Here is a 50,815-nt window from a genome sequence, read left to right as displayed (position 1 = left end):
GATCGCGACGGGGCTGACCAATCCGCGCTTTCGGCAGGCCGATTCGGCCAACCCGAGAAGGCCAAGGGGGACGACCTTCAGACATCATCCAATCAGAGACCCAGAACGCTTTTGATAGGCGCGTCGCTTCACCTATCGGCGCGCAGAAGGGGGCGGGCGCTCGCCGACACCCAATGCGAGGGCGCGGCGCTTTGATGAGCGGACCGGCCGGCCAATCCCGGTTGCTCCGCAATGGCGGCGCCCAGGCCGTGAGGAGGAAGAGGCGGCGGCGGCGATGTCGGGCCGGGGCGTCTGGCTGCGGGCGCGGGCGCGGCTGCGGCGCTTCCCCGCGCTGCTGGCGGGCTGCGGGGAGCAGGTGGGGCCGGGGAGGGGGTGATCGGGGCCGGGGAAGGTGGGAGGGGTCCGGCGCCCTCCGGTTCCCCGCTCCGGTTCCCTGTGGTTTCCCCGCAGGCGACGGCCTACGGGCGGTGCGTGGCGGCGGCGGCGGCGGGCGGGACGGCGGAGCTGCGGCGGGACGCCTGCCTGGAGGAATTCAGGGCGCTGCGGGACTGCTTCGCCCGGGCGGTGGGTGCCGGGGCCCGGCGGGGAACGGGGCCGCGGGGCCTCGGCCCGGTCTGACCCGCCGCTCTTTGCAGGCCAAGGCGACGGCCAAGTGACGGCGGGGCCGCCCCGGGGCCCCTCACCGGCCGGGAGACTCTTCGGATGAATAAAAACTCTGCAACCCCCACCTGGTTTCTCCCTAAATTACAAAATAAAGAGGTCGCCGCCGGCCCCGGGGCTGCTGGAGGCCACGGCCCGGCCCCGGGAGCAACGGGTCCCCGGGACACACACCGCGCCTTAACGGCCACCTCACGGAGCACTTCCCGCTTCTTTCCGACATATCCCAGCTCCAGCTTTGCCAAAGAGCAAAGTTTCCCTTGGCAGCAGCGGGAACGGCAGCCGGAGGTTCCCACGGGGCGGAGGCCAGACGGACACGGGCACCGGGAAGGCCCCCGTCCCTTTGGATCGCTCCGGCTCCGGCAGCAGCCGCTCCATCCCCCAAACATCAAATTAAGCCTTTTCCTCCCCAATCCAGGCCCCGGCAGCGGGAGGATTCGTGGCTTCCCCTCTTCTTCCCCAGCATCAGGGAGGAGCAAACCTCAAAGAAAGGACAAAAAAAACCCTTTTCCTTGGGCGGCGGAACCCCCCGGCGGGCACAGGCCACAGCAGACACCGCTGCCCGCCCCGGGGGCTGGGTAAATCTCACCCATCTCTTTTTTTAATTTTTAAAAAAAAAAAGGAAAAAAAAAAAAAAAGGAGAATTCAGTTCAAAATGCTTCAGCTTATTTTATTGATCGGCTCAGCCTCCCCTCCGGTCTTCTCCACCCCAGTACGAGGAGACGCAGCTCCGGCCGGCTTCCAGCCCAGGGCCGCGCCGTTCCCAGCTGCTGAGGAATGTCGGGAGCATCTTTGGTCCTTCGCCTTCACGCAGAAAACCCGACACCGACAAACGCGGGCAAGGTCTGACCCCGCGGGGCAGGAGCTTGCCCTCACCCTGCCCTCGGTGGCCCCCCGGCAGGCAGCAACGGGGCAAGAAGGGGCAGATCCAGGTCCCGCTCGCTTCAGAAAGGCTGGCTGGTGCCACAGGGGACGAAGCCCGGAGCCCTCTCCCCGCTGCAGACTGGGAGCCGTGCTCCGGAGCCCGCTGCCGTCCCCTTTCCCAGACACACACGGACACGGGAGGGCTGCGGAGCGGCTCCGGGGCGGCTCCGGGGCGCCGTTGCTTGTGCTTTAAGACAGCGTAATGGAGAAGCTCGGTTGTGCTGGGGGCGGGGGGAAGTCCTGAGGGTTAAGGCCGTGAGAGTCACGGGGAGGCGAGGTGAGGCGGGTGGTTCTCCCGGAGACCTACGCCTGAATACGTGGCTGTTGCCCTGTGGCTCTGTGTCATTTTAACGAGAAATTAAGATGACATCCTTCAAGCAACAGGCACACGGCCCAGGCAGGCGGCAGCAGGGTTCCCCAGTGACCAGAGCCCGGCGAGTCCGGTAACGACCCGTCCCCGGCTCCGAGAGGTCCCATCGGACACGAACTCAAGGAGGCTTAATTTACCGAAGACACTTGGGGATAGGGATATAAAAACCACCACAGTGATGAGGTCTGTAGACTCCAGGCTGGGAAATTTTCAGCCATTTCTACCGAGAGCTTTGGGATTGGATTTCTTACATTCGCGAGTCAGGATGTAAAAACAACAACAACAACAACAAAAAAACCAAACCAAAAAAAAACCCAAAAGGATGAATCACTGTCTGGGAGCCTGAAACAAACCAGAGCTCTCGTAGAAGCTCTTCCCTTCCTCGCTCATAAAATACATTTCCAGGGGCGGAGAAGTGACATCTATGGATGTGAAACACAGCGCGGGGGGTGGGAAGGACGCACAAAACAAACAGGTTCCACCACGTTGGGTTGCAGAGAGAAGAGGTAGGTACGCTTGAGCCAAGCCCCCCCCCGAGTCCGCCCCTGTTAAGCCACATTTTTTGTTCCTAAATGAGTCACCTCTTGTAGAAAAATCAAGCTGGTTTTGGGGGAGAGGGGCAGCCTGCAGCTTCCCCAGCCCCGGGTCGAGCTTCATAATGCACTTTGGAGAGGAGAAGTGGGAGCTTGAGAGCGCAGAGGGGAGTTGAGCATCCGGGGAGAGGTGGCGAGAGCAAATTATTGCTAGTGTGTGGCCAACCAATTAAATCCCTGGGACGAGAGGCAGCACAACAGCAGCCGTTGTGCCCGTTTAAGGCAGCGTTTCTACTAAGCTAGGTTCCTAAACCACAACTATCTCCTAAAACATGCAAGACTTCACAGCTCCCATTTCAAGAGAAACACCAAAGCAATTGGCTAAGCTTGGTCCTCAACTCACGACTTGATGCTTCTCCAGAATAAAGCCCTTCCCCGAGGTGTGCGAGCCCTGGCTCCCCCTCCTCCTGCAGCCCCACACCCTCTGCCCCACAGCCCCGCGCAGCCTGGGGCACAGGGACCCACGGCAGGCGCCCGGGGAAGCCTTTTCCAAGCAGGGAAGGGGAACCTGGCGGAGGACCGACCTCGGTTCTGAAAGGGGAACGGAGAGCCGGATGGAGAAGGCAATTCGATATGAAGGAGATGTCGAGAAAAAAAAAAAGGTTCTTGAAGGCTGGCCTGGCAGGGAGCCAAGGTAGATGGCAACCTCTGAAAGCCAGAGGACAAGCGGGAACTTTGAACTTTTCTTTCACGGTTGCCATCTCCTTGGCCACCTGCAGCCACAGACTCGAGAAGCCCACGGTCCCCTTTGGACGGTGCTCCCAAGTCCAAGGGGATCCCCCTGGGTCCAAGCAAAGTGCTGCTGGCTTGGACCGACCAGCAACGGTGGCCAAAAAACCAGCTGGTTAACTCGAACCTTCCCTCCGGAGCTCCTCAGCCTGGTGCCTGTGGCCAACACCCGCAGCCACCCACCGAGAGCGACCACCCTGCTCACACGCTCCTGTCCGCCTGCGTCATCTGCTTGATCTGCCGGCTGTGGACCACCTGCGGAGCCCCCTCCACAACTCGGTTTAATCGCGTCTCTAGAGCACTCCGGAGGTCGTTTACTTTCACATCTGGAAGGGGGTTCAGGCCAATGAAGACCCCCGCCCCCTGTGCAGCCTCCTCCTCCTCCTCGGGAGGCAGCAGGTCCCGTCTCCTCCGGCGGAGGTCCAGGTCCGCCTGCAGTTTCAGGTCCCGGTTTGGTTTGACATCGTGGTCCAGCTTCTGGTCCCCCTGGGCAGCCGCTCCTTTCTCTGGCTTTTGGGCAGGAGCATTCTCAGGGCCTGGCTTCTTCTCAGCGTCGTTTGCGAGGCCTCCGTCCCCATGCCTCTGCCTGCCCCGCGGACCTCCCTGCGGCTCCTGGGCCACGTCCACCACCTTCTCCCGAGGAGCTTCGTCCTTTACTTCCCCTTTGCCAGGCAGGTCCCTCTGCGAGCCCTGCTGCCGCCTGCCAGCTCCCTGGCTGTCTGCAGCTCCCTGAGGCTCCCGTAGGTGCTGCTCGCTCTCTGCCATGTTCCTTTTACTGGAGGAGTCCAGGGCAACTGCCAGGTTTTTGGGCTCCACCTGACTCAGTACTTTGGCTTTAAGGTCTATTCCCGAGTCTCTTTCCAGACTCTTTCCTGCTACTCCCTGAACTTTGGCAGCCCCCAGCTGTTCTCTTTGGATGGGAGCTGTAGCTACTTCCACAGCTTTCAGGGAATTCTTCTTCTCATGGACGTCTCTTCCAGCTTTGGCTTCACGATCTCCTCCTAAATCCTCCGCCAAGGGCTTCTTTTCTAGGTGGTTTCTGGCTGCCGGAATGTGCTGGGCATCCCCATGAAGGGGATCCTGGTTCTCCACAGGATTTTTAACAGCTCTGTCATTCTCCTGGGGCGGCACCTTCCGCTCCTTGGGAGGAACCCCAGGAATCTCACGCTTGTGCCCAGCCTCCTCCAGCTTTCCCGCAGTGCCCCTGCGCTGCTCGGCGGCGTCACCAGGCTGCCTGCCCTGCGCCGGCTGCTCCAGCACCTCTTTGCCCAGGGGTTTTGCAGCAGCTTCTTGCTTAACTCCAGGGCCTTCGTCCTCCTTGCTCTTGGAGAGTGGCCCAGCGGGCTCCTGCTGCGTTTCGGCTGCAGAACAAAAAACGACACATAAAAGCTTTTTCTTACGAGATTCCCTTCTCCCACCACCCCGTTCTGCTCAACAGGGGACAGGAGAAGAAATCACACCATCAACAGCCACGCGGGAAAACAAGGAGAGATGTGGGGGAGAGCATTATCCCCGTGATCAGGGGCTGGGGATCCCCACCTCAGCGGTCAGGGTGAGACTCCGGAATGCCTTTTGCAGGTGGACTGTGCCAGAGGGACTCGGATCTCTCCCAGGATGATTTTACAGCTGCTTTGAGCAGTGATCAACCTGTGGAGGGGTCACGCTCTTTGGGGATGTCCTTACCTTGCTTTGGCTTCTCCTCTCCTCCCTCCTCCTGCCGCTGCTGGTGGATCTCCTTGTGCTGCTCTTCAATTACAGCCAGCAGTTTTGCCTGTTGGTCAAGGAGCTGCTTCTGCTGAACCTGCTGTTCTTTGATCACCTGCAGCAGCACAGCGTGATCAAGCAGTTTCGCCTGCCCCGCTTCTAGAAAGGGGAAAAAATAAGAAAGAAAAACAAACAATTCATGACCCAAAACCCCTCACTAATCATCTCTCAGCAGCTCTGCTGGGGTCCCAGCACAGGGAAGGACAAGGTGGCTGCTCGGCACAGGAGCTGGAAGAGATGGGACCAGCAGCAAGGGGCTTGGCTGCCCAAGCGAGATGAGCTGCTTTTAAACCTGCCCACGGAAGCCCCAGCGCTGCTGCAGCTCAGCTCTCGAGATCAACCAGGCTTCTCAAACACAGATCGCCTCTTTGAATGCACTGCAAAAACTTCATCCCAGCTAAACCCAGCCTGGAAAGACCAGAAACGGCAAATGTCCAATCTTAGGAGGAACTGGAAGAACTCAGCCAAGGCACAGCACCAGGAGCTCCACTCAGAGGGGAACTACCCGCACGGTGGGATAAACCTACACGGAAACCTCAGCCCAACACCTGAGGTACAGACCCTGAGCTGGGTCTTTTCAACCCAAGTCCTGAGTTACAGGAGATTGAGATGAGATCTCAGGAAGAAATTCTTTGCTGTGAGGGTGGTGAGACCCTGGAACAGGTTGCCCAGAGAAGCTGTGGCTGCCCCATCCCTGGAGGGGTTCAAGGCCAGGTTGGAGGGGGCTTGGAGCAACCTGGTCTGGTGGGAGGTGTCCGTGCCCAGGGCAGGGGGTGGCACTGAACAGTCTTTAATGTCCCTTCCAACCCAAACCCTTCTATGATTCTATGACTGTTGTCTTTTCTCCCGGCTCAGCTGAGTGAACGTCTCGCCTGGCCCACAGCAGGAAAACACCCACCAAACACAATCCTGCCAAAGATTTTGATGGAAGGGCTGGATCTTGAGCAGCCACGAAGGGTTTAACGGCAGCAGTGCAGGGAGTCGGGCAGGTGAAACCCCAGCGGTGCAGAAAGGCAGCCCCCACCTCCCATCACCGCAGTAAAACCAAGCTCCCCGCGCCCGGGCACGGGGGGAAATCTCTTCCCACCGGCCCTTCGCAGCCACGGAGTCACATAAAACAGACATTTGGGGCCAAAATGTCGCTTCGCTGGCTGTAAGCGACACCTCAGGTGCAAACTATGAGTCCCGGGTCTGCAGGGAAACGTTGCTGCCGTTTCTCTGCCTGGAGAGACACCCAGAGGTATCGTATCGTGTGGTATCTGGAGAGCAGGAACCTGCCTCCCGCGCCACCAACCAGCCTTCCTCCCAAGCTCACGGTGTTTCTAGACTATTACGCCCCAAAGGAAATAATGTCAAAATTAATAGCCCGTAAAACGCCATTTAAATTAGGAAAAAAAAAAAAAAAAAAGGGATGCTGTCCAGGTTAATCCCTCGCCGGCACGCACTGCCTCCCCCTGTCCCGCTAATCACCCACAAGGTGATTACAGAGAAATATTTCCAGTTCACATTACGGTGCTATTGCGTAAATGGGGCCCCTGGAATTCCCCTTCCACTCCGTTTGCAGAAAGCTGGGCTGCGAGGGGGAATCGGGTCCTTTCAAGAGAGCAATTGACTTCTAGAGACCCGTTTATTTTTCGCACTTTGCTCAGAATAAACAATGAAAACAGAAGTCACTTCTACTATCTGGCTCTCCCGGCTCGCCAGGTCCCCGCTCGGCATGGGAATGTTTGGGTTGAACCTGGGCAGCAGGCAAAGGTTTAACGCCAAATCAAAGCGTTTCTCGTGGAGAGAGCTCTGCAAACACGTGTAACGCCTGTGTTTGTGCAGGAAACCTCCTCCGCGCAAACAAAAGGCGATGCTAACGCCCGGCCCTGCCTTTGATCCTGGAGATCCAGCGCTTTGGCTGGATTTTAGCAGGCACTCTTCATAAAAACCATCTTAAACTATTATTAATGGAAGTACCTGAGTTCACTGGCCCAGGGCAGCCACAGCCAGAGCACTCACCAGTGGTCCCAGCGAGCAGCCCTTTGCAGAGAGCCCCCATGCCTTGCTCCCACGACGCCGTTTCACCCTTCCCACCCTCTCCCAGCCCCTGGGTACCAGGCTCAGCTCAGAGCTGAGGAGCAGAACAAGCCCAGAGAACCTTTGGGTGACATCCTCATGGGAGAGCATCCCCAGCAAGTCCCATACAGACTGGGCTGGAAAACCCCATGGAAACTCAAGTCCCTTCATCCTCCTGGAAAGGTGAAGAGTCCTCGTAGTCCTTACCCATGACTAGCTTTTCACGCTCAGTTTTTAAAGTCCAACTGTGATACAGAACGGAAAGAAAGTAATTAGAAAACCAAGCTGTAACCGCCAAAGAGGGTGACACGGTCCCCAGGAGCAGAGCCTGCCCTCTGCCATCGCTCATGGGACCAAACGTCCATTGCCTCCAGACCAGAATGACAGCGAAGAGCCACGGGACCCCACCACGCACCGACTGCGAGGCCAGGCAAGGCAGAGATCAAAGACAACGAGCTCAGCCTGAGGAAGGGCTCACGCCACAGCCCCAGCACCGAGGCAGTTGTGTTTCACACCAGCTGAATGGTTTCACTCCGGTCTCGCTCTCCCCGGGGGCAGCGCCGCCTGTGCCAGCATGACTCACGTCCCCGAGCGGCGCTGCCAGGGGCTGTGCCATGGAACAGCTGGCCCGCAGGGGACAGGCACTAATTGCTGCCGTCGCGAAGGTGACTACGGCCTAAAGCATGTGCGGGCAAGAGCCAGCACTGGCTGGCACCGTCCTCCTGCAGAAAGAAATCCTGCGCTCCCAGCCTTGGCTCCCGGGGGGAGCTCAGCGCCCTCCCCTCCCCGCAGACCCCAGGGAGGCACACTCACCCTCCAGCTTGCTCTCCGCATACTCTTGTTGCCTCTCCTCGGTGTTTCGGGTCTCCCTGGGCTCCAGCTGATCCCCTCTGTCCTCCTGCTTTTCACCTGCAGACGAACAGAACGACAGACCTTTGCAGTCAATGATGCTCCAGCAGCAGATGTTCCCTGAAACGACTCCGCGTCGTGTTGTCCCTCCCTGCCTAAGCCGGCACAGTTTACATTCAACCCGACGACTGCAAGGGAAGTAATAAAAAAAAAAAAAAATAAAAAAAAAATATTTAACAATCTTATAGACTGGTGGCAGCCAGCCAGCGCTAACTACCTCAGCCAATTAAAATGCAAGAACGGTTCTAACTAGCTTTTAGACGGGCACTTAGCAATGTGTTACCTGTCAAGATCTCCCGGCTCCGTGTCCCCAGTGAGTTCGGAGACGCAGAGGAACAGCATGGCACCTGACATTTAGTAGGCTAGCAAACAACTGTTTGACAGATATTATAGTAGCTGTCAAAGCCACCAGATTCCTCCTTTTCCCCAACAGCTGCTGACGGGGCCGTGCATGCTCACATGCTAATCTCGTGAAATCAAAAGGAAGGGCCGGGATATTAGGTAGGAATAACCACATCGCCCCGTCGCCGGGGCAGATCAAGGCCACGAGGAGAGTTTGTTCAGACGAGGCACCGTGGAGGGAGCTTACCAGGATCTCCTTCCTTCTCCACGGACTTGGCAGCTTCCTCGGCTTTCCTGGGGTGCTGGAGTTTTGATTTCTCCCTGTCACCTGCAGCCTCAGCTTTCTTCTCACCGTCCGGCACGGCAGCTTGCGCCTTGGCTTCCACCACTTGTTTGTCTGGCTGCAGCTCTTTGTATGGCGGCCTGCCATCCTGCTGCACCATCACCTCCAGGACGTTCTTTGGATTCTTAACGGGTTTGTCAGTCCCTCCCCGCAGTTGGTTCTCAGCGATCGCTTCCTTCCCTTGTTTCGGGCCAAGTGCCTCTTTCTGGGGCTTCGGAACGGCTGCCTCCTCCAGCGCTGGCTTCAGCCCACCATCGTTGCCTCCTCCGGGCGCAACCTTGTTCTCATCGGATTCCTCCCGCTCCCGCCCCATGTCCACGACCACTTCGTCGTGCGGGACGGGTGGCTCGTGGCGATGTGCTTCCCCCACGGGCAGGGCAATCCCTAGGGTGGGCGACAGGCAGGGTTAGGGGGCTCGAGAGCAATGGGAGAAAGCAACAGGCGGCGGGGTCACAGCACAGCCAGCGCCCACCTACCTGCTGCCCCTTTTCAGCCCTGCCTTCCCTTCCTCATCAGGAGGCTGCATTCCTAAGGGTTGGACTCCATGATCTTAAAGGCTACGCTGGACGGGGCTTTGAGCAACCTGGTCTAGTGGGAGGTGTCCCCCCCACGGCAAGGGGGTTGGAACTAGATGATCTTTAAGGTCCCTTCCAACTCCAACTATTCTGTCATTCCATGATTCTACAAAAGGTCTTTTCTAACCTAAATGATTCTACGACGCTAACGAGCCTCGAGAGCATCAAATGCTAAACCACGCTCAGGTAACCTCGCGGTTACCTAAATTACCACGAGGTAACGAGCAGAGACCAGGATCTTTATCTGAAATAGACCTGCAACGCACACCTCCCAGCGCCAAAGCTGGCCCCCTTTCCCCAGCTTCCTCGTTACCTTGATCGGGACGGTCGAGCTGCACTTTCTCCTCCAGCTTTCCCCTCTCCTCCTCTCTCTTGGGTACCTCCATGGGCACCTTGATCTGGGGCTGCTCCATCTCCTCCTTCTCCAGCAGCTTCGGTTTATCGCGGTCATCCTCCGCCTCCTCCACAGCCGGGTTCTGCTCTGCAAAAGGCAGGAGAGTTAATTGCAGGAGGTTACGCACGGCTGCGCTGTCAGTCCACGGGCAGATCAAGGCAATCGCTTTGTCCGCTTGCGAACCCTTTACAACCCAAGCCGAGCAGTTATTTCCCCTCCAGCGCCGGTACGGAGGGATCGGGGGCTTTTGTTCTGGGGTCGCCTGTTTGTTTTCCTTATAGTGGTTTTTTTCTGGAGCTGCCGGAGGGAAGCGCAGGCCAGGAAGGGCCGGGATGGAGCCGGCTGCCGCTGCAAGCCAGAGCCGCCAGATGGTAGCATCCTCCCGGCTCCCCTGCACTGGACACCCCCCCCCCCCTCCCCGAGCACCAAGAAAAAACCAAGGGGGGGTCCATCCGAAGCCCACCGTCGCCTGCCTGCACTGGCTGCATGCTGCAAAGCGGCTCAAAACCTCTTTTATTTTATTTCTTTTTTCTCCTTTTTGTGCACGAGCGTTTCTCCAGCCCTTTGTACGGGTGGGAGGGAGGGAGCAGAGCGGGGCCACGCCGCAGAAGGCACGAAAACTTGAAGTTTTGAGGAACACGATTAAACAGGCATTAGGGGAAATTCCCGAGGGAGATGGGGAGACTCTCCCCATCTCTCCCTCAAAGAGCTGGGATGTTTCTGGAAGACACATCCCAGTCAAACCAGCGACTGGGTTCAGCGCTGGAGTAATCACGTGGAATTTGTGGCACGTCCCATGGATGGGAACGGTCCCTTCTGACCCCAGGGTGGCAGAAGTCGACCCACACAGCGCCAACAGGGAGTGAACTCTTCCTTAGAAGAGCAGCAGAGGAGGAAATCTAATTGTTTCCCAGCACTGAAGTTGTTCTGCAGATTTTTTTCCATCCAACAAACTCTGAAAAAAAAAAAAAACAATCTATCTTCTGTAAGAAAAAAAAAAAAATTCCCAACTCTTCCCCCCATTTGCCCTCCCCCATGCAATTTCCTTTGGGGAATTAATTCTATAAACATCTTTCAATTTTCTCCTCCCCCTCCGCAGGGCTGGTGCGATTTATTACAAGATGAACTCATGGGAAAGAAGAGATTGCCACAACTTCAGCTGCGTGGGCCTTACCCAAATTGGGAGGGGGTGGGGGGCGGGAGGAAACATCAAAATAAGTACAAAATCCTGGCCCAGAGGGATCCGTGCCAGAAGGACCCAGCGCTGGTCCAGAAACCTGGATCCTCTGGCCCAGAGCTCCGCACCCAGTTGAAGGGACGTGCGCCGGGGCTGGCCGGCTTTCAAAGCTTCTTGGGTTGGGGAATGACGGTGGGAGGGGAAAAGGAGTCGGATTTTCTGAGAAACTCAAGTTTGGTACCCAAGGGTCCCCCCCTCTCTCCATTGAGGGACTTCCCAGGGTTCAGCAAGTCACGGCAGGACACTCCTCCTTTCAGGAAAAAATGGACTGGAGGAACGGGTGCCCAGCCCTGGACGGGGGCCCTGGGAAGCGGGAGGCCGGGGAGGGGAGCGCTCGGCACGGCTGCGGATGTTCCCAGCTAAATTCTGGCCTTGCAGCAAAAAAAATTATTTACTCTATTGGAGGAAAAGTTTTTCGTTAATTGGTTCATGAAGCCGGGAGATGGCTGCACTCGGAGAAGTCTGAAACCAGAGGATCCAGAGAACCACAACGCCATTCCCACGGCAGATGGGGATGAGGACCGAGGCAGCCGTGCAGAGAGATGATGTTCAAGAGGGATAAAAAACCAAAGGGAGGGGAGAAGGTTTCCAAACAAGGGGGAAATGGAGGAGTTAAAACCACGAGTGCCCCCACATGCACAGCAGGGTTTGGCCACAGGACCCTGCAGCAGGTGAACCCCCCACCACCACCACCACGGGTCCAGGCCATGACCGAGGGGCTGGGGGGGCGGCCCCCGCTGCTGGGAGAAGCGTCAATCGTAAATCAAGAGGCGGCCGCATGGTCCGTGTTCTGCAAACAATGCGAGAAAAGACCAAAACACAAACAAAACACAAACAAAAACTAAAAGTCTCCACACCATAATAAGACAAAGTTGCCTCTAAGCCGTCATTTGCTCAGCAGGAAACAAAATTAAGTTCATCATCAGGGCGTGAATTAACGACCTCTCACGCTGCATGGAAATCTATAAGGGACTATATGTGGTTTGCAGAGAACAATTTTGCTCAGGATGTGTAATAATCGCTCTAACTGTCTAGTCGCCCTCCAGGTCCCTCCGGAGAGCGTTACAGTAATGCTGCGCCTCTTAATGTTTTATGAGCGGCGTTGGACTTTACAGGCGAGGGCTGAGAGCCTGTAAAAGCTTTTTGGCTTATGGGACCTGGGCGTTCGGCAAGCGCCGGGAGGGTTTGCCTTGCCCTCGGCGGGTCCTGCCGAGCCGCCCCCGGCTCACGATGCTCCCGGGCAGCTCCTCTCTCGCCCTCACGGGGCAAGCGAAGGGAAGCCAGGGCTTTCTGCAACTGATTTGTGTGTGAGCGTGCGTGTGTGTGTGCGTGCGTGTGTGTTGTGGTTTGCCAACAGCCTCTCCAGGCTGCAATAAAATTTCATGATTAGCAACCTAAAAGCTTCCCTTCCCCCTCCCCGCTCCCGGTTCGGATAGTAGCAATGGTCCCAGAAAGCCATTAAAATCCCTCCTCACATGGTTTTCCCATCGCGCTCGTCCACCGCAGCCAAAAGCTGGGTCCCCACACCCCGCTCTCAACCAGAGCCCTGCTGTGCTCCCCCCGAGCTGAGGGATCCCCAGGGACAGCATGGGGGGCTCGGGCAGACCCCAGCCTCTCCGTGCCGCTGGGGAGCATCGTCCCAGGGCTGATGAGGGATGTGGAGGAGTCAGGACCTGCTCGTGCTGGTCCAGCTCCAGCGCAGCGAAATGGAGCAAGATTCGTGAGCTCCTGTTCAGGAAAAGGAAGAAGAACAAGCCCGGCAGAGGGATGGGGGTAACCCCCCGTGCCGAGCAGCCCTGCACCCCAAGTAGGGCAGAAGAAGCCCCCCATGGGGACCCCCACACAGCCCCCCCCACTTCCCCAGCCCCAGCGGCGCCTCCAGCAGCCCCCCCCCTTTTTTTCCCCCCCTGGAAACGGTGACAGATTTCACAAGGTTATCGAATGGCATCACTGAAATTAGTTCACAGTTGTCTCCTGACGCACCAGCAGTAAAAACGAACCCAAATTACAAGGGGCTGATAGTTCCTTTTCTGTGTCACAGGCGCTATTAAAAGCTCGCTCGCACAAAGCACCCGGGAGAGCCACAGCAGCATCAAGCTGTTCCTGCCGCCACCGGGAGCTGCGCAGAATCCATGGCTCGGGCATCTTCGGGGCTGCTCGGACTAATAACACCGGTGAGAACGCAGCCCGCGGTGGGGCAAGGCTCTTTTATGGGGGCAAACACGCAGATACGGAGACACCCTGAGCATCACACCCTGCTGTGCACCGGCAGCCCACTGGGAAGCCAAACGCCCAGCCAGGTTTCACCCAGGTCCCTATAACAGAGCCCAGCACATCCCAGGGGGCACATGGAGGGGGGACGGGGAAGGGTCCCCAGCGTGCGGGCTCCCCGGAGCGCCGGGGAAAGGGCAACTCTTGCATAAGGAGCGTGAATCAGGTCTTTGTTACCCGAGATTGCACAACGCCAGAGAAAGAAAATGAAGCAGCGATGATCAAGTAAGGAGCTGAAAAATATTACAAAATCTTAATCCGCCCCATGAGACCCTCTAGGGTGCTTTCAAATACAGAGAGAAATTGCCTAATTAGCTTTTTTTTTTTTTTTTTTTTTTTTTTTAAATGGCTAATTGCCTTCATGAGCTTTCACAGGCAGCTTAGCAACCTTTTAACATAGGCGCACACGCTGCATGGAGCGGCAGAACGTTTCTGAAAGGGGTTTTATACCTTTCCCGAAGAGCTGCTGACAGTAAACCTCAAGCAATACAGGCAGGGGCTGTAATGGGCACTTGGGTGTCGTTAGTAAAAACACTATTCAGAGTTCGCTGGTCAATACGTGTTCACATAAAAGGGCAATGTTCTAATATTCATAATCCCAGGGCCCACAGGGCAGGGTTTTAATGAAAGTCTGTACAGTTCTGGTCTCCCGCAACATCAAAGAGGCCAATAAAACTCCTCTCACATGCTGACAGGCCAAAGTCAGCCGGTGAAGGCAGGGCTGGGAAAAGGCCCCCGTGCAGCCCCCCTGGTTTGCCTCGGCGGGGCAGCTCCCTGCACAGGAAAGGGGCTCGGGGGGTCCCCCAACGCGGGGCAGGGGCCAAGCACTCCCGGTAGTGCCTGGGGAAAAGCCGTGTGTGCTCCTGGCTAAAGCTCCGAGCGAGGAACACGGCCCAGATGTGCGGCCGAGGAGGGCAGCCGGGGGATGCGGGGCATCCTGCGCGCCCCATGAATGGCAGGATGCAGCTGGTGCGGTGTTTTCCGCGCTGCGGGGCTTCTGCCTCTGCAAAACAAGCCGGGCGAGGATGAGGGGGGGAGCCGAGGGGTAGGGGGGAAGAAGAGCACCATTTAACCGCCTCTCATTGCTAGTCAAGCCGACATTCTGCAGAGGCACAGGGAGGGCACGGATCCAAGGCACGGGGCGGTTGGCAGCAGCGGCTCTCCCGGGGCAGCCCCACGTCCCCCCTGCGAGGTCCTTGTCCCCCTTCATCCTGCTTCCATCCCGCTCCATCCCTGCCCAGGGCACACTCCGTTCCCCGGGGCAGAGCCAGCAGCGACCCCCTGGCAAAAAGGCACCTCGCTGGACTCCGAGGGCGGCCAAGATTTCCCCGGGCAGATGCTCGTCAGCACGTTCGGAGCCGCACCACGGCTCCTCCCCAGGAAGTTTACGAACCAAGAGCACTAAAACTGCCTTCCTGCCAGGTAGGATTATTTAATCCAGCAGTAAGTACCCAGGCAATAAGGGCTAACGCCGAGGAGCCGTGGGCACAGGCGGTGGGTACGGCAGGGCGACCGCCGAGTCGCTGCGCTCGGCGACGATTAGAGGCAGGCGCCCTGCTCTGCCACCCCGGCTCACGCGGCGAGCAAGTGGAGAAGAGATTTAGCAAACTCCAGCGGACACCATCTTTTATGGGACTTTTTTTTTTTTTTTTTTTTTTTTTTATATTTTCCCAGTCACAGGAACACGTGTCATTAGCAACTCCTCCTGAAACGAGCAGCTGTTCTTTGGCCATTACTGCTCCAAAATTAACCAAGACGGAAGAATTCAATCGCATCCCTCCTCCCAAGCCCTGCTGAGCGCGTTCGATTAAGGGATTGAGAGCATCTTTTTTTTTCTTTTTTTTTTTTTTTGCTAGGAGTTCATGGGTTTCCTGGTGCCTGAGAAGACACGCACGCCTTGGGTGAACCATGAGCACGAAGGCATAAAACCCCACCGCTGCCAGGGACGGAGCAACCCGGGAGTGAATGTTATCGGCGGCAGCACCGGTGTCTCGGAGACACTCAAAGCTGCTCGGCAGGAACAGAGCCAAGAACCAGGAGGGAGGATAATCTCCAGAAGAGACAGCCCCCCCCCTCCTTGCTCGCTTCCGTTCTCAATCTCTGCGAGGCTATTTCAAGGCCCCCCGAAGAACAAAAAAAAAAAAAAAAAGGAAAAAAAGGAAAAAAAAAAAAAAAAAACAGGAGCAGAACCAAAGAAAAATAAAATAAAGAAACAGGACACAGGCAGAGCCGAGGGGCAGCGCAGGGTCAGGCGACACCTGCTAGCGATGGCCTTGCAAGGCAAGTCTGCAGCTGGGGAAGGGAGGGATCGGCCGTAATTCTATCAACGGCCACAGTAAACAAATAATAAATAATGTGAACCAGTAAACAAAGCTGAGGCATAATCACAGGCTTTGTCAGAGCTAAAACCCAATCCAAATTTATATCCTCACGACCCAAAAAAAAAAAAAAAAGTCAGTGCCCATAAATTTACATACCTTTGAGTGCAATGAATAGCTTGTTATTGGAACCGTGGACAATGCGCTGGCAGAAATGGTGAAAGCAGCCCTGTTTGGCCACTCACACCCCTCGTACAGGTGGCCAGCACGGAGCCAGCGCTGGGCTGTGCTCACAGAGCTGCATTTATTACCCCAAACGGGGAGCCCCATGCTCTGTCCTTACAGGGGACCCCAGGCCCTGCCACCTACCTTTCCTTTCCCTTCCCTTCCCAAAAGAATGTCTCCCACAGGATACCACCACAGCTCACACCAGGCTTTTCCAGAAGGCAAAACTGCAGTCTTGCTCAGGAAAAGTCCCCAGGATGTTGTGGAGATGCACGGAGCAGCCCGGAAATCACCCTGCTCCACCAACTTAAAAAAATATATATATATTTGGCTGGGAAGCACAACTCAGACAGACACATACCTGGGATTTTGACTGAATCCTGGTCAATCCTGCTCTGCTCACCGTCCAGGTGCTCCAAACCCACCACTTCTGTCTTCACAGGGGCGTCCTCCGTTGCAGACAAGGTGGTGTACGTACTAATAACCAGTATTCCCAGGCCAATCCACAGTATGATCTGCACAATGTGCCAGAGCTTCAGTTAGCACAGCAAAACAAACGGGACCAGCATTCTTCACGCAAACAGTGTCTGCAAACAATTCAAAGCTCAGTGCAATTACAGGTGTCAATAAGAGAGAGAGAAGAGGAGAGAAATTTAAGAGGCGAAGAAGGAAAAAAAACAGTAGCTTTGGGCTGAGGTTTGTATTTGGATACAGAGACGTAGCAATGAGAGTTTCAGATGCTGGAGGCTGTTGAAAAGGCGACTCCTGTATCAGAAGGGCTCAAAAGCAAATGGACAGGACGTAGGGATAGAAAAAAATGCATGTGGCAGACAAGAGTCCAGCTGTAAAGATTCATTCCCTGGTATTTCCAGCAGCTACAGCAGAACACCATGAAATCAGGTCTGGCTGAGAACAGAGGTGCTCGACAAGTTTTCTAGGCAGCTGTTTAAAAATTCTTGTTTTTGAGAGCAAGAATAAGATGGTCACAGACAAGTCCTGGTGATCAGTGCTCAAGAAGCTGATAAGAATCCTCACCGATTTCCCAAAACCTGGGAGCAAATAGAATAAAAACAGAAAGAGAGAACCTGGATACTGCGGAGGGAAGGGCTCTACGAACTTTTCTAACTCAAAAAGGAGAAAGTGGCCACCACCAAAAAGAATTTTCTACAGTTTATTATCTAATGATAAATTGATCTAAAAGGATCTAATTCCACACGAGCCATAAGAACGAATAAAAAACTCTCTGCCCTCGACAGCACAAAAAATGTATCTCTGGGAGCGCTAGAAATTCACAGGGTAACTGGAGAAGGACAAGCAAGACGATGCACAGCAGCGAGAGGGGCCGAGGACCGTCTGCCGCGTTCGGTGTCAGGGCTGCCGAGCACCTGCCCGCTCCCCCAGGCGAGGGGGGACCAGTTCAGAGAGCTGAGCCGATGGACTGCCGGCCGACAACGCCGACCGGGGAGATTTAATTAAACTCTAATATATTATTTTTCCCCAGTCGATCATTGCGATTGTCACAGCAAGGGCTTCTCGCGGAACCCTTGGTTTGCGTGTCAATGCGTCGACGGCACTGAGTGACTGGCAGGAGAAAGTCTGCAAGAGTTTGTGCTGAAGGGAGCAGGCAAAAAAGCATCACCCTCCGCTAGAAACACCATCTCCCCACAAACTCATTTTCACAACAGGCCGTGGAATCAACAGGAACCATCATATGCAAAAGAGAAAACGCCTTTGCAACGCTGGGAAGCTGGAAGTTTGCAGCAAATTGGTATTTACGATGCAGCAATTCCCTCTTTTTTTTTTTTCTTTTTAAAGTACATTCTGCTCTCTGAAACACCACGGATCTAGCTTAGTTCTGCAGCTCTGCAGACGGCAGCAAAGGATCCGAGACGATGCTGCAAACGAGAGGATCCAAGAGGATCGCAGCTCACGAAAGGAACTCATCCTGCGGGACTCATCTCTTCCCCTAGATCCCTTGTCCTGAAGCGTTTACATCCCAATTAACAAAAAGCCCAACAAAAGGATGCTACTCAGTGTGAGAAAAACCAGGAATGGCTACAGGAATTGCTACAACTGGCATCTGCCAGAGGGAGAAAATGGAAAATAAAGGGGAGAAGTGATATTGAAAGGAGAAGTTAAAATATTGGCATCCCCAGGAGAGGAAGGGGAGGCTAATGCTTGATTTTTCTTCCTCGCGCTGAGGGAGATCACCCAGAAATGCAGGCCAGGGCGGTCAGAGCCCCGGGGGCCCAGGAGACCCCGTTCTCAGCACCCCCCTGCAGACAGACAGACGCCTTCAGAAGGAAAAGGCTGGCGGGACGTGAAGCTGCCCCGGACGAGGGACGAGCAGCGTGGCCAGGGAGCAGAGGCCAGGCCTTAGAGACGTTGCAAAGGAAACAGAAGCAAAATCTGCTCCCTGCCTCACCGTGTGGGTGCACAAAGAGCAGATATCCTGCCATCCCGCCCAGGCCAAAAGCGGAGTCAGCAGGTCCCTGCCACGGCTGCCCTCGGCTCCCAGCTCCAACGCTTCCTCCCCCTCGCACAAGCTACAGCCCCGGTAGAAATAGAAACGCACTTTGCGACTGGAAAGCTGTTCTTGGCATCTTCCAGAAACAACAGCAGAGAGGAAAAGCATTTCCACAAAGAGGATCTATTCTGGTGCCACAGGAACTAGGAGCAACGTGGGAGAGGAGGGAACTGTAGGAAACGGCAGAAAACATTAAATGTTTTAAAAGGATTTTTTGTTGTTTCTTATTGTAGTGGGGGAACACGGGCTTGAGCGCCTTGGATTCGAACCCCTTTGATTGTTTAACGTTTGGAGTTCATCTGTGAGCTTCCCAGAGCAGCGGGTACAGGCACACGTGGTGCCCATGAACAGTCCATGAACCAGCAGCCGTCCTTCACCTTCAGCTCCCTAGCTGGCACATCTCCTCCTCACCTACCCCGTCACCAACTGGAGAACAGGATAAAGAGGTTCACAATTTGACTCAATTCCATGGAGATACTTATGACATGGAAAACCAGGCAGTTTGGACTCAAGGCACCACCAAGGCTACTCTGGGAATCAAAAGAGGAACATGGGGTCCGAGGACCTGGTGGCTCAAGGAACCAAACACAGGAGCCACCTACCCCCAAAGCGTCCAGCTGAAGAGCTGAGAACCCAGAGCAAGAAGAGGGACAACACTGATATAAGCCTGTGTCTGGTCCCACAGGAAGGATCTACCCCCCACCTCTGAAAAGCAAACCCGCTGAGAGCAGAGACCCTTCTCCAGAAGCACCTCTCAACGTGGACTTGGCAAGAGGACGTGCAAGCCCTCCAAGAGGCAGGTCAGCAAGGCAAGGGCCTGTCTCCGGAGAGGAGCGCTCTGAGCAGGGACGGGAATTCAGCAGAGGAAGTTTACGTGGCCGTTTCCTCCGCTGGTTGCTTTCCCTCGGCTGTCCTTCCTCCCAGAAGATAACTCGAACTTTGTACAGAAGAGGCATCAGCTCAGACCATCTCCTCTAACCACGCCTCAGCCATCAACGGGAAGAAAGAAAAAAAAACAAAAAACAAAACAAAAAAAAAAAACCCAACTGCATTTGTGTAGAGTGACGACATCCTCCAAACCGGGCTGTTTTGGACACCGAGCGTTTGCAGGGACAGAGTCATGGCCAAGGAATGCAGAGCCCCGGTCACCACCGGGTTCCTCTGCTGCGCTTGAAGGGCTGTACCGACCCTCGAGCGCCGGCAGTGAAGGTGTGCTGGCCGCCGCGCTACCAGGGGAGGGCAGAGGGGAATCTCTTTTCCATCCGCACAGGAGCGAGACCGTGGGGTCATTTCCTGACCTGGAGCAGCCTCTCGGCAGCTCCTCTTCCCCAACTGGGACACCAGCAACTCCGGCCTCCCTAGGAGGGGCCTCTCGGACAGGCTTGTGTCAACAGTGGGAAGCCAACACCTTCCTGTTAGAAGTTAAAACACTCTGTTTACAGACCTTAACGTGACCTTCAGCAGTGCTTTGCCAAACCTCGCTCCATCCCCTCACTCCAGGCTCCGGGAGGGCAGCGGGACACGGACCTGCACCTTTACAGGAAGACGCTTGATCCTGAACCACAAGAAAAGGAATGCTCTCCCCAGCACATTCACAGCCTGGCTTCAAGCTTTTTAACTGCTCTGTTACCTGATCGTCTTTCCAACACAACGAACCTTTCAACCAAGCCACCCCCGAGCCGAGCCCAAGCTGCCATCCTCAGCCCCGGCCAGTGACCAGCGGTTGTGATAACTGGCAACCGGCTGGCAGAAGCCACCCATGCCTTTTGCTGGCCAGCATACATCTGGGACAGCCCATATTCCTCCCAGTTTCGTAGCCTCAGCTTGCACCACCTTCCCAACTCAGTAAATCAGAACTTTCTATCTCGCCAGCCCCACAAGCTGCCCCATACGGGACTTTAGGCCAGAGGCGGCCCAACAAAAACAGCCAGTTCTCAGCAGCAGCACCACAAGAGTCGGGATAATTCAGGCAAGCGGAAGAGCTGGCGTTGAGAAGATCTGCTGCTTTAAAAGAAAGCTAAGGATGATGGAGGGAGAGAGGGAGGGAGAAGATACACATTGTGTAGACAGGGAAAAGCGTGGAGGGACAGCTATGCCCAGGGCTGGCTCCTTCTCCCCCTTGACTGCCACTTTTCACAGGAGCGTATTTTGATGGAGTGGAGCGCCTGATCAAAGAAAAGCAGGAATGAAGGAGGAGACCAAAGACAGAGCTTCAGGGAAAGAATAAATGAGTCTTTGCAGAAGACCTGGAGGAACAAGGAGAGGGTGGGCCCCGAATTGTGCTCCAGAGCGGAGGCGGGGAGGGGCTCCGCAGCCCGTTCCTGCAGGTGTGCCCTCGCTGCAGCACTTCAGAGCATCACTCAAAGAAACTATGCAAGCTTGACAGGCGATGGATCATTCAAGAGAAGGCTGGACAGCTTGCTACCAGCCCCTTGAAATGCCAGGGTAACCTGGGGGCTGATGCTTTAGATAAAGCCCTTATCCCTTCGTGGAAATTTCTGCAGGACAAACGTTCTTCACCAGCCTCGTGACCAGCGTTTGAGGTCAAGGATTGTGAGGGCCCCAGTGTTCAACCCCAGGCAGCTGACAGTCGCCTCTGGGCAGCCAGTTTAAGAGCTCAAGCCCATCCTAAGTGCAGTTTCAAGGCACTGCAGAGAAACGTTCTGGCTCGGCCGGAATAGAAAGCAATTCTTGAAAGTGCTCTTTGTTTCCCTGAAAAATCCAGGCTGGCATTCAGACTCCTGCTTGGGGTTTCAGTCAAAGACGTTAGGACCAAAGTGTCAGAATTCAGAGTGAAAGCTGGAAAGTTGGACTATTTCCTTGTGTCAGAGAAAGCACGGGGAAAGAAAAAAAAAAAAAAATACACCCTGCTTAAAAAACTTCATGTACATTTGCAAACCCACAAGTCGTTAAACACAGAAAAAGCCATTAGTTCTGTAGGACCCACAAAAATGTCGTGCTCTCCCCCTGCTGACTCCGCAGTTTACCGAAAACCTTATTCCCAGCCCAGCACTGTCGTGACTGGTAATGCTGGGGCAGAGGCCTGCTAAAAGGCAGCAGATTAAGTTATTGTTAGAAAAAAACAAAACACGTTAATTTCAACCCCACAAAAGCCCAGTATCTGCAGAAGGAGAGAGACGAGCCCAGCAAAGAGCCACTTTGTTTCAGTCCCCGAGGAGGCCAATTCAAACTGGAGCAAAAGGAAAAGTTAAACTTCTAATAGCCTCTGAACGACCCCGATTTTTTAAAAATCAACTCCTGAAGCAACACCTCTATGTGTGTGTTCCTTTTTATTATTATTTTGGTTGAAACCAGAAAGCTGAGGGTCAGCAGCAAGAACCGCATCGCTGAGAAACCGTGTTTATTTTACCCAGCCCCGGCAGGTTGGGATGTAAGACCCCGTTAAGGTTTTATAGGCTGCCTGGATTTCGCATTCTGCAGATACAGAACCCGAAGCCCACCAGAAGGCGGACTGGAAGCAGCATTTTATGCACCAAATGAATGCTTCATTTGCTGCTGGAGGGACAAAAAGAGCTGGTGTTCCAGCAAAGGGCTGGCCGCGCACCGGGCCAGCGCCTCCTCCGCTGCTGCCCGCGTGCCCATAAGCTGCTCAGGGCAGCCAACCAGAACAGCTCCCACCTGTACTGGGCAGACTGGAGGGGGAGGCTGGAGGAGATGCCTCCAGAGCAGTTTCTCTGCTGCAGTCAAATTAACTACGTTCCCAGGCTCTGCAGAGGGCTTAGGGGGATGTCAAGCAGCATCAGCACTGACCTGTGAACAAAGCGCATTCTTGTGGATCTTCTTGTAAATAAGAGCCGGGCAGATAAAACAAATGAGGCTTCCCATCGTAGCACCTGTCAGGCCCAGGACTGTTTCCACTGGCAAAGAAGAAGAAAAGAAGTCAGGAAAGACCCCTTCCAGGACAGCCAGAACAGCAGCACGAGGTGGCCGCCTGAGCCCCTGGGCAAGCTGGGGTACGAGCCCAGCGGGCCCAGCCATCCCACCCAGAAAAGCCAATAAACGAGATCAGAGAAAACAGCCAAGCAGCCAGCCCTCAACCCCCGGCTCACCATTCGGGATCATGATGCCTCCTACCATGGTTCCAAACACAACAGCCAGCGTCAGGGCTTTGAAGCGAAGCGGGGGCATGTAACCCCCAGCAGCAAAGGTGCCGTCTTTTTGCTGGAAAAGAAAAGGCGGGAGGGGGAGGATGAGTTTAGTTTCTGCATCAGAACCCCAGTTCCTATACAATTACCCCCACAGGTTCCAGCAGCTTTGTCACCTCCATGCTATGGTCTCCACAGAGGTGAATGGGGGGGGGGGGACAGCTGGACATGGTCGAGCAGTTTTAATACGCAACTGCATTTGAACCTTCAAAACAAAGAGTGACACAGGGCATGGAGCCAAAGCTGCTGCTTCCATCCTGCCCCAGATGTGAACTGCACAGCTGTATCCCGGCCCCCGTGCCAGCACTGTGGCCACCCAGCCCCTGCGAGCAGCCCCAAGGCCAAGGGCATGAGAAAGAGGTGCAGGGAGAAGGCAGGAGGGAGAAGGGACACAGGGGGAAGAGCTCTGGGTTCGCTACAGCGAGGTGTCCCCCAACACCTCCGACAGCAGAATTATTCCCACCACGGTACATGTTCTAGCTCCTCCGACTTGAGAGAAGACACCCCGGCTGGACGGCAGCGGGGACAACCAGTGCTGCTGGGGGCTGCTGATACTGGAGGGTTTCCAGTCGCCCTCCTCTTCCCTTCCCTTCCCATCCCATCCCATCCCATCCCATCCCATCCCATCCCATCCCATCCCCACGCTCCGAGCAGGAGGCACAGAAAGCAGAGGACCCAGCAAACCCACATGGCCTTGGAGAACCAGTGGGTCCCCGCTCTCCCGGCCTCACAGATGGGAGGGGACAGCAAAGTGACAGGTTCAGAGCCCAAAGAGCAACAAGCAGAGCCCAAGCAAGAGCCATGGTCTTCCCAAGCGCTTCCAGTGCTTACTCCTCTGCACCCACTGCCTTTCATCAACTGTCTTCCCCCATCCTCAGGCCCTCCCGACGTGAGAAAAGAGCCGGGGGCTTCTCGCAGGCAGAAGTGGCAGGATTTAGAGCTATAAATTGCTCAAGTTTTATTTCCTGCCCTAAGAGGTTTCTATTTATGCAGATACACAAAGGCCTCAGAACATTCCCACAATCTCTTACTGTTATTTACTGAATACCACGGGCATGCTTAGCGCCGTACAATACACAGAGGAGAACACGCTACTGCCACAAGGGACTTACAGTCTAAATCAGACAGACCAACTATAGTCACAAAGGCCGTCTGAAGATCTGACCCTGGGAAAGGTGAACGTGTGGGAGAGAAGAGGACTCTATTCCACCTCGTGCTCCTGCCCCAGACCAGCACCACCAGCCCGGGGAGGCACTGGAGGAAGGGGACATCCGAACCCAGAGGGGAGAAGGCTGCTCAGGGGGCTACTGACAGAGGTGCAAGGATGAGAATAATAATAAAAGAGCAGAAATGAGCAGGCACAGACAGAAGCAAGAAGAAACGAGGCTGGGCTGGGCTCTGAGGCCAGGAACAGAAGCTTGAGCTAAATGCAAAGCAAGATCCGAGTTGGCCAGCAAAAGGATGCCAGCTGGAGCAGCAGGAAATAAGGAGGCTCCTCTGTTTCCAAAAGCACATTTCTCCCTCTTTCTGAGGGGGAGAACCGCTGCGGCTCTGAACTGTGTAACACTTCTGCGCGAGAGCTGGAAGCCCCAGGGGAGCAGCAGCCTCGGGACTCGCAGCAGAGCAACAGCGGGCACCAGGCTCCCAACCCCGGCACTCCTGCCCACGAAATTCCTCTGCAGAGAGGACAAGAACCTCAAAGTACCAGAGATTAACCATTCTGCCGAGCGGGATTTACAGGCTGCCACGGGCCTCCCGCCGCACTCTTACCACACATCAGGCACTTAGGATTTCGCCGTGAGTTGAGGGTTTGTCCCTCTGGATAGCGAGTACCTACCACAAGTCAGAAATAGGCAGCTGTCAGCGGCGTCTCACACAACCAAGGTGTGTTTGTAGCCCAGGTCGGCAGCCAGCAGCAGAAGCCAAAGAGTCACAGTTGGCTCTTCAAAAAGCAGGTTTCAAAGGTGCACACTGGCCACACAAGAGGATCTTACCTGCTGCTCAAAGAGAAGGGTGTTCAGCGCCTGTCTGCACGGCAGAATCATCATCGGAAACCCCACAGCTACCGACATCATGAATCCCACTCGGATCATCTCCGTCACAAGGTTGGAAGGGAAGTTCATTAGGACGTTGCCGGCAATGGCTTCAGTGTAACTCACGTAGCCAAAGAAGCCCACCTGTCCGGCAGGAGGGGAGGTGAGCGGATGGCGTTTAGACCCCCAAGCACATTCATTTCTGCTCTTTACGCAGGGGTGGAGGCCAGCGACCTCCCACCAGTGAGGACGGGCCAGGCCCAAGGAGGGAGCCTGGGGCCACCTCCGCGGGCAACCTGCCAGCAGCACCCCAAAATGGTTACAGAATAGTGGGGCCTTCCTAAAAGCAGAGGCAAGTTTCTTCCCAAATACAGGGGGCTTTCTTGGAGGACGTTGCAGCGAGGGAACGCTGCCACTGCCAGTGACAAAGAGCAGTGACACCCTGCGCCCTCCAACCAAGGAAGGGGCCGTAATGATTCCCTGCAGCAGCCCAGCTCAACAGGCTCTCCTCGGGAATTATTAACAGGGTTTTATTAGCCGGTGCTTTATGAGGCATAACTTCCCTTTACATCTTTCCAATTGCAACAGGCTGAAAGAAGCTCCGGGCAGCACCTCCAGCTCCAGGCTGGGCCCTGGAAGGCAGGGAGCAGGCTGACGGAAGCAGGGAAGAGCTTGGTCTCCACTCTGCCTCCGCCCAAAGGAAATGTGCCACGCTGAAAATTTGGACTCTCCAAACGCCTCCCGCACTCTTGGGTTCATCATCTCCCATCTAATTTTGCTCCCAGCGAAACGACTTATCTTTCAGAATAAATACAGATCAGCAGAAAGCAGCCCCATCTGAAGATAAATCATCGTCCCTGTTGCCCCTCCAGAGCGTGACTTCTGGCAAGGAAAGAGAAGGGGAAGTTTCTTACCGTAATGTAAAAGGTGGTGACCACGTTTAGGGAAGAAGCAAATATGGAGCTCATGATTTTAACAGACGGCTCATCCAAGCTATCATAGGTAGGCAAGACCTGACTGTAGAAAAGGGTAAATTATTTAAGGAAGGAAACCTTCTGCAAAGAGAGAGAGAGAGAGAAAAACCCAACTCCAGTATGTTCCCTGCCTCAGCCCAGCAGCAAAGAATCCCTGACACCTTCCCCCTATGGAGCATAAACACTCGCTGCTATTCCACAATTTATACTGCTAATGCCAAGAGATTTCAGAACACTCATAACTTTTAAGTGTTGCAGAAATATTCCTGCTCTCCCCACCCCACCACGTGGAGCTAAACGTGTGATGTAAACATTTTTGGTTCAAAAGTGTTGCAAAATGAATGACCGTTTGTTCCAGTGAAACACCAGTGGCACGGGGCCAGGCAGCGCATTGCAGATTATTGTTCTTGGACCTCTCCACGCTGATAATTAAAGCAACGCAGTGTTTACAGAGTAAAAAAGCAGGAAGAAGGTTAGAGCATCGCACTGTCTAAAAGAAAAGTTAAACAAACAGAACTAAAGGCAGCGCCTGTCATATTTCAGCGCTGCTGCTCCGGCTCGGTTCATAGAAAGCTGGGAGCGCCAATTACACGGGATTTGGGGTATTTACAAACTTGGAAAGCATGTGGAATGTACTTTTTGACATCAGGTGCATATTTTAGCAACTCATTAACCTCTTGTTACTTTAATTCAAGTGGCTACATCCTGGCTTCATGTTACTGAAGGAACTCTCAGGAGAAATTGGGGGGGAGGAGTATCCAGTTAGATGGGAAGGGGGTATCCCCAGCTCCAGTGGGCACAAAGCCATTAAGGGAACGTGTGTCAAGCTGAGGCCGAGCAGAAAAATCCTTAACCCTTAATCCCTTAATGTCAAACAGTTCTGCACAAAGGAAGCTGAGCACGTCGGCTCTCAGGAACCCGCCAGACACGCAGGGTCTGCCAGGGCACCACCATGATGGCCATTTACCAGCCCAGAGTCCCCAGGAGTCTCTCCAAGCGTGGCCAGCAGGTCAAGGGAGGTCATCCTCCCCATCTGCTCTGCCCTGGGGAGGCCCCCATCTGGAGTACTGGGTCTAGTCCGGGGCTCCCCAGTTCAAGAAGGACAGGGAACTGCTGGAGAGGGTACAGCAGAGGGCTACAAAGATGATAAGGGGCCTGGAGCATCTCTCTTACGAGGAAAGCCTGAGGGACTTGGGTCTTTTTAGTCTAGAGAAGAGAAGACCAAGGGGGGATCTTATCAATGCTTATAAATACTTAAAGGGCAGGTATCAGGAGGAGGAGAACTAAGACGGGAAGCAGAGAAGCTCCGCAGTGCGAGGGATGGCACAGCCAGGCCAGGTCCAAGTTAGCACAGGAGCAACAGCAGTGACATAGAGAGAAGTGCCATGCGAAGTTCAGCTGCACCCAGGCCTCCTGCCATCACCTAACGGCACCCATTTGGTCAACTTGGGTTTGGGGGACCAGCACAGCATTCCTCGAACCCCCACAACACACCTCCTGCCCATCACCACCTCCCAAGGCAGAACGAGAGGACAAGAAGCAAGAGGCAGCACATCCTGACACGCCAGTGGAGGTGTTCTTAAGCAAAATGATCGCACTTGAAGACCAGCGAAGGATCAGGGACCCTTCCCCGCATTATCTGTTACACTCAAAGAGGGAGCAAGTAGATGGCTCCTCCTGAGCAGAGAGGGGGCAAGTCAGCACAAGCACTAAGAGCAGCCTTGGAGACAGCAGCCTTGCTTCAGAGATGGCCAGGGCCACCTCGGCGTGCCTGTTCCTCACCTTCGCTGGAGGGACCACCTTGCTTTGGCCCTCTGAGGGCCTGCCGGAAACTGATGCTCACGGAGGCAATGAACACCCCCCTCGGCTTTGATTATCCCTGCCATTTCAGCATTTGAGCACCCATCTGCATCAGAAGAGTCACCCCCAGAAATGAGAAGTCTTCTCCTGGAAAGCTCTAGTGACTCGTCTTTCATCAGAAGGTTGAGTGACTTGACCAAGGTCGACCCTGGAGTCCTCGCGCTCCCGGCTCTCAGCTCCACAGCGTATTTCCACGCTACGTAACTGTAGAGAGTGACCGACTTCGCCACTTCATCAACAACAGGAGAGCTTTTAAAGTGCGAAGGGGATTGAACCCACAAGTAAAGCAGGGTCAAGTTTTTCAAGCTAGAATAATAGTGCATTTATTTTTCCTTACTGGATGCTGCACTTACGTGCTGAAGGAAAAGGATTTCTGCTTTATGTTAGAATTATTTTTCAAAAAGGTGATTCATCGGTTAGCAAAATTAAACCTACCTAGCTGAGAATAACGAGCTCATAAAGATTGCCTGGGCCGGGGACAGCGTATTGCCCTGATGCTTGGAAAAAAGACAGAGCTTTAGGTTCAGTTTGCCACGTAAGTGCTGTAACGGAGCCTATATTTAGGTACGTGCATGCTGGTCCAGACCAAACGATTTCCCTGCCTTTCCAGCTCCCAGCAAAATTGTGTTGGGTACTGTGTGGCTACCATAAGAAAAAAAAAAAAAAAGGAATTAAGAAAACTCTAAAACGTTAACTAGGTAAAGCTGTAAAAGAATACAGTTCCCTTCGCCAGTTGTAATGGAGACATTAAACAGCAAGACTGGAGCGTGTTCGGGTAGGAACCGAGCTGCCAAGAGAGCCGGTAAGTGGAAAATGATGATTTGGATCCTGCGTGTGGGTGTAAACACAGCAGTCTGAACAAATTTTATCTGTCACATTCATTTACTGTTGGCATGCTACCCATTTGCTAGAGCTACAGGGGGGGAAAGCCCAACTCTGCCAGCCTTCCAAATGAGGATGGTCTTTTCCGTGTCCACATTTGGATTTACGCTTCTATTTAAAGTCTGTTTCTATTCTGGCCAGGCACGTATTGCTCACTTGCCATTTTGGTGCAGAAGGTAACGCTGCTAGAAACGTGAAAATAGCCCTGCTCTGCCATCACCTCTGTCCACGTGCCAACGGAAACCCTCATTAAAAGCAGGTGAGTGGAAACAACCCTCTAAAGTCAACGACTGTGCCATCTTCTGAGTATTCTCAACGAAATTCGGGGAAGGAGAGAGCAGCCGGGAGCGTGCACTACCCTGCAGGGGGGCCCTGTGGCCATCAGGCGACGGCCCCCACTGCCTTTCCTGGTACTAAATCATTCCCTTCAAGAAACAGGGGAAATTCATCACTTCTGCAGCTGTACCAGAAGCAACGTGCGTTACGCTGAGGATCTGTTTGGCCCAAACGATCTCGTGTTGCTCAAGTACAATAACTCCCCAGTGAAATATAACTCCCTCCCCCCATCTAGGTAACAAAAGGGTCACAACTGAATGAGATGCTGTACTTCAGTGGGCTGTAAAATATTTTGATTAAAATAGAATAGGAAACCAGATGGTATCTATCCCTTGCAGATCCTCATGACCCTCTGCCCTCGCAAAAACTCATTGCGGACCGCGACTGCCAGAAGTGGAAATGGCAGGTACTTACGACTGACAGGCAAAAGACATGCCAAAGATGGGGATGCAGCGAAAAATGCCCTCCCAACGAGTGTAACTAACTCGCTGCAGCCACTGCCCGCTGAAGAGGCCATGCTTGAAGGACGACAGCACAATCTGTAGCCAAGAGAAAGAAAAGGGGTTAAGATCCGACCCAAAACAACTTCACGGCGGCAGTTAACGCCGGTGCTGGGATAAAGGACAGCATGTGGCAGCTCTGGGAGGAACAGCTCACACTGCCTACCACAGCCCGGTCTCTGTAAGTCAAATTCCCCACCTCCCCACCCCACGCACACACTTTATTAAAGCTCCCAGCAACCTCCAAGGGTCCCTTGCCACCAAGGATCCCAGGGTATATTTTAAAAGATCTATGGCACCCCCCCCTTTGTTTGATGCCATCAGACATCATAGCATGCACCAGGGTGGAACAATTTCCACTGACACATTTAACTGCGAGAATTATTGTTCCCAGCAATTTCTTTTGCACTCTTTTAAACACGTTTTTGAATCCAAACGGGAAGCGACATTTGCCTTGGGAGAATCCTGTTCAACAGAGAGAGAGACAAAGGCTACTAATGCAGGACCCCCACCTGCACACTGCTACTCCAGAGCCATTTAACAGCACCAGTTCACCAAAGACAAGGATAAAATTCAGGAAAACAGGGGGAGTGAGGCACCCAGACGCAGCCAGGGGAGCTCTTTTGCCATTGACAGGGAAACTGGCAGGCGTTGGTTTGCACAGGAAACAGAAGGTAAATATGTCTGAATGCCTGTTTATAATATCGCCTGAATGGGGGTTTTCTAATCCCCAGAGATTATGTTTTAGTGCAGCCAACTCTCATGAAATGTTGTGGTTTTCTTAAAGGCACAGCTCCTGCAACACGGCAGTTTTATAAAACACTCGTTTACAGTTTCCAGCCTCCTTACAGAGGCAAACTCAGAAGCGTGACCCAGCACAACCTCCTAAAAAAAAGTTAAGTGGAAAGAATTTCCACACTTCCCTTTTCTTCTTTTTTGTTTCAGCTCTTCCAGTCCTGAAATTTGGGAGAGACAGGGCTGGGGCTTCGCGACCAAACCACATGAGCATCCGTGAGGTGAAACCTGAAGTTGTTCAAAAGCAAGCGAAAGCCTCCACCTCCCAGTAAATGGTGCTTGGCCAAGGCAAACTGGGGCAGCTTCAGGTAACTCTCAGCTTAATCTAAATGGTCAAGAATCTGTTCACCTCAGTAAAAAAAAAAAAAAAGCTTTTTCTAGAAATATCTAAGAACAAGCACACGCCACGTACCAGACTGAAGACTTTATGATGCTCAAAAATAGAAGTGCTGGTGTCTAACAAATAAAAATAGTTGCAGCCTGAAAGACATTAACCATCAGCTGCAAAAAAACATGCAAAGAACATGCTTGAGGTCTTAACAAGAGCTGCCTTCCCCCTACAGATTAGAAGCATTGAGGTTTTCAAGGCAAAACACTAAGGCACGATCAAAGTCCTCCTGCTTCCAGGCGCTCTTCACCACATCTTCCATCCTTTGATTTCAAGTTCAGAGCCCTAAATTATAAGGCACCAACAAGCAGAATAAACCACAACTCGATTTGTGGTTTATTATTATTTGTGCCACCACAGTCCCTACCATTTTTAATTGCTTACAGACCCACTGGCCAGTTTCTACAGTCTGTACCTCCCCACCTCCACCAGCTCAAGCACCTGGATCGCTCGTTATGCCCGGTACCGGCAGCACTAATTATCAGGAAGGACATTTTAAACTCGAGGCCTGTACCTGCAGGTTGTCCCAGCGGGAAAAGCTGCATTAAAACAATAGGAAAAGAGCATTCCCAGTACTCACCACAAACATGAAGACGGTGTAGAAGATCAGAGCCATGGCACTGAACGACTGTATGGAGGCCATCATGTTCCGCTGGAGGCTCAGTGGAAGCACGATGCACAGGGAGACGGCAAAGAGCAGGACTATCCGGAAACTGCCCGACACCTGGAAAAGAGACCTGCATAAAGAACTGGAGCACGGAGGATACTCAAAACATCCCACCAAATTAGCAAAGTAACTCCCTGATGCTGTCCATTTTTTCCCCAGAGCGAGAAACGATGCAAAGCCAGGATGGATTTCAAATGTGAAGTTGTGCTTCTGTAGGTATTTAAAGATTTGATGCTGAAAGCTTGCCATTTCTTCGGCTGGGTCTGTGATTAGCTTGTACAGTCACTGGGTGCCACTGTTGCTCTACACAGTGCGTGACAGGTCCATCCTGAAGTGGAAGAATTTGGGGGTGGTGGTGTTTAAATGCTATTCCAGCACAAGTTATTTAAGTATTTTCCTGCAATTAAATAAAAACTAAATTTACTTGGGAAACAAGAGATTGAAGTCTTGAAAATTCTGATCCAGAAAACTAATCAAAACCTCACATTGGTATTCATTACAGCAGAACAACTCAGAAACGCTTGGAAATACTTAATACCTAATTTGGCTGCAGCCACAACTCATCGTTTTAACTTCACAGGCCCTTCATCGGAGCTTAGCGGCATCAGGCAGAGCAGATAACAGCCCCGCCAAAAACCCTTCCACGTGTCTATTTTGCTTCCCAGCACGGTCCTCGTGCCGTCCCTGAGCGCTGCCGCTCGCACACCGGCTCACGGCTCTCCAGGAAGAGCCTCCCACCCACCAGAAGCACCTCTGGCCACCACCACCGGGCTCATCACACAGCTTCTTCTGGCTTAAAGAGGAGGCGGGAGCACAGTAAATTTGGCCACCAAAACAGGACAAAAAAATCCCTCTTGAACTAGAGGGCTGCAAAGGGGTGAGAGCTCGGCCAGAGGAACTGTCTGTCACTACTCGTTAGGGGCAGGAATTAAGACAGGAAGCATCATCTCCTCCAGGAATCTGCTCCAGAATTAAGAGAGGCCAAGTTAAAAAGAATTCCTTTGCTGAAAGTGCCTTATTGGAGGATTTACACATCTGATTGTTCGCCATATGTCTGGGCTTCCAGGACTTCAGAGAGCTAAAGGCTCTGTGCGCAAGGCGGGCCATGAAAGCTCACCACGAGATGAACCCCCGACACCTCGTGGGGCAGGACGCCCGTTGCTGTGTCTGAGGCACACACGGCTCGATGCCAGGAGAACCGGGAGCACCGCCTGCGTCGTGCGGGCGCGCCCCAGGGAGGATTTATTTACCTGAAATCCAAGCAGCCGGGCGAAGAAGTTGGACCCCAAGTCACCAATGACGACGTAGAAAGCGATGCAAGTTCCCAGCATCAGCCCGATCATGCTGCAAAAAAAAAAAACCCAACAAAACACAAGACAGGTCGGGAAGCTGGAGCAGGAACCCCGGGCACACAGCTCCTGCACCGGGGCAAGCGTGCGTCAGCAGCCGTGTTCCCAGCAGGGAATTTGTGCTCTGCAAAGCCCTCGCGAGAGGAGGAGGCTTTATTCATGCTAAGGCTACCTCGGGGACACCCAGAGACACTGCCAGGACCCACCCGACGATGACAGGAGGGCAGTGAGAACTGAGAACACCACTGAAGTTCATATGCTGGGAGTGAGGGACATCCTACACATGCTGCAGCCGCTGGCGAAGGATTACGACAAAGGTCGAGCGGCGACAAGGTCTCTACACCCTGGACAAAACCACGACAGCTGAAGGTTGCTTAGGATCCTACTGCTCCCCTTGTTTGCCAAGGAACATCCAGAAGAGTTAAACAACTAAAAAGGCTGCATTTAAACCAACTTAAAATCTTGCGCAGCCGCTTGCTTGTCTTCAGAGGTGGAGCAGCCCCTCGTGCCGTGCTTCAGCATACACACACACACACACAACTTTCTGGCCTTTCATGGTGGAGACAAGCCCCAGATTTTGCAGAATCCACACTGGAAAACACGTTTTGACAACCAGTAAAAATAGGTTTTCCGTCTACAGGGATGCAGCGGGCCGGGAGTTCGCTCTCACTGCCGCAGGAGCAGGCTGTGCATCACTACCGGTGCCACAGGGGAGGACCACACTTTCATCCTCAAGCTCGTGAAGGGCAGGCCACCAGTTCTGCGTTCAATCCCAGTAAAATAAACCCCAGAGAAGCTCCATCCAGCTCGTATCCACACCTGACATCTTGGCTAGAAAGGTCGTTCTGGTAACAAGCCCTGCATGGGTTTAACTGCTGTTTGGAGCCACAGAAAAAACAGCCCTTGGAGATGGCAAGAACTCCCTTTATTTCGTGGGAAAATGTTTAGAAGAATCAGCAAGAGGTTCTCTCAGCCCCACGCCCCGCAGCAGGGGCCTACCATGAAAGTCTCGATACCAAATCGGCTCTCAAACTTCTTTCCACAAAAACGGACCACACTTTAATGAAAAGATTGTCTCATGAACTGCTTCTCCTCCCATTCATGATTGCACGGACCACTTTCCCTCCCAGTTCCAATTATACAACATCCCCGTGGCAATTACAGCAATTGCTTGCACGGACAAGTAACATCTGAGAAATATTCTGTGTATTTTTGGTGTTCTGCAGCAGTTTACAGCTGGGGAGAGGGAAGGAGCCAGCCCCACTGACTGGCCTGGGCTCAAGACGCCTCCACCAAGGAATCTCTGCTGGAAAAAGCCACACCGTAACGATGCCCCGTTACCACAACTGCTTAACGGGACCTGCGGGGACCTTCTGGGGACCTTCTACCTGCATGAGGGTCATCTGGGGAACCAGGGTCTGTCCTGGAATGAAGACATCTCCTAACGCCCAGCGTCTCACAGAGGAAAGCGGTGCCCACTGCGAGGAGCGGGCAGGACCGGAGCAGCGAAAGGGTGGATCCGAGGTACGGAATACTCTCCCTCCCGCTAACTCAGGGCAATCTTGGCAGGGATTTCACCCCTGGAAAACGGCCACAAGCGACATGCCCATGATTTCATAGCACACGCAGCGGAGCAGGGAGATGAGTTCATTCTCCAACTCCTGCGCTCCCGCTGCCTGGAAAGCACTCCTGTCTCCGCTCAGGGAGGGGAGGGACGCGCCGAAGGTGACACCCTGCGAGCTGTGCTTAGGGGATCTCACTCAGGCTCCTGTTCAACTTCCAGGTGGCAAGGAAGAGTTCTGGGACCAGAGAAGGCAGGAGGGTAAGAAACAAGAGGGCAGCAAGGCCATAAGAAGCTTCAGAGCAGTATTTTTCATTAAAGAAAACCAAACTAGTCAAGATTTAAATAAGTAGCAGATTACCTTGTTTCCACCAACATTTTTCCTGCTTTTCCATAGGCATGAAATGCTGGCGTGAGAGAGAATAAAAAAAAAAAAAAAAGTTGAAGTTAGTCAAAGAAAGGTCCAGAACGTGGCACACGCACGAGTTTGACATTAAACACTAAGAGTGACAAAGGGCAGCGCAGCAGGAACCCACCAGTGTCGTGTTTTGGGGCTGTTTCCCTTGCTCACCCTCCCACTTTCTCTTTCAGACATGCCCTCTGCAAACTGAAAACCACATAAGACAGGAACAAAGATGAGGGAAAGATAGAAAGCAGGTTCTCTTCTTTTTCCTTTTTTTTTTTTTTCCCTATTTAAAAAAAAAAAAAAGTAGTGTGAAGTAGCAGTCACACATGGCAACCATTAAAAGAAAGTCAGCACGGAAGAGAAAATATGCATGTATAAGATGCTGTGTGGCAAAGTTACTGCAGTGCAAAATTTCAGTCGAACTCTCGTTTTTATTTTTATCTTCCCACTATAACTGAACGTTGCTGGATGGGAGATCTGAGATGGTGCCCAGAACGTTCAATCCCAGACCCAGAATACCCAGAACTCACAACCCACACCAAAGGGCTGCTGCCAAGAGACCTTTTTCTATTTTTTTCCCCTCCCATACTTGGGTTGTAGCTTGTAGCAGAAAATGATCAGTAGTCTTTAAATCATTGTGTGTTTTCTTAAAAAGAAAATGCCAAGAAAACTCCGCTTGTATTTTTAGATCTTACTGGGTAGAATGGGAATTGAGACCTCCAGTTCCAAACACAGACCACATTGCCCAATTCTGTCAGCCTTTAACTGGCAGCCCGACATGAAAACCACCACCCTGGACTCCCCTTTGTCTTTTCCTCAAGGTACAGCACGCATTCCTGGAGACCGCCAGAAAACAAACTTCATTCGCTTCTGGAAGCATCTTCTGCTATTTTAAATATTAACTTACAAACTCTGATTTCTTTGGACTCTGCTTGAGCTCAAAATTAAGGAAACAAGATGTTCTCCCGCAGAATGAGAAGAAAAAAAAAAAAAAAAAAGAAAAAAAAAAGCATGGCAGGAGACCCACAGCAGAAAAATAAACCGGAGCTGTTCTGTGGGGTCGCACCGAAAATAGCCGATGGCTCGGTGACAGGCAGGGTGGGACAGCCGCCACCAGGCACGCTGCCCGGGCGAGAACAGCGACCGCACCGCCTCGGCCTCCAGCTCCTTTGGGAGCTGCCACGATAACTGGGGAAAGGCAACAGCCCTTTGGGGGGAGGTTCGGTGAGAGGGGAACATCCCTCCTGGAGAGCGGGTCATTAACGAACCAGCCTCCAGGAACTGCCGCCCTCCCCCTGCGAGCTCCTTTTTTGCATCCCGCAGAAAGGTGGGTGCCTCCCGGTAACAGCTACAGGAAGAGGTCGGGCTGGAGGCGCTGAGAAACGATCCGTCTCCTTGGCTGTTCTGGAGTGATGGTCTAATGAGAACAAGCCTTCAAACGTTATGCCAGATGTCCCCATCTGGGGACAGTGGGAAAATAGGATCCTTTATCTTCTCAAGGAGGAAGGAGACGATGACCGTAAAATAAATTGTACGGTCGAGCATCTTCGGAATGGGATCTCTGGATGCCTAACAAGCTGGGCAGAGCTGAATCTGCCCAGTAATTAGAGTAATTAGAGAAGCGCTTTTAAGCCCAGTGTGGTTATGAGAAGGGACAACCTGTGTTTCAGCGCTTTTCTCTGCCGGGGGTGCAGGATGCTGCTGACTGGGTTGGTGTCCAGCACAGGTAGTGGGGTCTGCAAAGACCCAGGCAGCTCTAAGGGGAGGCGTTAACTCATCTCCCGGTTAAATCTTATCTGGGAACTGCATCCCGCTCCCCTCCTTGTCCACACATCTGCCTAAAGCCCTTTCCTTCCAGGCGGTGCAGGAGAACAGCGGTGAAGAGTAAAATACGTTTAATACCCAACCCCGTCAGGCGTAGAGCGCTGCCAAGCGAAGACGTCTGGGCGAGATATCAACCCGTTAGGACCCTGGCTCTTTTGTAGCTGTGACGATCGCTCTCAGTGTTCCTCCGGAAGGGACTGGCTGACTCAAGTTAATTTGCAAAAACTTTCTTCCATCTTTCAGCCCTGCCAAAAGCCTCCCACAGAATCAGCTGCAGGGGCTGCCAGGAGCTCTCGCAGATGTAGCGGGGCACAAGCCCACGGTGACAAAGGCTGTCTGTGTGGAGCTGCTCAACCTTGATGCATTAGGATGCGTTATAGGAGCGCTGCCTTTCCTCCGGGGGCTGTCCCTCCCGGTGGCACCTCTCCCAGGGCAGAGGCATTTCTTTCAGCGCCAGCGTTTGCGTGCCAGGAAGTTTAGAGGCATTACTAGCCCTCTGTGTATTCGAGCCCCTTGGCTTCGGAGAGCGCGGAGGATCCCTTCTTCCCGGGAGACGCTCCAAGGTGGAGGGGACTCTCTGTTCTTCGGGGAAGCGGCACACAAAGAGGTGTTGTGAGGGGACCGGGAGAGGCAGCCCAGGCAGCTGGGCTGGGAGCCGTGGGGACAAGTCGGATGCTACCTGGGGGCTCCCCCCTCCCTCTGGCATCACAGGCACAACCCCTGAGACCACAGAACTTCTTCATCTTTTCTGTTTTTAGCAGATATAACTCAGCAAAAGCCAAGACTTGCAGCCCGGTGGCAGCACCTCGGGCACTCCGAGGATGGAGGAAACCCATCTGCCGACAACACAGTCAGCAAGCGTTTCTTTAGCTCTTTTACCAAGGGCAATGCCAGCCAACTCTCTCCTTCCTCAGAGAAATAAGGGAAATGGAGTAAAAGACTTCTCCTGTCATGCCAACAGAGATGACTGGAACCCAACAACCTCCTCCTGCCCCCCAAGTCAGTCAGAATCAGCAGAGAGGTCACAAGCAGAGGCCAAGCCTGGCGCCAGCGCAGAGGCAGCGAGCTCCGAGGAAGAGGGCTGGCAGGCTCTAGCCAAAAAAACCCACACATGAATCTTGCAGATGTTTTTATTTTCTTGGCCGCTTGGAACCTTGCGCGCTGTTTCCTCTCTGCTCTGCCATAAAGGCGCACGCAGCTCGGATCCCGGCAGCCCCAGCTCCATGCCAGGCTCTCCGCTGGCAGAACCCGATGTCCCCGGCAGCACACTGGGTGGGGAAGCTCGCGGCTTTTCATGCCGAGACCAATAATTTACACCAGACACCCGCTACGCCAGCTCCCGAAAACTTGGGTTTCGATCAGTCAGCGCTGCGTCTCCTCCCCTGCCCTGCAGAGTCAAAACAATTCTGCGCCTATTAACTTCACTGTCAAGAGCAGAATTAAACCCTCGCGTTCCCCTGGGGACATGGGGCAAAGAGGGGGGAGAGGCTGGCAGAGGAAAACAACACCAATTGAAAACTACATCAAGAAAGCCATTTGCTATTCCAACAATATCAGTATGAAGGTTGCAAATTAAGAGGTCAAAGTAAAACCGCAGTTAAAAAAAAAATAAATAAAAATAAATAAAAAACACAACCAAGCCCTCAAGCTGAGAATTCTCACCGAGGCCAGGGTAGGTCCTGCGCTTGCTGAGATTGGCTGATTTCACCAGGAACATGCAGGATTGATGAGTCATCCAAGAACAGAAAATGAGCAGCAGAGCTCCCAGGACAATGCCGCACTGCAAGGGGAGAAAAAAGGGGGAAGAGACAAGGGTGAGATGGAAAGTCAGTCGTTGCGCGGAGCCTTCCTGCCCACCCTTATCACCTGCCAGCTCCCTCGCACATTCCCAGCCCCGCTTTAGCCTATTAAGAGAGTTCCCTTGACTTAAGGGCAGCCGGGAGAAACCTGACATATGAGCTCTGTTTTACTCCCTCCACAGCCCAAGGACAATGCGGAGCAGCCACCTGTTTCCCACAGCTTCCAGCTGCACCAATTTAAGCACCGAAGAGTGAACTGGGGAGCTGTTTGTGGAGCAGAACTTCCACAGTTCCCCTCGCTCACCCCCCAAGCGCTCTCCACAGCTCTCAGGGTGTTCACACAGAGCAAAGAGAGGGTGCTTCTAATCCCGAGGTGCGAACTCTGTTGTAAACTTATTTAATAAGAACTATCTGATGGTGTAAACTAATTACCAAACTCACTACCGATCAGTATCCTGCCTTGCTGGATCATGTGTTTGCAATGTTTAAATGCGGCACTTTTTAAGCAGGTGACTTTAAACAAGCACAAATGACAGAATCATAGAATGGTTTGGGTGGGAAGGGACCTTAAAGATCATCTAGTCCAAACCCCCTGCCCTGGGCAGGGACACCTCCCACCAGACCAGGTTGCTCCAAGCCCCCTCCAACCTGGCCTTGAACCCCTCCAGGGATGGGGCAGCCACAGCTTCTCTGGGCAACCTGGGCCAGGCTCTCACCACCCTCACAGCAAAGAATTCCTTCCCCAGATCTCATCTCCATCTCCCCTCTTTCAGTGTCAAACCCTTCCCCCTCATCCTATGGCTCCCCTCCCTGATCAAGAGTCCCTCCCCAGCTTTTCTGGAGCCCCTTTAGGGACTGGAAGGGGCTCCAAGGTCTCCCCGGAACCTTCTCTTCTCCAGACTGAACCCCCCCAACTCTCTCAGCCTGTCCTCACAGCAGAGGGGCTCCAGCCCTCCCAGAATCTCCGGGGCCTCCTCTGGCCCCGCTCCAACAGCTCCATGTCCTTCTGATGTTGGTGGCCCCAGAGCCAAGCCACAGGAGCCGCCGTCCCGGAACCCCCTGCCGCCGCCGGACCCCCCCACCGGTGCCGAGGCACCGGTGGGGGGGTCCGGCGGCGGCAGGGGGTTCCGGGACGCCGGAGAAGCGCTCACCTGTCTGAAGCAGAAGGGGACGGTGAGGACGCTCACCCCCACGATGCTGTTCACCACGTTCATGATCAGGCCCCAGTTGGAGCCCGCCGCTGCCGCCGCCGCCGCCATGGCCCGCGGCGGGGGTTGTCCTGCTCGCCACCACCAGCGCCCTCCCTTCCTCCCTCCCCCGGTGGATTCCTCAGCCGCCCGTAGCCGCCATGGCGAGACCGGCCCCGACCCGCCGCCGGCACCGGCCACAGCGGCACTTCCGGGTTCCGCTGCTCCGCTGGCGCTTCCGGGAAGTGGTGGAGAGGAGCAGCGAGAGGAGCGGGGCAGAGCGGCAGGGCCCAACCGTGCTGCTCTTGCCGGCTTGGAGGACCGTGCTCGCTGCTCCTAGGAGGGCTGGTGCTGGGGCGAAGGAGGGGTGTCCCTCCGATTGGGGACAACCCCGAAAGCCGGGGGCACAGAGGGGCATGCAGGTGTGTACAGACGTGCAGAAATGCCCACAGGCATGCACGTGCATGCACACATGCACATACATGCAGGGCATGCATATGCATGCATGTAAAGGCGTGCACACACATGCACACACGTGCACATGCACACAGACACATGCCTACATGCTTATGTATGTGCGTGCACACGTGCACATACATGCAGGGGCATGCACACGCACACATGTAAAGGCATATGCACGCACACGCACGCACATACATGCAGATTGCACGCACATACATGCAGATTGCACGCACGTGTATGCACGCAAGTGAATGCACGTGGGCACGCACACACGCAGGTGCCGAATGGCCCCTCCGAGGGCACCCAGTCGCCCAAGGTGCCCCCACCCAGCTGTGCAGAGCCTTGGGTGCACATCTGGGTGCTCATCCAGCTGTGTGCATGGCGACGCACGCAGCGGGTCAGGTCCCCATCCTGACCACCGATGGTCCCCCACTCTGGGGGGAGGGTGTCTGAGCACCCCGAGGTTCCACTCCCAGGGGTCCCAGCGGTGGGTGCTGCACCCCGAGCCCCGCGCCGCGGCTACGTGCCACGGGGGCCAACATCCCATCGGGCCACGGTGGCCGCTCATCCGGCACCCAGGCATCTCACACACACACACACACACACACCCCCGGCCCTGCCCACCCCCTCGATCTTCATCCCCTGGGCCAGGAGAAGGCAAAAACAAGGAGAGAAAATAAAAGGGAGGCAGCGGGGGGCTGCGGAGGGCGGCAGGTCAGAGCGGCACACGGGAACGAAACACGCCGGCGCTTGTATAACTTTCCGGAATCACGCCGGGAAACCGCAGGAATCCGCTCCACAAAGGTTTGCAGGGAGGTGAATGTGCCTGGCTAATTCCCTCCAGGTGCCCCCGGCGCGGGGGCCACAGCGGCAGCACCGGCTGCGTTTTTCTGCCTCCTGCGCTGGAGCCGAGCCCGTGTCCCCCCCCCTGTCACCACCGCACCCACACCCCGGGGAAGGACGGGGGTTCCCCTTGGGGCTGTTGCCACCCTGGTCACACCCCCGTTGTGACCTGCAGCACTCGGGCACGGGACGTGGTACCCAAGGATGAGATCACAGAATCACAGAACGGTTTGGGGTGGAAGGGACCTTAAAGATGACCCAGTGCCACCCCCTGCCCTGGGCAGGGACACCTCCCACCAGACCAGGTTGCTCCAAGCCCCCTCCAACCTGGCCTTGAACCCCTCCAGGGATGGGGCAGCCACAGCTTCTCTGGGCAACCTGGGCCAGGCTCTCACCACCCTCATAGCAGAGAAGTTCTTCCCCAGATCTCATCTCAGTCTTTCAGTTTAAAACCGTTACACCCTTGTCCTGTGGCTCCGCACCCCGATCAAGAGTCCCTGCCCTGGCACCCGCCTGTTGCCACGGGCTGGGGGTGCTGGTGTGGAGCTGGGGCTGAGCATCTCCCACCCACGGGTGCCTGAGCACCCACCTGGGAGGGCAGAGCTGCTGCTGGGTGCCAGGGAAGGGGAGGGGAAGGGGAAGGAAAGGGAAGGGAAGGGGAAGGGGAAGGGGAAGGGGAAGGGGAAGGGAAGGGAAGGGAAGGGAAGGGAAGGGAAGGGAAGGGAAGGGAAGGGAAGGGAAGGAAGGGAGAGCACCTTGCTCCCGCACCGAGGAGACATCTGCAGCCGGTTAGAGGGGAAATCATTTTTATCCAATTAGCATTACACGGCCCCTAACTCAGCGCTGCCAGAAAAAAAGGGCTCAGGTGGCTCCGTGTGCTGAGCAGCCACCGTGAGCGTGGCAGGCAGCAAGCACCAGCCGGCCACGAGCCCCCACACCATGGGACGGGGATGCCGGGGGAGCAGCCCCCACTCTGCCACCTCTGCAGCCCCCGACACAGCGACCCCAACGGGGGTGAGGGCCAGCTCGGGGTCACAGTGCGGCTGTGGCACCGACACAGGGTCACTGGCACGAGCGGAACCGGTGGCGTGGGTCACTGGGACCGACTGGGGACAGCTCGGGCACTGCCCAGATCCTGCCAAGTGCCGGCCAGTGCTGCTGGGACAACGTGTTTCCGACCGCCGTGTCCCCAGCCCCGCTGTGATCCAAACCACCTGCGGCCACTCGCCTGCAACCCATCAGCTCCTGCTACCGAGTACACGCATCGCGCGTGGCCCCACGCTGTGGGGTGGCCACCCCTCCCCACGGCACCTCAGGCAGGGACAGGCAACTGTCCCTTCCCTGGACAAACCTGCCCGCAGCCCCCCAAGGGCAGCCCCTGCTGGGTGGTCTCCATCCCGTCCCCATCCCAGGAACACCGTTGGCACGTGTACCCCCTCCAAAAATATCCCATCCCACTGGCAGGCACCTGACATGGCAGGGACACCCAGGCTGGCACCGGGGCTGCACCCCAGGTTGAGTGCTGGGGAGGGGAGCCCCGATCCCCCCCCGGTGCCAAGCTCAGCCCCCATCACTCCCTCCTGCACCTTGTCGGAGGGGGGGGGGGGGGGGACGGACAAGGGCCCCCACCCTGGCCAACCCCCAAAATCCATAGGGGCTCAGCGCACCCCTGCACAGCAAAACAGAAAAGGGGACGGGCTGTGAAAGGGATGAAATAATTAGACAAATAAGGAGTAAATTGAAGGAAGGCAGAGCTGGCTGTGGCACGGGGGGAGAGCCCCACGTCTGCCATCGAGAGCTGCTGCGAAGGGCAATTACCACCCGCCCAAAGGGCCCCCCGTGAGCCAGCAAACCTATTTATTGCTCACAATAACCACCCAATATTGCAGCAGCGGCCACGTGCTTGCTGCTGCCTCCTCCTCGGGGTTATTTTATTTATTTATCACCCCCCGCCCCCCCAGCAGCAGCAGCTCCCACCCAGTACCATCCCCTCCTCCTGCCTCCACTGCTCCCGGGGCTCGTCCATGCCCATCCTGAGGGACCACGGTTCTCTCTAGCTCCTCAGGTACCTTCAGCTGCTCGGCTCTTACCAACAGCCCAGGCCAGATCCTGCCTCCAGTGTGAGCCAGAGCCTCTGCCCAGTCGTCTGTCCACGTCCTGGCCATGGCCAGACCCTCCCCAGCACCACCAGGGCCATTTCCCCACCACAAACCTGCCGAGAGCAAGCACAAAACTCCCTGGAAAGCACCGAAACCCCCGGCACCCCCAGGAGAACGGCCAGCCACCAGCACCAGGAGATGCCAACTGGAATGGGGACAGTGGGGCTGCACCGGGGACCCTCAGCCCCATGTCTGGCTCCCGGGAGTTGGCAAAGGGTGAAGCAAAGCCCCGTTGGTTCTGTTGGCACGAGAGAGGAGCGGAGCCGGCAGCAGTGTCCCTGCCGCAGGAGCTGCCGGGAAGCCCCAGGGCTCAGAGCCCTTTCCTGTCCTGCCCGATGGCCCAGATTCCTCCCGCCTGGATATGGAGCCATGGAGAATAAACAGCCCCGGAGAGCTGCCGGGGCCGCAATTACTGTAATTAGAAAAGGTGGCTTAGGGCCGGCTGGGGATCCCGCACTGGGTTATGAAAATGCAAAACCCCCCCAGGAGGTCCAGCAGCAGCCGGGGGCTGTGGCTTTGTCTGGTGCTACTCCTCAGGGATGCACACACTGCCACACGTGTACACATGTGTGCTTGCACACACACGCACCACGCTGAGCCGTGCAGAGGCAGATTTGCAATCCGCACGGGTGATGCTGTCCCAGGAAAAGAGCCAGGTTCATCTCTGCCCGGTGGGACGCAGGCACGGGAGCTCCCACCCCCATCCCACCGTCTCTTCCTTGCTCACGGATGTTTTTCTGCAAGAATTCGCTTCGGTGGCAACGCCAGGTCGGGGGGGGTCTGTGCCGTGGGGCTCCCATGAACCCCCCCATGAGTTCCCCTCTAGAGTTCCCCTCCCAGGCAGCTTCCCTGGGGCAAGAAGGACACAGCAAGGGGACAAGACAGGGTGGGGGACCCCAGCGCAGGGTGCTGGGGACTAGAGGAACGGGAATCCCCCCTCCCAGGCTGCTGGGGCAGAGCCCACCCGTGCCACAGCCCAGAGATGGGTGCACCCAAGTGTCTGCACCCACAAACCACCCAGAGCACCAGGTGTCCCCCCTCCCTGCGAGGCCAGCACCCACCACAGAGCAGCCCAGCGCCGCTCCCTCCCCGCTGCGGCCCGGACCTGATGACAGATGCCTGGCAGAGCCCAGGAACAACCCGGCAAGTATTTAAAAACATAAATTAAAACAAATTGCGTTTTCATATTGCAAATAAGGGCAGTTTTATCGGTTTTATTGCATAACAACCATTAATGAAGTGCAGTTTCAGGCACCTTAATTGCTCGGAGACTAAAGTTCAATCCATATCTGCGGCGCAGGCTGGAAGCCGCCGTGTGTCATGCGAGTACCTGGCAGATTGGAAATGTAAATAAATTTATGGTCACTATTAGGAAAATGGAGGAGAGGGACCCAATTTATCCGGGTGATTTATCTGGGAGGGAAGCAGCGGGGGTGACACAGCACAAACCGTCCTGGGGGGAGGCGAGAGGCTGCGCTGCCCCCCCACCCCCACCCCACGATGTCACCCCAACGTGCCGGGACAGGGCCGTGGGTCCCCGCAGCCGGTGCTTGCCGTGGGATGGGTGTCCCCAGGCAGTGGAGGAGCCGGTACTGCCCGACTCGGCCCTCTCTGCCCCCCGTGGGGTGACGCAGAGCCCCGGCCTCAGTAAACCCCCCCCCACCCCGTCCCCATCCCCAGCACACAACACGCGTGGGCGTGCACGGGAGGCACCGCCGCACACGCCTGTTTGTGCAACGCACGTAAGGTCCGCAGCACCGGGGAAGGAGGGGAGGGGGGGGGGGAACACGCAGGGGCTCTACCGGGATCTCCGCGCCAACACGCACCCACGCGGGACACGCATCGCACGGGCCGCCCGCCCCACGCGAGCCCTGGCGACGTCACACCCACGCGTACCACACACGCAACGGGCCTTACCGGGCCTCAGCGAGCCGTACCGGGCCGTTCCGAGCCGGTCCTCCCGCACCCACCCGCCGGCGCCGCGGGAACCGGCCCCGGCCCCCGGAGCGCGCCCCACGAGCGCGGGCGGAGACAGGCGATGGTCCCGCCCCCCTCCCTGCGCGCATGAATGGGTTAGCCCCGCCCCTCCCCTTATAAGGCAGCTGGCGCGGCTCGGGAGGCGGGGTCTGTCCGGGTCCGTCCCGCCCCCTCGTCCCTCTCCTCCGCCAATCAGAGAGGCGCGCAGGGCCCCCCGCGGGCGCCGGCCTTTGTTTGTGGAGGGCGCCGGGGCCAATGGGCGTGCGGGAGGGGGGGAAGGACGGACCAATGGGCGCGCGGGGGGAGGGGCGGGGCGGGGGGGCACGGCTCGGCCCGGCCACGTGCGCGCGGAGCCGCCACCGCCGGGCCCGGGGACACTGAGCAGCCCCGGGACCGGACGGGCCCCGCAGCTCCCCTCGCGTGTCCCCCCCCCCCGCCTCCTCCCGGGAAGGCCGAGCCCCACGGGTGGGGGGGGTGGAGCGTGACGCCCCGCCCACGGGACCGGCACCGGGCTGGGACGCAGCCCCCCCCCCGCCCCGCTGGGCTGCCCTGTCCGGGGCCACCCCAGCACCCGGTCGTGTCCCCAGTGGGGTGCGCCACGTCCCCAGGATGGTGGCCGTGTCGCCACCGAGGTGTCATGTCCCCAATGGGGTGCCAGGTCCTCAGGACGGTGGCCGTGTCCCCGACGGGGTTGCTGTGTCCCCAGCGGGGTTGCCGTGTCACCAGGAGGATGCCGTGTCCCCAACAGCCCCAAGGAGCCATGCCCGGCCATGCCCTATTGATGCCAGGTCACCTGCCCCCCCCTGTGCTGAAGCTGCCCCAGCTCAGCACCTCCCTGCCCCAGCAGTCCCCGTGGCACAGCCGGAGCCACTCCACGGGTGGGCTCTTGGGGCTGGGACACAGAGCCATGTGGGCCACCTGTGTGCTGGGACCCGGCCGCGCTGAGTGCCCACGGAGGGGAGCAGGGAGCTGCCTGGTGGCTGCACCAGGTGGGACCCTCCAGAGAGCCCCCCCCCCCTCCCCCGGGAATCCTGGCCCGTGCCCAGGTTGTGTCCAGGAAGTACCATCACCTTCCTCAGCCATGGGAAATTTCCTGCTTCCCAACCGGCCCCGGTGCCAGGCTGGCCACATGCCCGTGCCGTAGGGCCACCGGCTGCTGGGCCACACTCATGGCAAAGCCGGTGCATCAAGTCCCTCCCAGGCCGGCGGCAGCGAGTGCAGCTGCTTGAGACGAGCCCTTCGCTGGGAAGGTGAAGGTCACGCTCGTTTTTACCATCCCAGGCAGCTCCGGCTCCCGCGTTTGATGGTTCCAACCCGCTGCAGTGCTCCAGGACGCGGCTTGTCACGGTGGGGGCTCGGCCTCGTGCCGGTCACCATGCTGTCGGTCCCATCCAGGAGCTGTGGCGGTGGCCGGTGATGGCCAGAGCGAGGGGTGCTGCCCCCGCTGCTGGGTTTGCCGGGCTCCGGCTGTGCTCCTCGTCCCCCTCCCTGTGTCCCCCTGCCACCAGCTCACGGCTGAGGGGCCAGCTGCTCGCGTGACTCCAGCACAGCCCAAGGAGGAGCCGTCTGTCTGTCCATCCGTCCAGGCCTATGATGCTGCCCGAACCGCAGGCAGCGGCACCACTGAAGCCAGGCAAGGGGGACGGCCCCGGTGTCACGGGGGGAGGCAGGGATGCCGGCGAGCCTCGGGCCAGCATCGCCGCGCTCTCCGGCAGGCGGGGAAGCACCGGTGCATCTCCCCTGGCTCGGGGAGAGAACAAAGGAGGGCATCTGCGGCAGAGGGAGTGCCGCTGCCGGATGCGCTGCAGCGCAGCTAATCCGCCCCGCGCCCTCCTCGGGGCCCCGGCACCACGCTGCCGCCGTGCCCCCGCCACCGCCGTGCCCCCCGGCACAGCCTTCCCGTGCTGCCCACCGTGCACCGGCTGTCCCCAGCACCGTGCACCAAGGGAAGAGGCTGCTCAGCCCCCTGGGACGTGAGGGCTCGTGCGGAGCCAGGGGAGGGGGCCCAGCACCGCTCCCCCCCTCCTGCCCGGGCAACCCGGCGGCCCCCGGCTCGCTGCCGTGGTGGTGTGCACCCCTCGATCCCGCCACGTGCAGTGGTGTCGTGGCGGTGGTATTCACCCCGGCTAATGCCGTGCCATAAAGGAAAAGTCTTACATTAATGACTTTTGTCACCAAAGTCATTAACATAATAGGACTTCCACATCAAAATTGAATATTAATGCTACACCCGGCTGCGGAGTGAGGCGGATAATTGCTCTAATACATTTTCCAGCAGGATTTTCACATCGCAGCAGCAATTGCATTAGCAAACCCGATTATTACCACGGCCGATACAATGGGACAGTTAATGGGAGTTAAGTTCTTGCCTTTTTGCTTGGGACCCCAGAGTGGCCGCGGCTCCATGACCCCCGCCGCCCCCCACCTGCACAAACCTCCCTGGGCCACGGGGCAGAGGGCAGGGGGGACGGTGTCCCCGGGCTGGGAGCGGAGGTGACGGTGGCACCGAGCTGCCTCCTCCTTCTGCGCCTGCAAACACGACCCTTGGTCACAGACAACCTTGCGACACCCCCGGCAAACCCAGCGCCAGCTGGAAACCCGCCTGCCCCGGGCACCAGGAGGCTGAGCTGCCCGTGTTGTGCTGTGCCATGCTGTGCCATGCCATGTCACACCATGCCGTGCCGTGTCATACCATGTCGTGCTGTGCCATGCCGTGTCACCCGGTGCCGTGCCACGCCATGCTTGTACCACGCTGCGCCATGCCGTGCTGTGCCGTACCATGCGATGCCATGCCGTGCCATGCCACATCACAGAGGCCCGGGACGGGCCATGCAGGGGCAGTAGCAGGGTCACACCAGCCTGGGGGTGCCACCATGGAGGTGCCCAGGGGGGACCGGCAAGAGCAGGGGACCTTCCAGCCTCCTCTCCTTTCCAAGGGGCTTTGGCAGCTCCCGGGGAGGGGGGGGATGAAGCACACAACAATGAGTGGTGGTGGGGAAGGGGGGTGGACCGTGGCACCCCACACCGTCCTTTGTCTCCGGTCCCAGTGGGGCCACCTCGGGGGCAGACAAAGGCAGCTACCGGCCCGTCTTTAATTGCACACTCATTGATTGCACCTCGCTCGGGGGGCCCACACCGGGGAGGGCTGCCCACAGGGGGTGTCTGCCCATGGGGAACAGGCCCACGGCAGAGATATGCCCATGGGGGGCGCGGGGGGTAGGGAGGGGGTCTGCCCATGCAGGGAGGGGGGCCGCCCGTGGGGGAATCTGCCTGTGGGGGGGTCCCCGCTGTGCCCAGGGATGCAGGCTCAGGGCTTGCGCACCCCCCAGCTCCGCAAGCCCCCGGCTCAGCCCCTTCCCACCCAGGGCTGGGGGGGCGGGTTTCCCCAGACCCTTCCCATTCCCCCCCCTCCTCAGTGCTCACTGGGGGAAGGATGAGCCTCACAGAAGCCTTTTTTGGGGTTTTCTTTTGCAGTCAAGAAACTGTTTCCAAGCGCTCCCCGAACACCAGCAGCCGAACAATGCGCCTGCCCCATGCCACCGCGCTGCTGGCACCCGGCACACCGACCCCGGGATGTGCCGTGTGCTCCCGTTCAGCAACGATTCCGTGCGCTGGGTTAATCCCTAATGCTCCGTATCGGGCCAAAGCCCTCTCCCAGACGGATGGCGATCCAAGGGGGGTGTTTTAGCCTTGTTTCCCAGAGCACGGGACTGAGCGGGGGTTGTGGCTCGGCGCTGCCGTGCACATCCATGGGAGGATGCTCCCCGGGGCGGCCAGGATGCGGCCGGCATCAATTCCCCGGGAGAGGGACCCGGCCGCGGAGCTCAGCCCGTGCTCTGGCAGCTGCTTTGAAACACCGGAGGAAAAATAAACCCAGGAAGAAAATTTAGCTTTTTGGGGAGCAGCGTGCAGGGAGGGGGGGGTGTGCCAGAGCGGCAGGACAGCAGGGGTCTGTCCCCAGAGGGTCCCAAGTTTGTCCACCCTCCTGCAGCCCAGCCCCTGTCCCGCTCCTCACCCGGGTGGAGAAGAAATCCCCGCCGCGCCGACGGGCCCACAGCACCGCCGTGCTCGCCCCCGGTAGCGCTGCCGGCACCGCGCCGGTGCCTGCAGACACCGCGGCCTTCGCCCCACGGCCAAGGAGGAGGCCGGGCGCGCGCCGCCTCCGCGCTCAGGGTGTGACGCCGTGTCCCTCTGTCCGTCTGTCCCTGCGCATCGCTCCCCGCCGCAGCCGCACGTCCCCGTTGCGCTAGCGCCTGTGCCAGCGCTGTGCCCCGCGGTGCAGCCGTCTGTCCCCGGCCGTCTGTCCCCGCAGCCTGTCCTTGTGCCCTGTCCCCAGGGGTGCGTGAGCGCTGGGCCGCGTCCGTGTGTCCTGGTGTGCGCAGGTCTGTCCGTGTGGTGCCGGGGCACGGTGCGGCCGCTGTGCCGGCGGGTCCCCAAGGGCTGTGCCGCATCCCCCACGGGCTGTGCCGCGTCCCCCGGCCGCTCGCCCTCCTAACTCGATTGTCATCCCGGCGTAATGAATAGCTCCGTTGTAATCTAATAGCTTTTACAAGTTATTTGGATTTATTTGAGCATTTTCAATCAATTACGTCCTTTTATTTAAAAAAAAATAAAATAAATAAATCCCCGCAGCGCCCTGACGAGGACCCACCGTCACAGACGCTGCCGGGCCCTGCCGTTCCCGGTACCGGCTACGGCCTCCCCGCTGCTCCTCTCCTTCCACCGCCCGCTCGCCGCCCTTCCCGCTGCACGGCCCCGGTACGGCCCAGGCCCCCCGCACCAAACAGCCCCTTAATATTGCACCGCCTCCCCCCCCCCCCCAACCTTGCTCCGCACGGCCCCCCAGCGTTGCACCCCCCCTCACCTTGCACTACACGAGCCCCTAATATCGCACCCTGCCTTTGCGCACACCCCCTCCCCACATTGCAGTTCCCCCCCCACTGCGACCCCCCCCCGCCACACAGCCCCCCAACACTGCACCCCCCTCACCTTGCGCTGCGTGGCCCCCCCACTATTGCATCCCCCTCCAACATCCACCCCCCCCTTTTGCACAGCCCTCCAGCGTTGCATACACCCCCCCCACATTGCACACGCACCCCTCCCCATTGCATAGCTCCCCCCGACATTGCACCCCCTTCACCTTGCACTGCATGACCCCCCAAATTGCACCCCTCAAACTGCACCCTCCCCCCCAGCATTACATCCAACCCCTCACCTTGGACCGCATGGCCCCCCCCCAGCACTGCACACCCCCCCCACCTTACACCACATGGCCCCCCAATATTGCACCCCTAACATTGCACCCCCCACCTCTGCACAGCACCCCCAGCACTGCACACACACACCCCCAACACACCCCTCCCCATCGCACAGCACCCCCAGCGCTGCATCCAGCCCCCCCACCTCGCACCGCACGGCCCCCCTCCATTACACCCCCCTTTTACGCACCCCCCCCCCCCCAGCACTGCCCACCGCACACCCCTCCGACAGCCCCCCACCCCCCAGCACTGCAGCCCCCCCACCGCACACCCCTCCGACAGCCCCCCACCCCCCAGCACTGCAGCCCCCCCACCGCACACCCCTCCGACAGCCCCCCACCCCCCAGCACTGCAGCCCCCCCACCGCACACCCCTCCGACAGCCCCCCACCCCCCAGCACTGCAGCCCTCCGCCATTGCACACACAACCCCTCATCTCGCATCGCGTGGCCCCCCCAACACTACAACCCCCCCCCACACCTCTGGCGCACCCCCCCACCCTCCCCAGCACTGGAACCCCCCCGCCCCGGCAGACCTGCCGGCAGCGCAGCGGCCCCGCTGCCCGACTCCGGCCCGTTCCCCTCTCGCCGCCGCCTTTGATCTCCCCCGCGCCGCTCCCGGCCCTCGGGGTCCACCCGGAGGGGGGGGGGGGGGGGGAAGCGGGGGGGGGGGCGAGGAGAGGAGGGGGGGGGGGGGGGGCCGGGGATAAGGGGGAGCCTGGAAACCGCTCCCCCCCCTCCCATTCTGCCCCCCGCCCCGGGGGCCGCCTTGAAACCGCGCGCGGGGCCCGTCATCGCGTTTGGCCAATCCGCGCCTTGTTTACACTGTGTGATTGACAGCGGGCTGGCGGGCGGCCAGCCAATCAGCAGCCGCGGGAGGGGGGGGGGGGGGTTGCGTTGCAGCATTGCAACGCAATTGCACCTTGGGTGCAATGCAACCCCCGCTGCAACGCAATCCTCCCCCCCCCCCTCCCCAATCCCCCCCCCCCCCTCCCCAATCCCCCCCCCCCCCCCCAGCGCTTACCCCTCACTGCGCATGCGCGCTCCTCCCATTCATCCGCCGGGCTTGAATTAGGCGCCGCCGCGCGGCGTCGCAACCCCCGCCGCCCTCTGATTGGCGGGCGGGCTGGCGGGGCGCCAGCCTATTGGGAG

General features: G+C 56.7%; 2 protein-coding genes across 2 annotated transcripts; one reads left to right on the top strand and one right to left on the bottom strand.

The window, feature by feature from the left end:
• Positions 1-274: 274 nt before the first annotated feature.
• On the top strand, positions 275-726 carry NDUFAF8 (NADH:ubiquinone oxidoreductase complex assembly factor 8). Its single transcript, XM_074160319.1, has 3 exons — positions 275-355; positions 451-564; positions 636-726. Exons 1-3 carry the CDS (start codon positions 275-277, stop codon positions 654-656), a joined length of 216 nt encoding a protein of 71 aa, XP_074016420.1. The 3' UTR covers positions 657-726.
• Positions 727-3,474: 2,748 nt separating this feature from the next.
• SLC38A10 (solute carrier family 38 member 10) lies at positions 3,475-39,038 on the bottom strand. Its single transcript, XM_074160202.1, has 16 exons — positions 38,931-39,038; positions 37,643-37,760; positions 34,112-34,157; positions 32,091-32,184; positions 30,754-30,897; positions 28,905-29,029; positions 25,353-25,455; positions 24,400-24,582; positions 22,310-22,421; positions 22,011-22,117; positions 16,074-16,227; positions 9,581-9,748; positions 8,574-9,076; positions 7,912-7,996; positions 4,957-5,136; positions 3,475-4,634 (listed from the first exon to the last, which is right to left on the bottom strand). The coding sequence occupies exons 1-16, from the start codon at positions 39,036-39,038 to the stop codon at positions 3,475-3,477; spliced, it is 3,390 nt and encodes a 1,129-aa protein (XP_074016303.1).
• Between the last annotated feature and the right edge of the window lie 11,777 nt (positions 39,039-50,815).

The sequence above is a fragment of the Numenius arquata genome, chromosome 17, assembly GCF_964106895.1.
Source record: "Numenius arquata chromosome 17, bNumArq3.hap1.1, whole genome shotgun sequence".
NCBI classification, from domain to species: Eukaryota; Metazoa; Chordata; class Aves; order Charadriiformes; family Scolopacidae; genus Numenius; species Numenius arquata.
This window is presented reverse-complemented; position numbering and strand designations above follow the sequence as displayed.

Excerpts from the sequence above, each read along its gene's own strand:
- NDUFAF8 (XM_074160319.1), top strand. The coding sequence starts at position 275 with ATGTCGGGCCGGGGCGTCTGGCTGCGGGCGCGGGCGCGGCTGCGGCGC. Across the intron at positions 356-450 it reads TGGCGGGCTGCGGGGAGCAG|GCGACGGCCTACGGGCGGTG; the intron begins GTGGGGCCGGGG and ends GTTTCCCCGCAG. Across the intron at positions 565-635 it reads GGGACTGCTTCGCCCGGGCG|GCCAAGGCGACGGCCAAGTG; the intron begins GTGGGTGCCGGG and ends CGCTCTTTGCAG.
- SLC38A10 (XM_074160202.1), bottom strand. The coding sequence starts at position 39,038 with ATGGCGGCGGCGGCGGCAGCGGCGGGCTCCAACTGGGGCCTGATCATG. Across the intron at positions 24,583-25,352 it reads TCACCACCTTTTACATTACG|GTGGGCTTCTTTGGCTACGT; the intron begins GTAAGAAACTTC and ends CCTGCCGGACAG. Across the intron at positions 4,635-4,956 it reads AGAGGAGAAGCCAAAGCAAG|CCGAAACGCAGCAGGAGCCC; the intron begins GTAAGGACATCC and ends TTTGTTCTGCAG.